This window comes from Micropterus salmoides, unplaced genomic scaffold (genome assembly GCF_014851395.1).
Source record: "Micropterus salmoides isolate LMB-PRFRI ecotype aquatic unplaced genomic scaffold, ASM1485139v1 Ms_hic_scaffold_19, whole genome shotgun sequence".
Classification (NCBI taxonomy): Eukaryota; Metazoa; Chordata; class Actinopteri; order Centrarchiformes; family Centrarchidae; genus Micropterus; species Micropterus salmoides.
This window is the reverse complement of record NW_024041039.1, coordinates 15,883,693-15,955,781: the sequence shown is the minus strand read 5'-3', so window position 1 is coordinate 15,955,781 and position 72,089 is coordinate 15,883,693. Positions and strand designations below refer to the sequence as shown.

At 39.4% G+C, this 72,089-nt stretch overlaps 2 protein-coding genes and 1 long non-coding RNA gene across 3 annotated transcripts in view; all 3 read left to right on the top strand.

Moving 5' to 3' along the window:
* Positions 1–19,290: 19,290 nt before the first annotated feature.
* Positions 19,291–21,584, top strand: LOC119909828. The gene is made up of 2 exons (XR_005445548.1): positions 19,291–19,884; positions 21,118–21,584. It is a non-coding gene; the product is annotated as an uncharacterized LOC119909828 (long non-coding RNA).
* A 5,357-nt stretch (positions 21,585–26,941) lies between these two features.
* htr1d (5-hydroxytryptamine (serotonin) receptor 1D, G protein-coupled) lies at positions 26,942–47,832 on the top strand. Its single transcript, XM_038729827.1, has 2 exons — positions 26,942–27,450; positions 45,079–47,832. Exon 2 carries the CDS (start codon positions 45,990–45,992, stop codon positions 47,142–47,144), a length of 1,155 nt encoding a protein of 384 aa, XP_038585755.1. The 5' UTR covers positions 26,942–27,450; positions 45,079–45,989; the 3' UTR covers positions 47,145–47,832.
* A 12,625-nt stretch (positions 47,833–60,457) lies between these two features.
* The window catches only part of LOC119910825 (serine/threonine-protein phosphatase 2A 56 kDa regulatory subunit delta isoform-like), a 14,953-nt gene continuing 3,321 nt past the window's right edge, over positions 60,458–72,089 (top strand). Inside the window, exon 1 of the mRNA XM_038729622.1 lies at positions 60,458–60,615. Coding sequence (XP_038585550.1) covers positions 60,532–60,615 — 84 coding nt within the window. The 5' untranslated portion in view covers positions 60,458–60,531. The remainder of the gene's footprint in view (positions 60,616–72,089) is intronic.

The following is a 72,089-nucleotide window of genomic DNA, read 5'->3' as shown; positions in this document are numbered from 1 at the left end:
AACATTCATCCATCCATCCATCCATCCATTGTCAACCGCTTATCCTGTTTACAGGGTCACGGGGAGGCTGAGCCAATCCCAGCATACATCGGGTGAAAGGCAGGGTACACCCTGGACAGGTCGCCAGTCCATCGCAGGGCCACAAACATTTATGTCCCTATGAATTGTAATAACTTATTATGCCATAGATCAAGTCAAAATGTATGACCACACAGCTGAATAGACTGTCGTCAGTAAATAATAATAATAATAATAATAATAATAATACACTTTTACTGTCACAGGTTACAGGTTTATTGTTGATCATGTAAAGTTACAGTTTTATTTAGTTAACATTACACTGGGTTTGAGAGTCTGGGGAATGTGTTGACTTACAGTAGGCTAGGTAATAAGCTGTCATTAATTGAATTGCACATTACATAGTTGTGCTCTGTAAGTGAAAAACAGGTTCAAGTTACAGAATTCCTTATAGCTATGCAGTTTTATAAGCAGCCTGGTTTGAACGCAACAGGTGATACAACATTCATTATAACCACGAGTGACTTGAGACTTGACTTGGACACTTGCTCAGTGACTTGAGACTTGACTTGGACTGTAGCTCAAAGACTTGTGAGCATCTCTATTAATTAGCAGTTGTTAGCACGTGCCGAACTAAGATGGTGAACATGGTAAACATTACTCCTGCTAAACATCAGTATATTAGCAATGCCACTGTGATTATGTTCCCATGCTAGCATTAGCTCAAAGCACCACCTGTTCTTAGTGCAGCCTCACAGAGCTGCTTGCGTGGCTGTACGCTCTAAATCTGGTTTAATTCATGAAAAATACAATAAATATTAGATTTCTTAAACATAAATAACACTAAGGGGGACTTTCTTTAAAGAAATTAGGATGGCTGCTGACATTAATATCTCCAACGACCATAACAACTGTCGTAACAACAGCTAGGAACCCTAATGAACCAAGCGGTATCAATCATCTTGACAACGACCCCACAGAGGTTAAATATCTGGGATTACTTGTCAGTCAGTCAGAATTGAAGAAGCCTCTCGGATGAGATGCAAAACGTCTTCAAGTATCTTCAACCAAATCCAGTTACCCTTGCATTTAACGTTCCTTGGAAACCTAATGTGTGCCACACGAAGATATAAATTCCATCACAGCTTGCAGAGCTGAGATTGTGGATAACTGCAATTTCCCAGCTGTGTGCTAAAACCTGTAATCTCTGTTGTATTGCACCAAATTACAATTTTTATCACCTTCTCAAGTGGTTTGAGGGGATCAATTTGATGGTGAAATTAAACCTTTTTAGCTTTCATTGTGCTGTGATTGTGGTGTCATCCATGCTACAGAGAGAGCTGGAGGTGAGTAAAAAGTGTTTTGCGGTGAAAAAGTAGCTGCCTGCTCTGCCAGCTGCCTGCTCTCATTGGCTGGATGTTGATGTTAGTTGGCCGGCCCCTCCAGATATTGGCATGCTAGATATCTGGCAGGTGTTGGCGATGTGTCAGAAATGTGTCGGGGAGCTGTTTTGATGCGATCACTGATTTACCCCTGATCACAGCGTGATGGTCACCGACCTCGCCGACTGGCAAATCGGGCTTAAAATCGTGTAGTGTGAACTAGGCTTACCTTTATGACAGCCCGGCTAACGGCAGACTGTTGGAAACATGGAGATCGCCGAAGTGAGACACATAACTGACTCACTGATGTGATGTGACACTTTAACATACTCCAGTGAGCCTTGATGTAGTGCAGGTAGAGAGATAAAGAGGAAGAAAGCGAGAAAAGAGTGATTTACATAGAAAAATAGGTGAGAAGAAGTGAATGGCAATTTGCTTCCATTGTGGCCGTGAATGCATTTCTCTGTGCATTAGTTTGTTCACGGTTTACACAGGGACCACCAAACTTCCTGTAAATAGCCTAAATAGGTCACCAAAAAATGCTTTCACTCTAGAAATGAACTGAACCATGGTTTCTGTTTTTGTCTGACCAAATTTTGTATGTTTGGTCCGGACCGTGGTTGGAGGGAGGTTTCACAGCTGCAATTCTGTTTCGGATCAATTGAAGTATCTAAAAGTCCAGACCAAACAAGGTTCGTGTAAAAGCCCCCTTAATTTGTAGTTACTGGTCTTTCAGACTGCACAGTCATTTATAATAGTTAGAAATGTTGTGTGTAAGTTACTCCTGGAGTCTTGTCATCACCGTGAGTTTGCTAGCCAACCAGCAACTCTAGACTCCAACTCCAGACTCCAGGAAGTCCAGCCAAGACCTAGGCTGTTTTTTAAACTGCCTGTTATACTAGTGGTATTTACTAATTTGGCCTAAAAGTAGTATGTAGTATGCAGTATGCAAACAAACTCAGGAGAGGCCAATGCCGCATCCTCAAAGTGGTAAAACTGATGGACGAGACACTAGCCTGGAGACCCAGCATTTCGCCTCGTCTGACCAGTTTGTCGTGGTGGTCTCAGGGAACCAAGTCTAAGACAGAAACCAACACACAGAGGGAAAAGACAGTAAGAGTGGGTGTAAATCCTAAAGCAAGTTACAGAGGAGGATGAAGAGAGAGAGAAAGGATTTGCCTAGAGAGACCAGAGGGAGGAGAGGGAGGAGAGGGAGCAGAGGGAGAGAGAGCTATGATTCCATTTAAAATGTTTTGACATAAAAACTGACAGAAATATTCTTTGATGGAAGATGACACATGGGAATAAGGGCATTATAATCCAATTAACACCAATCAAATGTCATAATCTGTTTATAATTACTATACTATAAGTTCAGACAGATGTGTCAGCTCAACAAGATAATGATATATGTAATGTGTGTTTTTAAATATGTATTCCACAGGATAATCATTTTTTTTGCTGATGACCTCAAAAAAGGGTTCTTCCTATGGGCTTGTGAGTATTGTATTAAGATAAACTTGAAAAAAATAAACCATGCTCCTGTCTATTAAGAAGAATATCATGATTATCTGCATATTTAAACCCATGAAGACAGACTATGTAACAACTATGTAACAGCTAGCTTATTTTTCAGCCTAACCCTGAACCAAAACAAAGTAGGAGGAACTTTATTGTCTCTCGTATTGAATGGCGAAAACAGTGTCTGGGTGAGGGTCAATGCTCTGCTGTGACAGTCTGTCTTGTGTTCACACTGTTCATCAAACTCTAGCTGACACCTTTGAATGTGCAAATTACACCTGTCTTCATTTATCTCTTGAGCTGCAGCATCTTCCCTTGAACTTAGTCACATACAGCCAAGTATCGATCTGCCATGTATTTGCATACGTATGGTATATCCCAACTTATTCTCCTCTTTGATCTACTTTGGTTTGAATATTGAACATGGTGGTGCCTCCAGTCTTAATATATTTTGTTTGAGTGCTGGTCAACTACTGTGATACTACTGATTGAATTATTTGGAGAACTTGTGATTGGAATGAGTTTTGACTCCATGAAATACTTTAGCTTATTTATTTTTTTTACTCAGTAAACAAACCCAACTTATAAACACTCATAAATCCATATTTATTCTTAGTCCAAACATAACACTTTAGTAGTTAAAATGCTATTTTATCAGGTTTAGACAACAAATTAATAAACCATTAAAGGGAAATTCTGGTATTTTTCACCATGGGTCTTACTTTTAAATAATAAACCTAATTTTTACGTAAATCCTTTAAAATGTTTGTCAACTCAAAAAACAGGTGGTGTGCTTTTGGTTGCTGCACATCACTGCTGACTGAGGAGGAAAACCAAGTCTGGGACATGTTGATGGCAGACACAAATCAGTCCACAAATCTTGACATGTCCTCAGGTGAGATTGATCTCAGTTTCACAACCACCTCTTCAAAGCAATCAAACCCTTTCAGGACATTTTTTGTTACATCTGTTTACTTCTGTTGAAGCAGAGTCACATACATTTTATGAAGTTTTGAGTAACACATGTTTGTTATTTCTACAGACCTAATAGTGAGCCAAAGTGAAACCAGAGCTTTTGGATTTTGTTTCAGAAGTAAGAAAACTACATTGAAATTCCCTCTGACATTTGTAGCAACGCCAATCATTAAAATAAACCTAAATCAGAGCTTTTCTCAAAAGTATGCCATATGGCTCACATCAAATGTTTAGAAAAGTCTGGTAGTATTTTGAAAAACAACAGCAAAAATATTATTATTATTATTATTATTATTATTTTGTGGTTTATTTTATGTTTCTGTTGTGTAGAAGCATTTAACAAACACCATTTCCCAAGGCCCTAGACCATCGTGGGCTAAACGTCACAGCCATAGACTGCATAAAAAAGGTCAAGGCTTGATAAATGAGGCAATCGAGGGGTCGTGGTTAGATCAGACAAGTCTGTAATAACAGCAGGACAGAGACAGCTGAACACTGTAGAACTTTGTTGGAAGTTGGAAAACTGACTGTACAACTTCCTTGTTCATTGGTTTCGACCATACCTGGCTTAGATTCACTTCGGGTCTCTAAAGGCAGTCTGCTAGTTGGCTGTTAGCTGGATTAGCCGGCAGGTTTCTCCATTCAGTAAGTGCAGTCCTATATGCAGTTAGCAAAAACTAATTCAAGGGGCTACTTTCTGTGTTTATTTTCATTTGGACTCAGAGAGAAGCATTATTAATTTCACCTTGATGAAATTTAATGGAAAAAGAGAAGCATTTTAAAGGATTGTAAAATTTTAGTTAATGTGGAACGCTTTAGGAGGCTCGCGCTGTGTTATTTTTACCCAGTTGCGTTTGGAGTATGCCTCTGGAATTTTCCTTCAAATTCAAATAGAAAATACACTTTCATTGGCGGCACTACTTCCCCTTTGTTGCCGTCAAGTGAAAATATTGTTCTCTTATTAAAGTAGCTCTCTAATGACATTTTAATCCGGCAGCTGATGCACACAGATTATCTAATTGTTCGTGTGACTTGTTTTATTTGCCTTCTGTGTCCAGTTTAGCTCTAATTGCAGCCTCCTCTCTTACTCAGGCTGTAACGGCACTGACACGACAGCGAGTCTGATGAATAGAGAAAAAAAGAGAGGAAAAGGTGTTCCAGGCCAGTAAGACCTGTAATTTCACCTTGATGAAATTTAATGGGAAAACTAGAAAACGACTGATCATCACAAAAGTGAAAGTCATGTGACACTTTCTTCAAATTGGATCCACAGTTCTGAGCCAAACTGGCCATGACAGGAGGTTACATTCTGCAAGCTTGGGTAGTGAAGCGTGTATGTGTGTTCCCTTATACATATATCTTCATGAGAACCAATTTTAGCAATTAAACCAATTTAGTCTGGGAGTGAGCGTATTTTTGCTGGTCTTCACTTTTTCCAAAAGCTGCTTGATAGTTAATATTAGGTTTTGGTGTTAAAGGATGAGGCAACAAGAATTATGTGTTAGTAGGCCTAATATAGCTTATTCCTTTGTGCCATAGACCTTTATTATTGTCCAAAAACTAATAAAAACTCATAAATGAGCCACACTGTTGCACTGGGTGACTTGTTATTTTACTCTGACGATCATGGGAATTGTAGTTTATTTTAAGTGCCTGGCTGCAGTGAAAAAGTAAAACAAAAATTCCATTCCTAAACTTTTCCTTGGATGGTCCAGTGTACCCTATGCTAAAGTATGTAACAAAGGAAGCATTGAGCCACCTTAGCTTTTAGAGAATTTGACCAGCTCTTGTCACGGCTATTACTTAAACACTTCCAGGTCATTTCACTCAGTTAGGAACTTTCCTAACCAAAAAAGACTATTATCCTTGTCTACAGTGTTCTGGTGATAAAAATAATTCCCAATAAATGCACAACTTACTCGTGTTTGAGTGACAATTGCTGAAAACTACAGTGCCCAGTCGTTTCAGGAAATTGCTGTGCTTTTTCAAAAAATTTAAGTATATATTTGTGAACTGTTTTAAAGATTTAAGTTTACATGCCCTGGGACACCCTGCCCCAAAACTATGAAGTAGTGTCATGTTCACTGACACTGTCCTGTCTCAGCGAAAGTGGACAGTTGATGCTACTGAAGTCATGTGTGTGTGTGAAGGTGTTGTGTGTAAGGGTTCAAAAGCATATTTTAAATTTTTGAAGGGAGCCTCCTGGCACTAGAATATGTATGAGTACATACATATATATATATAAAATCTTCAAAGACTGGCCATGTGGTCATTAGGGGCTAGGGAATGCATTATATCAATGTGGGTCCTCAAAAGAATAGAATTACAAACCACCTCAGCTTCAGTTATTTGAAAACGTCTGCCTGGGCATTGCATCTACCTATGCACTTAGAGATCCTGGCAACACACACACACACACACACACACACACACACACACACACACACACACCTCTGCTTCTCTTTAAAGGGCCTGCAGTGAATATTATAGTAAGTGTTGAACAATTACAACGCCGCAGCAGGAACATTTCAATGTGTGTGTTTTTTTTTTCAAGGACTTGCAAAACTCATTAAAGCATTTTTATCTCACAGGGAAGAAGTGAAGTAAAAATGAAGAAACACCATTAACTGTATTAATTTGAGCTCACACTCAGTCAAAGGTTGTGAGGTGGGTCTGCTAATGAAAACAATTTAATTTGGCTAATCTCATTTTGCTGACATGAACATTTGTACAGGCTGTTAACACAACCTGAACTAATGCTACAGAGAAAAACACAAGGATGAAAGGCAAACATAAAAAGGCTGCATGTTGACCTAATGCTTTAAAATCAACTTTCACATTATATTGTAACCAACAGATTTTCTTCACTCAGTGTGGAATTTTTCTCTTGTTATATCATTTTATCTTGACTGTTAGAAGTACTTTTCCCCCGAGTTAATCAGATGTTTTCTTGGCAAAAACATCCTGGGGGAGATTATAGGCTTTCCCAACTGCAGTAAGTGGTGACACAATTTGAATGCACTGAGCTCTATACAGAGGATAAAAGACAAACTTGGCCCATATATAAGTTAAATCTAGTCTCTTTGTCTGTCTTTGTCTTCTTGTCATTAAAACAAACAATGTTGTAATGAGGAAAGCTGGGATTTAATCTCAAGATGTATTTTGTTTGAATAATCCTCTATATTAAGAGGAAGTTGGAAGATAATGAGATTAAAAGCAAAGTAGATATTGGCAGTAGTGAATTCTCATATATGGTCATTTATACTGAAACAACAAACAGTAAAATAATAGACAGTCTGGGGAATGTAAACATTTTCTTATTATGTACATATACATACATATATACACATATATACACACAATCACAGTGACCCAGTAAAATCGATGCCTTTGTACTTCTACATACCGTACATCAAATAGTTTTGTGTAACACTGCTAGTTTTATTATAGATTAGCATAGCTGTGCTCACGACTGATTAGCATAATAAATGCATGATGTTCACAGCAGCAGGAAAAGCTGTCATTTGTTGAGAAATACACTAGTTAAGCTCTGATCTGCTGCTTAGTAAGACTATACTGTATTCTCCCAAAGCATACTCAAGCCGTTCAAAATGATTATCTTCATTAATAATACATATTAACATAAAGCATGGAATGGTACTTTGACATACAAATGGGCATGACTAGGGTGAATGAGAAAATGGATTCACAAATTAGCCTACAGTATGATTTAGTGGAAAGGTTATTTGATTGCAGCTAAATAGTATTTAGTGTTGCAGTAGCAGACTGTTAGATGGAATGACACTGAAAGTAAAGTCAAAGTGAAATTTGAATTCCTGCTTTTTGTGTGAGGAAATGTAAACTATAGTGATATTACAGAAATTTATAGCTATTTTGCATATTTTTATATTTTTCAAAAGAGGATTAAACCAGTGGGGGAAAGTAACTACGTGCATTTACTCCAGTACTAATTTTGAGGTACTTGTACTATATAAATATATATACAAATATAAATCTAAGCTAATAAATCTAGATATATTATTAGCATCACTTTTACTAACTGAAAATTATTTTTACATACAAATGCATCACAAATTATACTCCAGTAATATAATATAGTCATTCTGCATAATCGTCCTTTCACTTTTACTACTATAAGAATATTGTATGCTAATGTTTAGCTACTGCAACTGGATATTTGACTTTCTTACAAACAGACCCCCCCCCCAGACAGGTCAGATTGGCAGCTACCCCTCCTCCACTCTAGTGCTCAACACCGGAGCCTCACAGGGCTGTGTGCTCAGCCCCCCATTAACGCTGTACATCACGTACATCAGTGGAGCTGAGGTGGAGCAGGTGAACAGTTTCAGGAGTAGACTAGTTATACTACCTTAAGTGTGAGCACCATGGTGTGTACTTGTTTGTTAGTTTATTGTTTTCCATCCGTTGGTTCATTTGCTTTGCCCTTTTGCTAACCTGTATTGTAACTTTTGACTGTTAACTTCTGAAAAGAGGCATGGTATCCATTACAGGAACTCTGTATTGTCAACTTTTAACAAGCGTCACAATAAAAATATTTGTAACTCATCTTCCTATTGCTTGCTTTCCCAGTCACTATTTCTGACTGCTGTGCACATGGAAGCGTGTTGCATTGCTTCGACCTCACCAGTTTGAGCTGTAGCATAATGGCATATTTAGCAATGGTTTTCATACAGTGATTTCAAAGTTTATTGCTAATATCTTGCATTTTGATACTTTTGAAAATGTAATGTACAAATGTAGCTAATATAAACATTTGTCATATCACTTTTTTAATCTTATTTTAACACTTAAACTCCTGCACACTCAGCTTTGTGTCACAGCAAACAGCAAATATATATTGATATTTTTTTACAAATATTTTATTAAAATAAAATAAACTTTGACAAACTAACATTTTACAAAGTATAGAATTGACAATGGTCAGAAGTAACTAAATTTGTGTGACAGGAGAGGCGGTGCTGACTATGTTAAAGACAGGAACTTGTTTTGGTGAGGTATTATTGATTATTTCATGTATGTTGTGAACTAAACGGAAGGCCCCACATACAGTGTTAATGTCCAAAATCTGTCCTTGTAGAGCAGATGTGCCATTGTAAGGTTGCCCTCTCATGTCAATGTCAACGCTGCATAAGTAATATGTTTCTTAAATGAATCTGGCACGCTTGCACACAGTTCGTAGGTCAATTTAGATTTTTGTAGGTTGCACACACGCTGTACATGGCTAACATAATGTCATTGTGGATAACAAATAGTAACACATCACCCACAAGTTCTCAAACATTCATCTAACCCAACTGACTGAATGAAGTGACTGGACAGATGGAAATTCAGCCTAAACAGCTACTAATTCAGGCTCATTTGTATCTTTGGAGAGGCACAAAACACAAACAGCAGAATGTTTACTGAGAGCAGATTGTCTCTGTAAATGTCCTGCACCCACAGCTCAGCCCAATGCTGTTTGCTCACATAATGAACAGCTGCTGACAAAGGCCTCAGCTGACACACACACACATACATAAACACACCAGAATCCAGCAAGGAAAACAGCCAAAATCACCATTATAGCACATACCCGCCCAGAAGACTGAACATGGACAACTCAGCTGTGACCACATGTGTTTACACTTATCGTCAAGTAACATATTAATCTAATTGTCCTTTCCCTCCCAAAATACAAACCGGCACCTTTCAGTTGCCTTTATTTCTTTTTGCATCTTTTGTCACTTTAGCTTATTTCTCAATCGAATAGGCTACAAGCTTACAAAGGAAACCTTTTGCATCATTTAATGTTTGTGTGGGAAGGCAACCCAGGTGAAGCATGCTCACTGAGATGCGCTTCTATTTATGTTATTCCATTTGAGAGGTGATGTGTATTGACCTGAAAGTAGCAAGTAGCAACTTACACTTGGATGCGAAATGTCTCACCCCACTTGTGGAGGTTTGGGATCCTCACTGTATCTTTTTCAGTCGCCTTTCTGTCACCTGCATAATAAGTCATGGACATTTTTTTTTGTTTTGTCAAAGTTGTAATACAGTATTTGTCTGACACAACTGACTGTCCTGTCTTCTATTGCTACCTTTCTGAATCTTTCCATTCTTACGTTTCATAGGCCTATGCCGTTTACAATGAAAATTATTGCAGATGTACCGTCAAAATGTCGTCTTTTTTGAAACAATAGGCCCTTGATTTCAAACAGAGGTACACAAAAGCCAATTTCTCTTTTATAACCAGCAACCTTTAATTTTTGTAACTGGAAACTATCTGACAGATTTTATCAGCTGCAGCTAGCTAGCTAATTAAGCTAATATAAGTAACATGAGTTAGTTCAAAACATTTCTAGCTGACTTGTTTTAAAATAAGGAAACTTGTAAAAACAGTATGGATTGGGATGTACAGTATTTGGCAAATGTAATGCCACCTCAGACAAGGAGCTGAGGTCGCAGGAGTTTGTGATTGACAGAGCCGCTAATGTGACCCTAAACAGTAACAGCTTCCAGGTCCAGTTCCCTTCACAAAGAGGAAATATTGCACAGTAAAAGTGCTAGTTGTGAAAGCGGGAAAGGGGCTTTTGTTTAAGGTATTTTCTGAGGATTGTATGCCGTTATTAGACAGACAACAGAAAAGAGATGACAGGAAACAAGGGAAGAGAGATTTAGGGATCAACATGCAATGGAGGTCTTCAATCAGATGCAAATAGGGGACGTTGCAGTTTAGGTTCAGTGCCAAGGCACACCCAGGCCAGCTGGGCACCTCGAACAGGACTGCTGGGATAAGGGTGTCACCTACAAATCTGCCTATCTTTTTATTTTTTTTTATTTTTTATGCACAATGTACACATTTGTGTTCAGATATGCAGGTGCCTATTATCCACAGGTACTGTATCCCCTCTAAAATTATTATTATTCAAATCTATTCTATTGCTGAAATGACAGAATTGACAGGGGTGTGATATTGAAACAGAGATGTTTTGATCACTTAGAAGGTTTTAAGAAGCAGCTTTGTGTTGCTCTGAGAAACCGCGGTGTGTTGTGTGTTAACGGCTGCAGTTCAGGCACAAAAGACAATCCGTGTAGCTCTCTGGCTCTCACTCCCTCACATGGTTTTCTGCTAGGATGGATCTTAGCAAGAACTCCCGGGCCGTACTGACGTCCAGTTCCTTGTCTAGTCAGCATCTGAAGGTTGGTCTGCTTGGTGGGATTTGAACTGACAGAGTTTGGGTGAGGAGCCAAGTTCCCGGCGCTTCCAATGGCAGCTGGGCGTAAGGATTAATGAGCTGATCCTGATTCCATCATTTCCACTGCACAACCCAACTATAAGGAGTGACCTGACTCAGTGCTTAAGTGTAGTGTGTGCATATGTATGGGTATGTGACTGAGTGGACTCACCAGCGTTAACTGCATCAGACAGGTGACTCATGTGGAAACAACATTATCCTGGGGCAAACTGAGCAAGGGAAAAATCCCACTGGAATTTAGATTCATGCATAACTTAGAGAGGAAAGTTTCTAGCACACAGGTGTGTGTGTGTGTGAGAGAGAGAGAGAGAGACTCCCCAAAATACACTCTAGTCTGAGGGGTAGGTTTCTTTCAACACTGGAGAGGATGCATATTAAGCAGGAGTGTAAGGGTCCACTTCATTTTCTGCATTCTGGTGAATTGTTCTGTACCATTTTCTGCATCACCTTATGGTGGAAATGTATTTATTTATGTAAAGGGGAACACAAACTTCAGGTGGCAGGTGACAGTTCAAAATATATACTGTATATAATAATATAGAATATAATTTAACATCATCCCTGATGAGTCAGCACCTAGGCATAGGCATGATTTAGTCTATGACACCTACTCACATCAAAGATACATTCATTCATTTATAAACCCCTGGACTTTAATTGGTCCTGTGTTTCAGCAAGACTTCTTCTCATGTCCAAAACTTTCTGCAAATTTAAAATCTATCCCACATATCTGTGTTCTCTGACATTTGGAGAATAAAGTCGTAATATTTGAACAATGTCAACCTGCCCTATACTCTGCTGTGCATTAAATCAGCCTGTTATTGCCCTGCTGATGTGGTAGTATCCCCTTCAGACCGTCTGACAGTCACAGAAGTGCATTTGGGACTGTACTGGATGAAACAGCTGTTTATTATTATAAAGACAAAGAATATTGGTGAAAGAATGGATTCGCACATGCAAGTAGCAGTTCAGATGACGCGACTTACTGTCTTGTGATGGAATCTTGAAGTGGCTGTGGCGTTCACACTACGTGACTGATCGGTGACAGAGGGTCACACACTACATGAGCTGACAACGACTCTATCACCCAACGGCTGGTCTCCAAACCACGTTTTGTCAAGAAAACACATGAAATATGAAACAGGAAATGACGAAAACCTACACATACAACAGTTATTGTTTGTTATTATAAAGATAGCAATTATAAAGACAAAGAATATGGGTGAAAGAATGGATTAGCACACGCAGGTAGCAGGCACTGTCTGAGCTACAGAGAGAGCTGGAGGTGAGTAAAAAGGGTTTTGCGGTGAAAAGTAGTTGCCTGCTCTTTCTAGCTGCCTGCTCTCATTGGCTGGATGTGGATGTCGAGTCGGCCGACTCTTCCAGATATTTAGCATGCTAGATGTCTGTCTGTCGGCTATGTGTCAGAAATGTGTCTGGGATCCGATTGAGTAGTTCACACATAACGACTGGTGACCACCGATCTCGCCAACTGGCAAAGCCGTAGATTGGTCACTTTCACTGCACTGTAACGTCCTGTTTTCCTCTTTTTCTTTGTTTTTAGATTTTCAGTGAACACTATTTACACGGTGAGAAATGAGTAGGTAATTGAGTGAAAAGATAAAGACAGTAAGATTGAACATAGTGAAGGAAGTGGTCTTAAATCTCGCGCCTGAGTGATTTGCAGGACCCTCTGTCCACCTGTAAATGCACAAGTGGGTCCAGAGTATAACTGGATCAAAGTGGCAGACAGACATGTCCTGGTTTCTCTGTAGTGTCCGAGGTTTTTTGAGGTTTCCAGCTGATAAGTTGGGTTTGCAGCGCGTAGCCTCAGACATAACCAAACTCAGTGGACACAAATATTGCTATGGACCCAAGTACAGACAAGCTAGAGAGAGTAGATACTTCTCTGTTTATTCTCTTTTCAAAGACAAAAAATAATTGTAAATCAATTATTTGCTCAACCCCTCAGCCTTTTTTTATTTTCTATTTAACTCTTAACCCTGATTGTACACTGTGCTGTAACTTTTACTGTCCTGTTTTTTTATTATCCTGTTTTTATTTTCTATTATATTTTAATGAGTTTCTTTTTCAATTTCCTTTGCTTTTATGTTTGATGTAAGCTTTGAACTGCCTTGTTGTTGAAATGAACTATACAAATAAACTTGCCTTGCCTAGGCTTAAACAAGAGGGACGCAGAGACAGCAGCGACACAGAGTTACCAATCAGAGTAAAGACTCCAAACTTTTTACAAGTCTAAATATCTGTAGACTGCCAGGAGATGCTGCCACATGACTCGAAGCAACCTATTCTATTATGACTTTATTCTCATATATTACAACTTTGTTTCTCATAATATTATGACTTAATTCTTGGAATCTCAGATTACTATTATTTTGTTGTAACAGAGGTCCTAATACTCCATAGTTGACAGACTACAATTCCAGCTCACTAATTTGCGGCTGTTAATCGTTACCAAACATCAAATACACTGACATTGACTAGACAGACACTGACGCACAACAGCGGTTATATTTACATTTTTGATCAGAATGAATGCTGGACAGTTCAGTAGTTGCTGGATACTAGTATGGACATGTCTCTACTGCCCCTACCTAATTCTGTGCCCTCTGTGCTCTAGATAGTGCTGTGCTGTTTTAATTTCTACACTTGGTCCAACAATTCACACAAGTCACTAAATATATATATATATATGTTATGTTTCAGGGACATGAGGGACCCGCAGCCTTTCCCTTTGGAGCAATAGCCGGGCTTCAACTCAGAGCAAATTAGACCAAATAATCTCGCTCTGGCTCTCACCCAGGTCTATAAAAAACATGTTCTTCATTACTTTAATGGGTGAAAGAATGGATTAGTTAATGGGACACCGTTATAGTTATTTAAAATCCATTTGGCGAAAGAATACCCGTTAGCTGCTTGTCATTGGAAACAGATCCCACTTTGGTCCAACTCCATTCACTGTAGATGTAGTGATATCAGGCCACTGCACAGTTTTCATCTGATTGCTCTGATTGCATTCACCGGGGCACAACTCTCATCTTGTTATTCTGAAAAACTGATCATTGATCGGTACTCTGACACTGAGCTGTTGACTGAATGCTGCTGCTATGACCGAAGGCCTGCTTATGCTGATAAAGTGTTGACTTGTGAACAGTGTCTGTTCACAAGTCAACGGACTGTGTCTCCTACAAATGATGTTAATATACTACTAATTTTTTTTGCCAATTACATTTTGATGGGAAACATAATCACTGCCTGCATTATGTTCCCTGGCAACCTTTTTCCTAGTGAAGGAAGTGCTTTCATTCCTGTAATACGCACTACTCGTAGGGAGGAGGTCAAGGTGGGTTGCAGTTGCTACAAGTGGATATTGTAGCAAAACAAACTATATGTGTTGTCAGTGAATATTTTGCTGATATATTCAGTATCATCATTTTGCCACCTGGCAGATACGTTAATTAACATTTCCCCATTATGTTGAAATGTAATACAGGTGGAACAATGTTTAAATTAATAGTAAATAAATGTGATCAATGGAAGACAGGGTTGACTGTTAATTCATAATGCAAATAAGATAATTCGTAAGTATGCTGTTTGCTGCAATATTCCCCTGGCAGCTGTTGTGCAACTTCAGTATTTTGTTTTGCTTGAATTTTTTGAGGCGTAGTATAAGTAGTAGTAGTAGTAGTAGTAGTAGTAGTAGTGGTAGTGGTAGTATCAACAATCCAGCATTTTCACCAGTGCCATAAAAGTATCTCTCACAACTGTATAGATGGGCATGGCTGCACAGTTATGGTGTCTGTAATTTCCCTTCACCTCTGGCTTTTTATGATCTGAACATTGTCTTATATGTGACTCAGCCAACAATGTCAGCAATGTTGCTCACATTCTCCTACATTCTTCATGCTGCTGACATGTATCCTCATCGTTTGGTCCTGCCTCTGTAGCGCTACATTTGAGAATGCACTCAAGTAGCTCTCAGAGCTGAGTGCACTGGCAAACATTTCTCAGGGTAGTGGACGTGTTTGCTTTTTGAATTAGATTTGTGGTTAGTGGTATTGCACCTTTGGAAGCAGCTGATACAGCAGATATCTGATATTTTGCTCAATTGATTTTGTCCGACTTTTTAAAACCAAACCATGTCCACGTATGTATGAAGCACTGATTTATCACTCATTTATTCCTGTTCTTCACTCAGTAGCCATTACACAGAAATGTGTGCTTGTGTTAACATAAAAGGGATATGTAGGCTATAATTAAAATCCATTCTACAAACCCAAGCCCCCCACTCCATCAACGACTGTCGCCTGGCAAATGAACTGAACCAATTCTGCTGCCGCTTTGAGAGTCAATCAGACACCATCCCCCGTGACTCCTCTGCTCAGCTTCAGCCCCAGTCCACCCCCCCTCTCTCCATCTCAGAGAGGGATGTCAGCAGACTATTTAGGAGGCAGAAACCCCGCAAAGCAGCTGTCCCGGACTCTGTCTCCCCATCCACCCTGAAGCACTGTGCTGATCAGCTGTCTCTGGTGTTCTTCTGACTTTTTTAACACCTCACTGGAGACTCGCCATGTGCCAGCCTGCTTCAAAGCCTCCACCATCATCCCTGTCCCCAAAAAACCAAGGACCACAGGACTAAACAACTTCAGACCCGTCGCCCTGACCTCTGTGGTAAGGAAGTCCTTTGAGGACTTTGTGTTGTCCCACCTTAAATATATCACTGACCCACTCCTGGACCCCCTGCAGTTCGCCTACAGAGCCAACAGGTCTGTATATTTTAAAGTAATGGCCTTTCCTTCATCCTTCAGCACGGGGACTCCCCTGGAGCCTAAACCAGCATCCTGTTTGTGGATTTCAGCTTTGCTTTCAACACCATCATCCTCGGTCCTACAACCGGACAAGCTGAACGTGCCTGACTCCACCTGCAGGTGAATCACTGACTTCCTGACGGACAGGAAGCAGCATGTGAAGCTGGGAAAACATGTCTCTGATTACACCACCCTCATTGGGCTCATCTCTGGTGGGGATGAGTCCATCTACAGGTGGGAGATTGTCCATCTGGTGACCTGGTGCAGCCAGAACAGTCCGGAGCTCAATGCTCTGAAGAGAGTGGAGATGGTCGTGGACTTCAGAAAGAGCACAGCCCCACCTTCCCCCATCATCCTGTGTGACTTCTCAGTCGCTAGTGTTGGCTCCTTCTGCCTTCTGGGCACCATCATCTCCCAGGACCTCAAGTGGGAGTTGAACATCACCTCCCTCACCAAGAAGACCCAGCAGAGGATGTACTTCCTGTGGCAGCTGAAGAAGTTCAGCCTGCCAAAGTCAGTGGTGGTGCACTTCTACACCGCCATCATTGAGTCCATCCTCACCTCCTCCATCACCATCTGGTACGCTGCTGCCACTGCCAGGGACAAGGGCATTCTGCAGTGCATCATTCGCCCTCCAGAGAAGGTGATTGCCTGCAATCATCCATCGCTTCAGGACCTGTACGCCTCCAGGACTCTGAAGCGAGCAGCAAAAGATTGCAGCTGACTCCTCCCACCCTGGACACAAACTGTTTCAGACTCTCCCCTCTGACAAGAGGCTGCGGTCCATCAGGTCCAAAACCTCTCACCACAAAAACAGCTTCTTCCCTTCTGCAGCTAGCCTCCTCACTGACACTCCTCCCCTTTCAAATAATACAAATGTCACTGCACATGTAAATATTATTTAATTTCATATCATATCACGCACAGACCTTGCACATTGCACATATTTGTTGTCAATTGTTAATCGTTGTTGTTCTGTATTTTTATGCTGTCAATTTATATATTTATGCACACAATATTCTCTTCCGTTGCAATACGGCTGCACAACAGAAACCACAGTAATGCACATGTAAATATCCCATCTCACTCATCTGCTTGTCAGTGCTTTTGACAGCAGTATCAGAGCTGAGTGTGTGCACAATACAGTATATGTGTGTATTTATTACAGTACATAAATTACTACATGGTGTAGTAATGTTTGATTGTTACAGGGTCCACGTGCTTCAACATTCAGCTGAAGCAGGAAGATGCTGCATTTGCTCTTTGAGAAATTATGTTCACAAACAACTATATTCTATTGTAAAAATGTATTTTGGGGAAAGAATGCTAAATTTTATCAACATATCAGGACTGAACGCAATCAAGTTAAATTTATTTTGATGACATCTGAATAGGTTTACGTAACTAAAACAACTTGGTTAAGGTAACGAAGTGTTGTATCCTTGGTTACGTCTCAGGTGTGAAATTCCATCACTGTGTTGTTCTAGTTCTTGTATCATAATTAGAGGTTAACAACAGTAATTTGAATTTCACAAGTCTAAACTGAGCACTTTCTGAGCACTTTAAGATAAAGTAACCATTCAAAATTGTTTGTGATATAATCATGTCATTCTTCTGTTCTTCTTCTGGCTGTTGTGTGTACAGTTTTACCAGGATTATGTTCCTATCTCTTCTAAACTATCTATTCTTTTTTAACAACAGTCTTCCCTTTGTTTACTATGATTTCTGCCTTTGTATCTCATGCCTTTGGCCTCTGTACTTTACCACTGCTGAAACGACTTTTTTCATGGTGAACAGTAAGAACAGAAAACACAGCTCTGCAGCCAAATTGCCTTTGGGTTTTCTTTACACAAAAAAACAACTTCTTTTTTTATCTCTTTTGTGTTTTGTCATAATTGATAAGGTATGAAAAGTTCATTGTTGGGAAAACACAGCCTTTACAGTTAAAAACATGGTGACATTAGCATTCTGCGAATAATCCACTGGGAATTTCTTTCTGCAAGCGAATGAGCTCTCAGTGCAGAATAGTAACTCAGGCAGCTGACATGCTGCCATCAGTTGGCTCCAGAGGGCCTGTTGTTTTCAATAAAGGTCTCAGTGAAACATTGGTGAGTTCGAGGCTCCACTATTAGTTTAAGGCTGACATTATTCTATATTTTTCTTATTGTCAAGAAATCCCATGCAAAGGCAAAAACTAACATTGTGTTTGACTTCCCTTCTCTGTCTTGTACTCATGCCACATTCATTCATACTCAGTCAACATTCAAGTCAAGATTACAATTACGCAACTTGGATTTTTCTAAAAGTTCCAATATATCTGACTTGATGCTTATCAATATGGAAGTGCCTGAATGCCAAAGATGGATGCCTCACATCACTGTCTGTTGCTCAAGGTAATTAAACCCAAATTTAATGGATATAATGTTTAAGCCCCGTTTAATCTGACAGCAATTTAACATGTCGGCCTTGTGTTTGAACAAGCGCCCTGGCCACTTATAGGTAAGTATAATATGGTCATTCAATGCCTGTGCACTGTTAGATTTTCTGAAATAGGCAGCAGAATTCACCCTCTAATAACTTTAATGATGAATGATGATGGATTAGTGTGAGAGGGTCGAGCATTCATTGCACTCATTAATTAAGGCTTCATTGGCAAAAAACTCCATGAGTGATGCAGCCTGTGAATGAATAAATGAACAATCTTCATCATACCATTGTTACCTTACAACTTTTTCTGTTTATTTAAGTACAATTACGAGTTACTTTACTTGAATATTTCCATTTTATGCTACCCCACTATGTTTATTTTAAAACTTTAAAATAAATGTTGATGTATTATTATAGATTAAACTACCTGGCAGCACATAAAGTAGTTCAAATTGGCCCCACTTTTACCAGCTGCAACATTAAAGTGATACAAATATTAACACGTTATGTTCCCCGCTCGCTCGGCTCTGGCTCGACACCAGCGCCGCTCTCCACCAGTTGTCATCTTGTCATAGAAGAAAGGTTACATAATGTTTTCTGAAACTTGGCAGCAACTGATGCAAGAGCACTTACAGTAACATTACCAATGTCTGAGTCTGTTATCTAGTAAGTTTGCTAACATTAACTCAAGATTTATAGCTTGCGGCTAAACCTCTGTGAAACCTCTGGCTGATTTTGCTCAAGTAAACATCTTTGCTAACACAGACAAGTGCAACAACACAAGCCACAGCAAGCCAGTTAATAAGTTATTACTTACAACAGAAAGAAGGCCAGCTCGGCATTGTGACGGCCCCTCTGCAGGGTTCATATTGCTGTTGGTGTGCTTTCTGTCTCCAGGGCTGCAGACCTGATTGGCAGGGTAATCAGCGGCATGGGACACACCTGGGCCCGGTGTGCCCCATGCATATAAGCCAGAGCAGCAGTCAGTCTTGGTTTGGACCTCCTCCTCTCACAGCTTCCTTTGTTTGTTTTGTTTCTTTCTTTGTTTTTACAGCACAACATCCATGCAGCACATTTTCACTCATCCACTCCCTACACTGCTGACTTTACAGATTCTTCCTACTCATTGGTTTTGCTTATTTTCTTATTAATAAATCACTTTGTTATTTAGTTTACCCGTGTGTCTCCCCTTTTTGTCCAGTCCATGAGCCGGGCTGTGACAGCATCTGCATCTTTTCAGCTCTTGTAGCTCACACCAAGTAAAATTCAGTCCGATATTTACTCTTGTCCGGTCTCTTGCTCAGTCACTCTTTTTTCTCTTCCTCGCTTTCTCCAACGTCTTCTTCGTCTCTTCACAGCCTCCGCCATGATACCCATAGACTTCCTGCCTGGGATTTCAATATTACATCGGCGCTCGGAGTGGCAATGACAGGGACGCCACTCACCTTATTACAAGTCAGTGTGCTATCAAAATGACTTTGAAGCTATTACTTTAGATAAACATACTACATAATGTTGCTTTAAGTATATTTTGATGCTAATGCCTTTGTATCATCAAGTCAAATTTTGAATGCATGATGTTTACTTGTGACAGATTATTTCTACACTGTTGCATTGCTTTTTTTTTACTTCAGTAAAATATCTCAGTACTTCTACCACCGCTGTTAAAATATGATATAAAGCAGGTATCCATGTTTTTAAGATCAAAATAATATCTGCTTAAATGTTATGAATGCTTGGATGATCTTGGATGCACCTACCTTACAGTTACTCAGGATATCAGAGGTTGTCCCCATTTCTACTCCAGCCACACTTTGCAAAGTCTCCCATCTAAATCTATCCATTCCTGGGTTTTTTTACATCCTCTGTTGCTGAGGTTAAAAATCTTACACACACACATGTAAAAAAAAAAAAAAAATTCACCTGAAGAACTCTTTCCCAGAGACCCTCATTCATGCCTTTATCACATCCCAATTACACTATCCCCTTCTCCTCGGTGTACCCACTTGGCTGTTAATCAGACTCCAGCATGTACAGAATTCGGCTGCGAGAAGTCTCTGCCTCTTTAAAGCACCTCTCTACTTATCTTATCCTCTTCACCCCTACACAACTGCTCGCTCACTATATTCCTCAGACGCCCATCTACTCTCCACTCCCCGATCCAGGCTCCGCACAATGGGTGACAGGACCTTCAATGTGGCAGGCCCTAACTTCAGGGTTTGTGCCAGTGCGCATCTGTTGGTTGTTTTGAATAAAAACTGGAAAGTCCCATCTTTAGATAAGCCTTTCATGGTGCTTCATAATATGTATATTATTAGTGTGTTCATGTGATATAGACTTCATGTACTCGATGGCTTGTTTTCTGTCGGCCTCTTATCTTTTACTGTATTACCTGACTTTTGTCAGGTGTCCTTCGTAACTCAAAAGGTGCTAAAAAATAAAATGCATTATTATATCTGTCTGTGCTATTAAAAATGTTGTTATGCACATTTCAAAAACAGGTTCCAGAAGTAGATAATATTTTGAAAGTTATGGATTTTAGATTAACAGTTGAATAAAAAGATGTAATTTTTTCAGGTACCATTGATAACTCCCCCCCACCCATTTAGCAGCTTGTCTTGATGGATTTGTTTCTGCCTTGTGGAAATGATAATACAATAATGCTTTTGTTCTGTGCTTTACAAACAGGGAGGGGCTGCAAGTTTGACCTTTTAAGTGTTTGAATAGGCGAGACAATAAAGATATCGGGTTCCTTCTTGGTGAATCTCCAAGACACTACAGTGAGCACACTCATCCTGCTTCATCTCCCACTAAGTCGTTTACAACTCTGTCAAATAAAGCTATGACAGGATGTGCCAGGAGTCTCACTGCAGCTACTGCAACAGTTTACAAGAGACAGAGAGGCAAATTAGAGTAATAAACTCTGACTGCAGCAAAGTCCACTCACAGTATAGTAAGGTGTTTGTAGGTCTCCGGTGTGTTTTCAGTCTGTATGAGTGTGTAAGCTTTGTTTGCATTTTTCATGTGTTGAATACATTTCTTGTTCAAAAAGATGACTCTGTTTCTGTTAGTGAATTTCATCCTCCTGTTCAGACACTTACATAAGAATCAGTGGTGATCTGAAATGTAAATAATAAAAACAATTTGAAGAGCAACTGATATGTTTTCTGTCTCTTTGTCACACAGAAGAACCTACCAACCCACTCAGTCCTGTTGACAGATGTAATATGGAGTTATATGGGATTTAGGAGCAAACCATAAATTGTGTCACGTGTCACATTTCCTCTCTGTCTTCAGCCACATTCCCACTTCCTCAAAACCATCAATTGACAATTCCAACTTGTCTACCAGCCCTTAGACTTTTTCACCCTCCTCACAAGTCACTTAACAGATACCAGCCCATGTGTCTCTTTGCCAGGTCTTGTTTTGTCATGGGTTGGCTGAGTGAAGGCAGGGAGCTGAGGTGTGGACCCAAATGCAGACCAAAAGGCGAAGAGGTTGCAGTCCAAAAACATTTATTAAACACAAAACTGAACAAAACAGGCTTACGTGAAGCACAAGGCAAAGACCAAAACTGAAGTAATCCAACAAGCAAAGCACGGGCAGAGTAATCCAAAGAACAAGAGACAGAACAGGCAAGAACACTCAACATACGACACAAGGACGTGACAAAGACTGAAGACACAAGCAGGCATATATACACACACAGGGACTAACAAGTGGGGCGGGTGCAACACAGGTGAGGGTAATCAGGACTAATGAGACACAGGCAGGCAGAGAGACAGCAGGGGAAACAGACAGACACCAATAAGGCCATAGGGAAACTAATAATAACCAGGAAGAAACAGAATATAAATAACTGAACCAGAACATAAGCAGACAAATCACTAATATACCAAAAAACTACAACTAACAGGGAAAACAGACTGAAATAAGATTACACAGAACGCGGAGCAAACATGGACAAAATAACATAAGTACACAGACCAGGAGTAGACACTAAGACACGGATAAGAATGCAGGACATAACTAGAATACAAGACAAGACAGATACTAAGAAAACTTAAACATGCGAATGAACAAAGGACTAGACTTAGCTACAAAACCCTAAACATGACAAGATCAAATAAAACTATAGAAACACAGAATCCAAAAACAGACTAAAACAGGAAAGGCATGAACACAAAACCACACTCCTAACAGGTTTACAGGTTTGGCCTGTCAGCTTGACCAGGGCCAGAACCTGGCTGTCTGAATACCATCACCTGCCTGTAAGCTGATTTATGTACAATAAATCATAGAACTGCACCTGTCTGCCTGTTTTGTCTGCGTTTGGATCCTGCCTGCACTCCCAACCATGACAGTAATATCCCCGATCCAGCCTGGGACCTTTGTTGCATGTTATTCCCCAACTGTATCTCCCCTCATCTGTCTATAGTTAACTTGATATTAAGGGATTTACATTTCATTGTGACTGTTTGTGCCTTATATGACGTGACAAATAAAATGGATTGATTGATTAATAAAATACTCATGATTCATGCAAGAAAGCCAATGAGAAAAACCTGTTGGCCATAATGTCATTATATTATCAGTCTATCTGGTCATAAATGAAGCACAACATAATCAGTCTGTCATTTAAAAAAGGACTTAAGTGATGTAATGGATTTATAATTCTGTCTCATACACCTATATGAATGAAGGTGGCTGGCAGCTCTAAAAAAGGATCTCACCATTTGGTCTGTCCAGTGTTTGCTGGTGAGAGAAACTTTCAAAACTTCTAATGGCCTCCTCTCCACTATTTAAGATAAGCATTGTAGTTCCTCAAAGTGTCATAAAAGCTGCAGTTTTCTAAATAAGAAAAAATAACTTCCAAACTCATCAATTGGGCCTTTAACTGAAACATGAGAACATACCACCACTGCTGGAAAAACGCAACACAGACACACTTCGACGCTTCATTTAAAGAAAAGAATTTCAAAGGTCTTAACCAAAAAACAACCCAGCACTGTACTTCATTCCCACAAGGTTGTTTTGTTTGACAAGGATGGAGATGGGATCAAAAACAAATCTGTCCATTTAAAGTTCCACCGTTTTTGTTTCCACTTAAAAAAGCCCAGAGAGAGAGAGAGAGAGCAAGCGTGTGTGTGTGCCTTCATGTGTGCAAGTGATGTGCTCCATTTCTTCATTAACGGTTTTTATACTAGAACCTGCTAATTAGCTTTCAAGGAGCTGGTATTGATTCAATTAAAGATAAAATATACAGAAGATGGTTGAGCGAAACAGCAGTTCAATCACAGTATTTAATGAACTAACAAGGCTTCTCTTTCTGTAATATCATTGTAGGAGACTTTATTCATACTTAAAAGTAGAGATTTCCAGAGAACTCTCATGAGAGTAATTCTCTGATATCCAAAGGAAACTGAGCAGTATGATGATGCAGTACAGAAAATATCAGTTTAACGGGAGGTGGCGCTGACAGACATGTTTAACAGTATTGTCAGTAACAGCCTGAATTGTGCATTTCTTTAAAATGTACTTGGGGGAAAAAAGGAGAAACAGTTTTTAAGCATAATGCTGAACACTGCATGCTCCCTAAAGCAGTGGCTTTATTTAGGGGACTTGGTGTCTTTGTCTTGCCAGTATACAGGTGCTGGTCATATAATTAGAATATCATATTATATTCATTCATTACACACAGACTGATATATTTCAAATGTTTATTTCATTTAATTGTGATGATTAAAACTGACAACTAATGAAAATCCTAAATTCAGTATCTCCGAAAATTTGAATATTACTTAAGACCAATACAAAAAAAGGATTTTTAGAAATGTTGATATGTATGTATGAACATGAAAAGTATGAGCATGTACAGCACTCAATACTTAGTTGGGGCTCCTTTTGCCTGAATTACTGCAGCAATGCGGCGTGGCATGGAGTCGATCAGTCTGTGGCACTGCTCAGGTGTTATGAGAGCCCAGGTTGCTCTGATAGTGACCTTCAGCTCTTCTGCATTGTTGGGTCTGGCGTATTGCATCTTCCTCTTCACAATACCCCATAGATTTTCTATAGTGTTAAGGTCAGGCGAGTTTGCTGGCCAATTAAGAACAAGGATACCATGGTCCTTAAACCAGGTACTGGTAGCTTTGGCACTGTGTGCAGGTGCCAAGTCCTGTTGGAAAATGAAATCTGCATCTCCACTGGACTTCAAGCAACGTGGATTGTGTGCCTCTCCTCTCTTCCTCCAGACTCTGGGACCTTGATTTACAAAGGAAATGCAAAATTTACTTTCATTAGAGAACATAACTTTGGACCACTCAGCAGCAGTCCAGTCCTTTTTGTCTTTAGCCCAGGCCAGATGCTTCTGACGCTATGTCTTGTTCAAGAGTGGCTTGACACAAGGAATGCGACAGCTGTTCTTTGTGAATCTCCCCCACATTTTTGAATGGGTTTTGTTTCACAATCCTCTCCAGGGTGCGGTTATCCCTATTGCTTGTACACTTTTTCCTACCACATCTTTTCCTTCCCTTCGCCTCTCTATTAATGTACTTGGACACAGAGCTCTGTGAACAGCCAGCCTTTTTAGCAATGACCTTTTGTGTCTTGCCCTCCTTGTGCAAGGTGTCAATGGTCGTCTTTTGGACAGCTGTCAAGTCAGCAGTCTTCCCCATGATTGTGTAGCCTACAGAACTAGACTGAGAGACGATTTAAAGGCCTTTGCAGGTGTTTTGAGTTAATTGGCTGATTAGAGTGTGGCACCAGGTGTCTTCAATATTGAACCTTTGTCTTGATTTTGGGGTTTTCATTAGTTGTCAGTTATAATCATCAAAATTAAAAGGAATGAACACTTGAAATATATCACTCTGAGTGGAATGAATGTATACATTATACAAGTTTCACTTTTTGAATGGAATTACTGAAATAAATCAACTTTTTGATGATATTCTAATTATATGACCAGCACCTGTATCTTGTAGACATGCACTGTACATGCTTAAACTTTTTGATATTTAAAGCCCTAACCCTCAATGCCAGCCATGTTTTCAAGAAGAATTTGTCATGTCATGCATCTTTGGGCAATATCTGCACATGTATTTCGTTTGTGCCCTCTGCAGTCCGTGCACCCATCCAAAGAGAAGCTTCCCCTAAAGTCTTCACATGGCAGCTGCTTATTCTTTGTGACTACTCCATATTGCCACCCCTGCGGAATTTGAGTGTCTCTGCAGTGTGTTATAGTTATTATAAGAGTGGCTGAGATGTGGGTTTATCATCCAAGACATTTTCAAGATTTCTCTCTGCAGGTAGTTCCCTCAACTTTGGAAATAAGTAGAATTCATCGCAAACTGAAAAACAGCCGCCAACAACCAAGTTTCTGCAGCTTCATAACTAAACAGCCTCCTCTTCAAGAGAGGGAGGAGGACGTGTCAGCTGAAAGTTGAACTTTTCTGCATTATTCAGGAACTACTTTTTTAAATCTGATTGTCAGTATGTGGTTTTGCTTTTTTCATTTAAATGAGCTGTCTGAGAGTTTTAGTTAAAAATTTACTAAAATAGGAGGAGGAACTGCTTTTCATTTTTTCTTACAATACCGAATTTGTTTGTTGTGTGAATTCTGCAGATGGCCAAATCTTACATACACAGTAACTCCTTTAAATCCTTAGAACTCAGTGGTGTTCTAGAAAAGGTTTACTAATGGCTCAATAAAAGTAGTTCTGTTCTGTTTAACAGAATCTCAAACAGCATTCTGCATATTTGTAAGGTCATGTCTAAATGGTAACCCTACGTTTGAGAACTTAATTCAGTACAGTGACGCTTGTCTCTGCAATGGCAGAAACTCGAAGCTGCTTCAAATTAGCCTTGTCTCACACAGTTTGAAGCAATTCTGCAGTTGTGCAACCAGAAAACCAAGACAAAATTTGTTGTTTTAAATAGTGACAAATTGTTTAGAAAAACTGGTTAATTTGTTGTCAACATAACAGTGTGTGGAGATGAGGCTTTAGATATTTTGATAAAACCAATGCATGCAATTACTCTCAAGCTGAACAAGGTTGTTGGTGCAGATTTTGACAGAACACAAGCAGTGTATCATGGTGAATGGTCAATGGTTTGAGGAGCTTCTTTGGATGCTTTCATACGTTTCTCTAAAAACTTGATATCCACTGTAGCTTACTGCCATAAATCCAAACCGATCACAACTGCTATTCTCTGTGAACAGAGCAAACCACAAACATTTGACAGATCACACACAGGGGTCAGTGTTTGTTACTCAAAATACTGATGTTGGATGCAGTATCCCTTTTTAAAGCCATAAAATAAGAAGCCTGGGACGATCTCAGAAGGATTTAATCAGAAAAGAAACCTCTGAACTCAAATACTTTAGATCCAATTATTATCCATTATTTCAAAGGGAGGCCTCTGGACAGTCCCTGTACCTGATTCTAAGAGCCTCTGATCTGTGTACTGTAACAGGACTATCAAAGAAATCCACTGAATTACTTGGAAACACGCCTGTGGTTGCAGTCGTTTAAATTTACTCAGTGTGTGGGGGTGCGCATAGGAGACTCTGCCAGACTAGCCATTCCCACCAAAACCTCCAAGAAACACAGATCTGAATGCAACTTGTTGACGTCTCTGTAATCTCCCCCGGAGCGGAGTGGATCGCCTCAGGATCGGGAAGCCCCCGTGTTTCTTCTCGGGGATTTAATACTGATGGAGACACGGTGAGCTGCGCCTTGATACATTAAATGGAGCACACCCCCGTTTTTTTTTACACCTTTAACACCTTCTAGCGATTGAACTCTGGATGAAGACATTTTCAAACTAACTGTTCAAGTCGTCATAAATTCTAGTCGTTCAACAGAAACAGAAGCTATTAGCCGGCAGCATTGGACTGTAACCAGCCCCTATTTCGTTTGTGCGTAAAGGAAGGACATGCACCGGAATTCCCTGATTGCTTTTGTTGCCCGCTTTTATCAAAGAGAAAGAGGAGAGGAATTCACAAAAGGAAGGAGAAACATGGTAAGTTTTGCGATTTTTTCTTTTGCCATTACGCACGGATCCGAGGGCGCAGAACAGATGGCATTAGATTACATTCCAAGCCGATACGGTGTGAAATTTTTTCTTGCAAATACGACAGGCAGAAAGATCAAAGAAGGACCAAACAGCTCTGCAGAGAAATAATCTGCCTGAAATAATCCCATACACAAGAGATAGCCTACAAAAGAGAGTGATAAAGTCACTTGTGATTGCCGCTGGCACTGTAAAAGTACCGATCAGACTATTTCAGTGACACCATAGTAGGTGTGGATGATACAAAGTAGGATATGATAAAGTCACTATAAACAGTTGAATATTTAAGTCCCTAAGGGGAAGTGACAAGAGCTTTCTATGAGTTTAAGGGTGTTAGAGAGCGACATGAGGAAAAATTTAGTCCACGTTGATAAAACCTATACGAAGCCCCAGTGTGCTGAGTAAACAGCTGAAGATGCAGACTTCAAAGGAAGGACATAATGTTTAAAGGCTAAAAAAGAATGCACTCATTTAATTTATTCAAGGTCACTGATTGCAGCTTTGTAAAACTTTACAGACCTGTCCTTTAGCTATCCATGTTCACTCAAATATCCTTGTATTGTGCGTAATATCTATGAAAATAATTTCAATATTAAGGTTGGAGGGACTTTTTCTCTGACTTGTTGTCTTAGTATAGCTGTTTGGACCTAGTTAGCAGCTTAAGGGTTAGGCTGATGGCAGGTTAGGGGTTAATAATGTCTTAAAGCTTATTTAATTTCACCACGCGTCTTATTTGACATGTATGAATGATATGCTGCTTTGTGAAAGCCGGTTGAGCGGGAGCCACTGGCCATGATGCTGACAATATACTGTATTGAAGGTGTTTACCTCCAGCGCTGTGGCAAATGCAGCTGAATTATTTAAAGAAATAGGGCAAGAGATTGGAGTTACATGGTGATATTGGTTTTAGGTTTTAACCCATACATATCGTTTGTAGGAGACATTAAAAAAAACGTGTATGTTGTGGTAATTTGGCACTATGCAAATAGATATGATTTTTATTTCATCCTCACGTTGTAATTGGCGGTTTGTGGACAAGGATTACAGAAATCGCCATGATTTCTCAGCCCCTTTCTGTCTGATCATCTTCCTTTTTGAATAACATGAGAAGACGCTTCTATTGCCATTAAGAGCTGCTGGTGAGGAGGAGAGGTGAGCAGCCCCAGCATTAAGTCTATTTCAAGTTGGAGAAAAAAAAAATAGACCTGTCCTCTGTGCTCTCAAGCTTTACAGAAACCCCCCTCAGGCCCTCTTTGTAGAGAGAGCATTTTTGCTTTATGTCTTTCAAATGACAGAGACCCCTCTCCCTATTCATATCATGCCATCCCCTCTCCCTGCTTAATAATGACACAGAATATAAAAAATTGGAAACAATGAATCTTGGATTATGATATTGTTGAAAATGTCATTTTCTTATACAATGATGGAGGAGTTTGTGCCCCTCATCTGGGGCCCAAGAGAGCATATCACAAAGAGGACTCATTTGTAGCTCATTAGGCAAGCATTGTGATTTAATAATTGATGTAGGAAGAGGCAATTAATGCCTGATGGTTTGCACGGAGTGCAGAGAAGAACAGTTCTGTCTAATAAAATATTTTAACATGTAGAAGATATAGGGGTAAAAAAAAAACACCATTACTCTCTCTGCCTGCAGTTATATTGTTTTCTAGAAATCCAGACCCCTGCCAGGACAATTGGAGTAATGCTGAGAGTCAGGGGTGTTTAAGATGAGGGAAATACTGTAAGAGAAGAATCAACACTCACAACAATTTAATCACTTTTAAAGTGATCTTTCCTTTTTTGCAATAAACACCAACTAGAATATGAATACAAGAATTTACAGGTGAGGTGCATCTGTGGTGTCTATCATCCTACAGTTGGCGCAGCTAGCATCCAATCACGCATCAAAGCAAGTGCTTGCCAGTCACAGCGTAGAAGGGCGGGGCTTGGCGCAAAATGTGTGGGGCAAAAAAATAATGCTCCTTTAACATTAAAAGTGAAACATCTGTCTTTATGCTAAGCTAAGTAGCCAAACAGAGTTATGTTTGAATGAAATATGAGCCTGATCTCACATTTGTCCATATCAGGCATATAATGCTGTAGTACAATGCTGTTTCTTAATTTCAATGTCTTACTGGGTCGTGGTGACGATGACTTTTTGCCTGGGAAATGAAAGCCTCAGTCTTTTAGCATAATATCATGTATGTAGCCCTCAAGTGCATATTTCCGAGACTTTTTTTACAAGCTTCTCTTTAAAATAAGTCAGCTTGAAACATTAAAAAGTGAGCCAGAGACAGCATTTGCAACCATCTCATGGAGCTAACGTTGGCTTCATTAGGTAATAAAATCTGCCAGTGACAGCTGTCAAAATCAACGGTCTCCAGCTAAACTTAGATGCCTGCTTTTGTCTACCACTCTCTTGAACCAAAGACAGATTGTTTAAAAAGAATTTTGGGTGAGAAATCTGTCATCGTTATCCCTGAAAACTGCATCAGCTCGACAGGCTTAGTGAACGGTCAATTGTAAAATCATCATTTACATCATAGTGGTCGGTGTTGAGGCTTTCAATGAGACACATATAGCCTCCATTCCTCAAAGCATCTTGTTAATTCATACGGTAACATAGATATAGATATAACAGCACGCACTCTAATTTATCACGTTTGCTTCAATCTGGCATTTCATGACAGGAGTTTAATGTGACTCAAGACCTAGAGGCAATTAATTCACTTGCAGGACAGAGTTGAAACTGAGAGAACAAGAAGCAGATGTATGCAGCTGAGTTACCGCTTCATTCCACAATTTTAGCATTTATCACTACTTAGTGTAAACTGCCTACCTCTAAAATGACACCTTTTCAGGATCTGCTACAAGACATAACATTGCAAACACACTAAAACACTTGAGTTAATTTATCACAGCGTTTTTATTACATTGTTTGTCCTTACTGACTCTTCAGTTTACAGTAACTGTGCAGCACGTGAGTTTGCTGAGTAGCAACATCACGGCAGAGCAGATGGCGGGACAGCGTCTGTGAAGAAGACTACCATTCAGCTGTAAAATCCCGAGCCTGACTAGATATCTTTGTCACAACTCTTTAAAGTATAAGAGAAAGCCATATTTGTGCAGTGGAAATGTAAATACTAGAATAACGACCAAGAGACACTGGAAGTGCAGTGAGGAGGATGAGATGAACACTGGCACCATACTCAATAATTGGCCAAACTGCTGACATGAGAGGGAGCTAACGAGAAGCTATCAGACAGCAGAACAGCGGGTCACAGTGCAACATTACTTATGACTCCCACGACTACTGCAACTGAAACCAGTATTTTAATGCATGTAATAATACAAGGCAAATGCAAACACTTGGCAAGCTCTAAACTGTGTCCTCCAATGAATGTAAGATAAAGTAAACAAGTCAAGATAAAGTAAACATGCATAAGGGTTAGGAAGCTGTGGCATCAAAGGCTCAAAGTGAACAGTACGGGAAGAGCAAGTGAAAGAAATAATCATCACATAACACTAATCATCTGTGGAATCCAGAACAGGAACCAGCCACCGTCACAGCGTCTGACTGCGAGTCATAAAAACAGCAGCGCAAAGGTCTAAATGATCCACAAAGACACTAATGAACATGTAGCAGTGTGAACATGTAACTAAAGTCAGGATAAAGACTTGCTAACATAAAGCAGGACCATCATCGAAATCGACAGCAAGCATCAGCACCATGAGACTCCTGACCGATAACCTGCTTCTCCCCAACATAAAAAACTCCTGCCGGCATTTAAGTCAGGAGAGACTAGTTTAAAAAAGGGCTGAAAGAGTTGTTCAGGCATGAGTTTATATGATGTAGAATGTGCAACAGGAACAGGCAGAGTGGAAACTACATTAAGTGGACCTACCACCAGCCTCCATCACTATGTGGACAACTTTGAAATTTGAGTCAAGAATGACCAAGATCTGCTGCCGTCATTCTGAATGGAAATATGTGGATGGTTGGTGCTAAAGCCAGGGGTTAAATGAGTAGTAGGCCTCGTAACAGACAAATAGAAAAGAACATATGTGAAAAAATTATGAGGAAGCAAGAAATGCAGAAGGAAAGAAACGCTGCAACAGAGTTAGCCAAGAGAGTTTAGAGATTACAACAGTCCAGCTGCCCGTGATGTTGTTGGTCAATCCCCATCAACATGCAGTTTGTTTGGTTTTTGTAGGGTTTTATAGTAAAGGCACCCACCTGAAGTGAGAGCGGTCAGAGACAGTGACATTTTTATTAAAATAGATCAAGCTTATGAAGCAAGAGGGAAAATATCGCACAGCAAAGGCAATGTATTTAAACTAGGGCTGCAGGTAATGATTATTTACATTATCAATTAAGATTATTTTCTCAATGAAAAAATGAATTGTTTGGTCTATAAAATGTCAGAAAATTTCAATCACAATTTAGAAGTCCTTGTTTTGTCCGAAACTCCGCACTGTACAAAACACCAGGCTGAAGGGAGCTTGATAATCACCAAATAGACACGCATTTTTACCAAAGACTGCACCATCAATGACTGAGATCAGATCAGGTCCTTTACTTTACTCCTAATACTTCTATTCATCTGCCCCAAACATCCAATGTAAGCCTTGTAACATGTTGACTTTCATGTGCATTGTTAAGGTTTTCTATTCTCACTTGGTTCTTTATAGTATACTGGAATAATATAGACAATGTGCAGACACATGTGAATGTGCACATAGATGCACATATTGCCTAGTCCAACCAACCCAATCTGTGTTTCATGGCATGTTTCAATGGTCTCATCAAATCCTCTGGTGCTGTTTATGCTGCTAACTTTTCTCTTTACACTAGAATTAAAGCATTCCAGAAAATTGAGACCGTATCAGTTGTAATCCCATCTGATTTACAGGCAGGATTATTCATGAGGGATTGGACTGAGAAAGCAGACTTCCACTCACAAAGTAACATCCCTTTATCAGTGATCAGACAGAAAGCGCTTTGCAGGTTCGAAAACGTTTTTTAATGTTGCTAAGCCACCACCAAATCAGCTGTCCTGTCAGTCTAATCAAAGATTATAGCGCCAGCAATCTGTAATCTTTGGTTTGCTGCTAAGTAATAACGGTCATATTAGCAGAAACTTGATCACAACTCACAGGTCTGTGTCGCGAAATATTTTCAACTTCAGAAAGGGGTCGGACTGCTGGAAAGGTTCAGAACCCCTGTTCTACACCATTTCAGCAGAGGGGACAATAAACTACACTGTACTGTCTCAGTCAAATGTTAATCATGCTTTGTTTTTATTCTGGATGATTTTAACCTCAGAGACATTTGTTTTCTCTTCTTTGATCTAATTTTTGCTTTCCTCAGTTTTGCCCTTTTCTGGTCTTGTCTTTTTATTCCCACTCTCTTGTTCACATCTCCTAGCCTTGTTTTTTTCATTGCCGTATTTTTCATATGCCTCCATCTCTGACCAATCTATGGTCAGGCTGCCCATATAATTGGAACTGAATCCAAAGATTGGGCCCTCCAGATGAAAGTCGTAATTATAGATCATAACAATTTGTCACTTACCATGAAAATGACTGCAGGGGTCGTATCAGAATCTATACAAGTCTGTACTCCCCACACTCACAGCAGCCGCTCTGCCACTCAGGCTATTAGTGGTCAGTGTTTCAAGATTGACTACTTCTTGAAAGATGCTGTTTCCATTACTTAAAGCCAGTTGAGGGAGGCAGCTGTCTCGCCTTATCCAAGAGTCTGCAATTTGTTAACTGAAAGCCTGTAGGGAGAAATGTTGCAAAAGTGGAAAATACCAAAATGCAGTACAGACAAAAAAAGTGTCTGTACTGTAACAGTGAGCATTATTATTAGTATTAAACACTGCGGCCCAGTCCCAGGAGCTCTTTTGTTATAATACAAACATTTCGGTAAGTACATGTGTTTTGGCTTCCTCAGAGAATGGAGTAAATAAATAATATAAGCAGCATTTAATTTAAAAATGATGGATATAGTACCTTTATGTAAAGACCAAGACCAATTTTCTCGTACTTAGAATTTCCTGTTAGGTACGAATTAATCGTTATATATAGATATCTGCATATGAATGCAAAATCTGTAGGCAAGGGACAAGATTTTTGTATCTGGAGAGTTCTTGTTTCCATTTGTAGTCCGGGTAGTATCTAATCGTGTTTAAGCAGTTTGGTTGCATGCACGTAAACGGAGAGCAAAAGATGCAAAATGCACTCGCTGAGATGCAGTCTCAGAACCCATCGGCTGTCGCTGTCGTTTACCACAGGCTGAATCGTTGTTCTCAGATTGGGCACAAACAAAAGTCACTGAGTGGTCGAGACCTGCCTTACAAGTCATGTATAGACAGTCTGACTCTCTCCACAGTGGAACAAAACATTTGACCAAAATAATAATGCCTTAATCTGATTGAATTTGAAGTTAACATGATACCGAAAAATTTTAATATTTTTGACTGATCTTATAATAAGAATGATCACATTTATTAATGAAACCTTTTTGAACATATTTTGATGTCAGAAAGAAGTTAATTTGCATAGCTCGTTTCAAACACAAAGGCTTTTCAAAGAGCTTTACATAAGGTATAGCACTGCATAAGAAAAACAATCACAACGAAGAGGAAAATAAAATAAAACAAAACAACAGACACTCAATGCCGTTTCAGTGTAGTTACAGTGCAAATAAATAAAGTGTATGTTGGTCACAACAATTTAGTCCATAATTAAAAAAAACTTTCTGGCCACCTTTACTTTGAGCCCTTTTTAATTTAAAAATAATGAATCTGTTTACCCTTAACATTGTCTTTAAAATGACAGTTATATGGAAAATCCTAAAAAGAGTGCTTCTCAGGATCAGTTAAGTAGCGTCATTATTGCCACTTTTTGAGCACATCTCTGATTGTAGCATCTTTACATGTGCTGCATGCCAGGTTTAAATGTCCAGACTGTCTACTTAGTGCCCGAAAATGAACAGGCACAGAATTATTTGCATTTAAAGGTTCAGTGTGTAAGTTTTAGTGGCATCTAGTGGTGAGGGTTGGAAATTGCAACCTGATTGCAACCAACTGCTCATCGCTCACCCCTCCTTTTCCAAGCACGGAGGAGAAGCTACGGTGGCAGACACGTTCTGTCGGGTCTTGTGCTAAATAATATGAGTGATCGTCTATTTGTCCAAATTTCACTTCTCTTCTAACTTCTAACAAACCAGACGACAGCTACTACTACTACTACTACTTCTTCTTTTTCCTTCTTCTACACACGAAACGCGCACTGTAGAGAAGTTTGTCTGTTTGGGCTACAGTAGAAACATGGCAACATCCATGTAAGGGGACCCGTGGTGTATGTGGATAGAAATGGCTCATTCTAAGGTAATAAAAACACAGCGGTTCATTATGTAAGGTCTTTATACACCACGGACAACACAGTTGTGAATATTATATTGCATTTCTGTTAGTAGATCCCCCTAAATATTACACACTGGACCTTTAACCGTCCTGTTGCCTTAAAAAATTACCATACACATCTTAGTAAAGAAGTTTCATGAGGTTCTCATCCTCAAAGCAATTATAAGCTGTTGCCTCCTGGATGGATCATTGTTTCCCAACCTCTGTTGCATCAATGCCCCTTCACTTTTATGACTCATACAGTACACACTCAAACACAGGAGATAAAGATAAACGCCTTCCTGTTCATCATAATCTGTTCATATGAATTTCAACTGCAGAGCTTCTTCACTTATACATATCAAATTTAGATATATTGATATTGTTGGTCAATCCCCATCATGTCCAGAGTATGTTCCTTCTATAAGATTTTTACAAAACTGATTCATCTCACTGCTGTAGCACTGAATTGTTTGTTTTTATCCCTGCACAGTGTTTCAGACACTGTGTGGCTTTTGTGAGCAGGCCCTTCTATTAATGTTATTGTCGTTTAAATCATATTTAGGCTTTGAGGCAGTGATGCACTGAAACTACAACATTACACTTTAAACAGTGAAGACAGAAATCTCCTTTAGCCATTAAATTTATTTACACTCATTAGTTCTTTCTCTTTATAGTAGTTTGCATTGTGTCACACACGTTGCGTCTTCTTTGGTTTATTTCTCACAAAAACATCTCAAAACGTATTTCCTGTGCACAGGAACCACAGGTGTCGTGGCTAATTTTTTACCTTAGTCAGTTATCTTCAAGATGGCCAATCGTATGCTTCAGGCTCTACCCTTTGGGGTTTATTAAATCCCTACTCATCTGAAAGTGGGTGGAGAGATATGCAAAGTCTAGTTTCTGATTCACGTCAGGGCATGTTCAGTGTTGGTTAATAAGGTGTTGTGTACAGGATCTTATCAATCCTCTGAATGGTTTGTACCAAGTACACAAACTTCCATGTACCAGACACAGTGGAGCACCCAAGGCTATTCTTAAGTCTGTCTCCACCATACATCACTGAAGTCCCTACAGCACTGCCTGTTCTCACCAGTCTTCACTCTGTGTCTTCATACAAAAATACTTTGTTGGCAGGAGAGCAGTGACTGTACATGACTGTGTCCTTGCCAGTGGATTTCTCAAACATGGTGGATAAATATAATGTTTTTAGTTGTGATGGACATGTATGGTTGCGAAGAACAACATTAAGTGATTTTTTAAAAGTGGTGTATTTCTGGCAAATGCCCCAGATTTCAACATTTGTGAATGGCTAATTACCTCAGTCATGTAACCAGCCACCACTCTGAGTTGCATTTCTTGTAGGAAACTGTAGCCTGAACTAAACTAAACTAAACAACTTTTACGGAAAATTTGCAATGCAATTCATACCCACTTATTTTGCAGCACCCATGCCGGTGGAAAATAATGTGGAATCATTATCATTTATGAAGTAATAACTCCAAATGACCCTTGACATTTTTGCATAGCTGCATAGGCAGCTTACAGTCTTGAAAGAATCCTGTGAGGATTGGAAAAATAAACTCTCACAACACATTTGTCCTGTCTGTTTCGATCTGTCTCCTCCGAACACATACACACATTTGCACATAGTTGGCTATGACAGATAAACTCTGCATCAGCTCATCCCAGGCCCAGTCTCAACAAAGGGCCTCTCAGGTGTCCTAGATTTGCACTGGACCTGTTCCACTTTCTAAGGGTCATGTACATATAGTGAGGAGTATTTTACTGTAGAGTGCAAAGACATTGGTGGGAAGGTTGTCTCTGCAGTAGGAGGCTTTGAAAAAGTTTATTTTAGGCAGAAATAGATACAGGGAAAATATGTGAAGAGCTGCATTTGAAACAGTTTTAACATGCTGCTACAACCCTAACCCTACATTAGGAGGGGGTTTCATTAACAGAAAAATAGTAACTTTCCTGCTAAGATGCTGAATTGTCTCCTTTTCAACAATCTGCTCCCTCTCTTATCGGCTTACAATGGAGCTGAGATTAGTCTTCCCGGCCTCTATAATGAGTCATGAGATTTGTACCCAGAGGTTTGAACAGACCACTGACACTGCATCGCTGGTGAACTTGAGCTCCCTTACAGACTATCTACAATTCATTTGCTAGCACGGAAATCAGTCACCGTAAATCAACATGAACCTGTGAAGCCCCTTCACTGTGCTCCAGTGCCAGTTCCTGTGAGGATTAATTATGTGTGTGTGTGTGTGTGTGTGTGTGTGTAGGTGGATGGTTGGAAGGTGGTGCAGATGATGCATGTATGTGTGCTTGTACATGTGCATGCTTATGCACACGGACAGCCCACACAGCTTGAGAGAAACAGTCTTCACGCTGCCAGGCACCTGCAAACAACAGAGATAAGATAAACCCTTGAGAAATAATATGATTTAATGTGCTATTTCCTGAATTGCAGCGCGACATCCCAGCATGCTGCTACCCATACGTTCCAGCCATTCACGAAACGTGTTTCTATTATTCTGCAAAGCACGCTGGTATTGCTGTTGTTGAATCTGATTTTATAGGCATGGACTCCATCTCCCTACTGTCTGTTTCGATTATATGTTCTTTAACCTTTAGGCTGTACTGACAGATATCAATTCTAAAGTCACGTTGACTGTTCAAACATTCCTGCTAATCTATATTTTATAGTTGCATTTTCCCACACATGATGCAGTCCTAACTATCTATAATTCAGTGTTGGCGCATGGTGCTAACCAAACTACATTGTGGAAATTCTGTTGCTAAATCAAACAACAGCATGTCAGACTGCATACCAACTGCAATTTTATGCAAAATGAGACAAAGCACAATGATTATTGTTTGAAACCAGGGGCAAATGTTAGGTTTCTGAAGTGGTGACTGGATTGTTAACACACTAAGCCCACTTAAAATTATGTTTAGTTTCCTATAGATCATAATTACTAAGATTATGTATTTGCATCTTTGCTATAGAAGCATGAGTGATGTTCAATTCTAGCATCTTTTTAGGAGAATGCTAACTGTAAATCATTTTTTAACCTTTTTAAGCCTTGTTTAGCAGGCATTTCTTTTTAGGTTGCATACAATGTCCACCAATAAGATAGAGCAGCCTTGAGTAGCCTGAGAGGTGAAATCGAGGGTAATAAAAGTCAACTAAGTGCTTGCACCACTCACTGCAGGTCATTATGCTTATTGCTTTGAGCATGTGGTAGGCTAACAATATCAACTCAGATCTTTTGTTATCTGGACTGTTGCAGGACAGTAAAAGAGATAATTTATTAAGAAAATCAGAAACAGTAAAAGTGAGTGGGACAAAATTAGAGGGGGGCATGTTCCCAGTGGAAATAATGTCCTTGTTTGTAGCTTTACAGGTTACAAAATGGTTCACAGCGTGATTCTTTGTAAAACTGTAACACAAGAGATACCCTGACTCATTCTTTCGTTTGCCCAGTCACCGACCCCTACCTTTCTCTCCAGCGATGTAAACTTCATTCCCCCACCCAAACACATGCACAGTACATCCTTGCTCACCTACCGTTTACAGCATGCTTGAGTAAACACCAGACATTAGCTGACAGCGGAGGTAGCGATGGCTCTCCCCCCTCTGAGCTAAATCAATTAGCCTATCTCCAGTGGGGCCATGCGGTGTTTGCAGGCCTCCCAGGTTCAGAGGGTATTACCACTTCACCCAGATCAACAAACAGGCTGCTGCACACACTGCAGTATCTGCTTGGATTTGGCCCAAGCCTAAAAGGAATGAACTGGATTTGTACTGATTGAGGTGTGATGCAATGTTACAACTGGACAGGTCAGTTCTGCTCTTCGTCAGACCCCCACGAACAAATTTGTTGTACTTTATTTGTGATCTTGGGATTTCTATTGTATCACGTCTCACCTCTTTGTACTAAGCCATGCCTCTCTGTATTAGATCTTCAATTTCAAAGCCAGATGTAGTAGCTAATATATTTCAAACAAGCAGTATACAGCCCAATTTAGGCATGGCCTGTTCTTGATTGAAACTCTTTTCCTCTTGTTCATTCATTATGGACCTCATTACCTCATTGTGCTGTAAACCAGACCCCCAGGAGATAAGCCGTGTCCTTGACTTGTGTGATGTGTAAACAGATAACCTATTCAGCCATCTATCAAACATGCTGCGTGTGTGAGAGGGAGTTATCTTACTTAGCTCACTGTGTGGTCCATTCAATATTACAACACTAGGACTGAGCACTACGCTTATCAGTTTCTTCTTCACTGATGAAGTGAAGCGTCACTGTGAGGTAGTCTTGCTGTGTGATGCTTCACCCGTCAGTTACAGTGATCTCTTATACATCTGCACATGATGTTTTCTTCTTGGAATATACAGTTCATGCAACATTCATAACTAGAAACAGTTATCTTTTCCTTCAAAACTAAGATTTTTCCCCACAGGTTTTACTTCTACAATACATACACGGTAGTAGTGATGCATGCTACTGGCTGAAATACGTTTCCCGACAAGGCAGTTAAAAGCAGACGATTTGCTTTCTAGCGGGAGGCGTGGGATAACCGCCATCTTTGACGTTACGGGCTCTCCCAATAGAATTGTACTGAGGATTCTTAAAGTGGCATGTTTCCTCTGGCATGACTCATAGTTGGGACCTAAAATGAGGATATCCTGGTCTGAGAGAAAAATTTGTGCTCTTGAATTCATACTATGCCTTACACACTCACTATGGATTGACTGGATTTAATATGGTTTTTATTTAGATCTTGGACAGAGATATGTATATGTTAATGACACATCCTGGGCCCTGTAGTAACATATTTGGATATCAACGAAGTATTTCTGATTGACTTTATTTTATTTTAGTGTTAAAAATCAGACAACATATTTTTAGTAAAAGCTACATTGTTATTTTATTTTGCATAGTTCCTTGACCACTCCACAATAAACAATACACAGAATGTAAATGCAGAAGAATTACACGTAATTAAAAAATGAACAGCATAAATAAAAAAAACACTTATTCCTAGCATATTGGACTTTACAGCGAGCTCAAACCTCAGCCTAATCATCAACGGTTCTTAATATTAAACCTATACAGGTGCTGGTCATATAATTAGAATATCATCAAAAAGTAGATTTATTTCAGTAATTCCATTCAAAAAGTGAAACTTGTATAATTTATACATTCATTCCACTCAGACTGATATATTTCAAGTGTTCATTCCTTTAAATTTTGATGATTATAACTGACAACTAATGAAAACCCCCAAATCAGTATCTCAGAAAATTAGAATATTGTGAAAAGGTTCAATATTGAAGACACCTGGTGCCACACTCTAATCAGCCAATTAACTCAAAACACCTGCAAAGGCCTTTAAATGGTCTCTCAGTCTAGTTCTGTAGTCACAATCATGGGGAAGACTGCTGACTTGACAGCTGTCCAAAAGACAACCATTGGCACCTTGCACAAGGAGGGCAAGACACAAAAGGTCACTGCTAAAAAGGCTGGCTGTTCACAGAGCTCTGTGTCCAGGCACATTAATAGCGAGGCGAAGGGAAGGAAAAGATGTGGTAGAAAAAAGTGAAAAAGCAATAGGGATAACCGCCACCCTGGAGAGGATTGTGAAACAAAACCCATTCAAAAATGTGGGGGAGATTCACAAAGAGTGGACTGCAGCTGGAGCGTCTAGCCTGGGCTAAAGACAAAATGAACTGGACTGCTGCTGAGTGGTCCAAAGTTATGTTCTCTGATGAAAGTAAATTTTGCATTTCCTTTGGAAATCAAGGTCCCAGAGTCTGGAGGAAGAGAGGAGAGGCACAGAATCCAAGTCCAGTGTAAAGTTTCCACAGTCAGTGATGGCCATCACTCAGCCATGTCATCTGCTGGTGTTGGTCCACTGTGTTTTTTGAGGTCCAAGGTCAATGCAGCCGTCTACCAGGAAGTTTTAGAGCACTTCATGCTTCCTGCTGATGAACAACTTTATGGAGATGGAGATTTCATTTTCCAACAGGACTTGGCACCTGCACACAGTGACAAAGTTACCAGTACCTGGTTTAAGGACCATGGGTATCCCTGTTCTTAATTGGCCGGCAAACTCGCCTGACCTTAACCCTATAGAAAATCTATGGGGTATTGTGAAGAGGAAGATGCGATTCGCCAGACCCAACAATGCAGAAGAGCTGAAGGCCACTATCAGAGTAACCTGGGCTCTCATAACACCTGAGCAGTGCCACAGACTGATCGACTCCATGCCACGCCGCATTGCTGCAGTAATTCAGGCAAAAGGAGCCCCAACTAAGTATTGAGTGCTGTACATGCTCATACTTTTCATGTTCATACATACATACCAACATTACTAAAAATCCTTTTTTTTGTATTGGTCTTAAGTAATATTCAGATTTTCGGAGATACTGAATTTAGGATTTTCATTAGTTGTCAGTTTTAATCATCACAATTAAATGAAATAAACATTTGAAATATATCAGTCTGTGTGTAATGAATGAATATAATATCCAAGTTTGTCTTTGATGGAGGGCAGCCAGTAGTCGACGTGAATGTCATGATGCAGGACAAAGCAGAGGCAAAACATATGCTTATATATATGATTTTCTATCTTATTATTAAGTTAAGAGCATGTCAAGTGATTATCCAAGGTTTATATATTTCCCTGTTAGCTGTTATAAAATCTGCAGTACTCTGGGCCTTGCAGTGTATTGGGCAACCAAGCAATATAATATATTTTTTATCCTTATATAGTTTATTTGCGATAGGACCTAAACAGATCATGTTTCCCACATGATCATTTCTGTAGTTGGTGATCCTCCGACTCGCACCACCGTGAGGTTGACGTTTGTGGTTTTGGGTGAAATGTGTCAGCAACAGTAAGATGGATTGCCTTGAAATTGGCTACACACATTCATATCCCCCTCAGGATGAATTATAATAACTTTGGTGATCCCTTAACTTGTCATCTAAAGCCATCATCAGGTCAAAATTATATTTTGTCCAGTACTTTGGTTTGTGACCAAATACCTGCAAAACTAATGACATCTCATTTTTGGTTGCCTACCTAGGATGCAATCAGCATAGCACTCCATCATACCCTGCAACACATGGAATCACCAAACACCTACACACACATCTTGTGCATAGACTTTAGTTCCACCTTTAACACTATTATCCCATTTAAACTCTTTACTCTCTACACTCTTGGACATGAACATTGACCCAGCCATATGCCACTGGATAAGGAACTTCCTGTGAAATAGATCACAGAGGGTGAAAGTTAATAACATAACTTCACACCCTCTCACCCTCAGTACAGGAGCTCCTCAGGGCTGTGTTCTCTAAAGTATGCGGACGACACAACCATTGTAGGCCTCATCTCAGACAATGATGAAACCAAGTATTGCATGGAGGTGGACCAAGCTGTCACTTGGTGTTCAAATAATGACCTCCAGGGTCAACATAGCCAAAACCCAGCGACTCATTTTTGACTTTAGACGTAGGCCATTTCCCAAAACACCCATACAAATAAACGGCAGCCCAATCACCATCACTGACTCCTTTAAATTCCTAGGAACACACATTAGCAATAACCTGAAGTGGACAACTAACACTGAATACATCATTGCAAGAGCTCAACAAAGACTTTACTTTCTCATGCAGCTTAAAAAATACCGGATCAAGCATCAACTCCTTGTTCTGTTCTACTCCGCTATCATCGAGTCCATTATTACATCATCGATCACGGACAGCCAAACAAAGAAAAAACTACAGCGGACTGTCAACAAAGCATCCAAGATCATAGGAAAACCACTGCCCTCAGTCGATTCCCTCTATACACATCGGACTGTAAAGCGAGCAAAGAAAATCATCTCCGACCCCTCACATCCTGCTCACCACGTCTTCCAGCTCCTTCCCGCAGGGAGGCGTTACAGGTCAATCTCCACCAAGACCAAACGCTTCACAAATAGCTTCTTCCCCATAGCCATCAGGACTCTGAACTCTTTAGGCAACTAAACTAAACTCTTTAGTTTAGTTGCCTTCTCATACACTACGCATGGTCATTTACCCACTGTATTTTGTATTGTTACATGTTGTGAAGTGTAATGTCTGTTTGTTGTTGTCTGTATGCACGTGATGTAGAGCTTAAACATACTGTACCGAAAACAAATTCCACCGGCACTGTTTTCCAAAATCATCCCTACTGGGTGCAAACATTGCCCATACAGAACACACAGGGGTCCAAACTGATCAATATTGATTTTGGTTCATAAAAATGTTCACTGCTCACCTGAGAGTCTGTAAATGAATGTGATCATGCAGTTAACAGACAAGGTTGTTTTCATCTCCCATTTAATATGCCTATTTATTGTCACAGCCGAAGCACAATAATCCCTCTCAAGAGCGCAACTGCCAATCAACACTTGAGTTGTATCAGGGACAAACACACGCTCGGAAATCAGTCTTGACACTCATAATGTGCCGGCAGAAGGATGTGTTAACTCTGAAAAGGCAAACATTAGCAATTACTGTACCGAACACCGTTGTTTGTTTTTCTGCAGCTTTGTTCCTTAATTTTCTAACATCACTTCATAGCTTATTGATGTGTGAAATACAAAATACTCCTAAGAAGATAATTAACAATTGGGCTATACAGACCTTGTTCCAATAAACAAATTTTGTATATTTCTATCCCTAATCCTTTCCTATTATTTATAATTATGCAAAATGGATGTCTTGTAAACACTTCAGTCACTTTGACTGTTGTAAGGCAGAACATTTTACAATCCACATGTGTATAACATTTACAAAAAACTACATTTTAGTAAAGCATTTACCATTTGTCACAAAGTTCATTAAGGTGTATATTTGAAGTTTCAGCAGTATTTGCTCTGTGGGTTGTGATACAGTGACAAGAGGTTTGTATGTTGCGACAACAGTCATAACGTATGAGTCCTAAGAAAACACTTAATGTACATTTTTCCATTTCCTCTGAATTATAAGTGGTCAGGATCCACACTGCTGCTCTTAAATAATACATTATTGCAAACCATAGATATAGATGAGAAGCTTGGGGGAGGAAATGCCTTCTGTTATGATTAACAGTCATTTGAAGTCCTCATCCCCACTGGGACATAATACCACATTTCCACATTTCAGTTCCTGTCTCTTTTATTGTACTTGAAAGTAAGTCTGCTCACCATCCTACTCGTTACTCTTACCTGGAGGCAACATAGTCAGTTTCTCTTTGTACCACTGTGCTCCAATTTCTGAGGACCATTACATTAACAGTGATGTGAAGCAAGCAGAGTTTAAATGTCACAAGACCAAAAGTCTCTGTGGGTTAGGGTTAGGGTCTAAGTGAGAAAAAATAAGGTTACTGTTTATGAGCTTTGTGTGCTTTAGACAAAACAATTTTTTTAATAAATTGGCCTTTTGGCTTTTTTAAATATATATACTTACTGTCAATCCAAATGACATCAGGATGGAGTCAGACAGAGATGGAAAGGTGTGAACCAACTGTACATTTTTCTGAAAGTGTTTTATGTTTTTGGAGATTACATTTTTTTGTGTCAGAAGAAATAGGAAATGAAAGGAGAAAGACACAGGAAATGGCAAAAATAACAAATGCCTCCAGCCAGTTTCAGACCAGGGATGTTGCATTTACATGGTCAGCATCTCAAAGCTCTAGGGAACCTTGATAATACCACAATAATTTGAAATAATATTAGTAGAATTAGATGCTTTTATGTTGAGAATTGATGTACATTGGTGCCTTTCTAAAGCACCACTGTTTCTGATTAATTCATATAGTGTGAAAAGAAATGGTTTATATTCACCTCGCCTAGAGAATTCAATGTCAGTCTTACAACAAATGTAATAAATCAAAACAATAGCTGGAAGTGTGTGGGTGTTAAGTTGGTGTATCATGTCATAATGCTCCATTTACAGGTCGAGGTTGATTTTACGGGGTTATATTTGTGCATTGATTGCCCTGTACGCGTAGACCTTGTCATGTAGGTGGTTTGTTTATGTATGCATGTGTACGTTATGGGGGAGGGAATGATGGTAAAGTTGAATATAACTAATCTTCCTTCTCTTTTTCTCCTCCCATTTGTCTCACCTAGGATGAACATGCTGCAAAGGATGCTTCATGAAAGTCCGACAAAACCTTCGCAGCCATATGGACACTGCAACTGAAAGTGTATCTTGCAGACAGTGCTGTGTAGAGGAGACGCTAACACACAAGCATTTTACACTAGGGACCTGAAAAAAAAGCTTTGCTGATCACAAAAATGAGCAAATTTCAACGTAACTGCCAAAACCAACATGGATTTTGCATAATTACCTACAAGCGGACTGGATAACTAGAATTTCTCCTCATCTTGGTTTGATGCATATCATGTAAACTGTAATGTTGTGGCTTTCCAGCATCATCAAAGACAAAAGGCACAGCCAAGGTTCTGTACAAACCTCAATTTAGAAGGCTTCACGTGGATTTGGGAATAGATAAGAGAGAGACAACAAGTATATCTGTCGACATCGTCTTCCTACATGCAGCTCCCCGCTTAGCTTTATTGAAAAGGAGCAGCCCATTAAAGCATTTGATAGGTAGGAAGGCTTGGTCTGAGGGTGCTGGCTGGCTGGCTGCTGGTTGGAGATGAGATAAGAGCACTGGGAAGAGAGAAAAGAAGTGGCTGTCTGACAGGAGCTGAATACAAATCAGCAATCATTTCTCCTGCAGCTACACCAGTGAGGCAAATCAATAATATATAATAATGTAAAGCGAAATGGACAAATTAGCTGCCATCAATTACAGGAGCATTAGTTTAGTAGTAATTATGGAATTTTTGCTGATATTGCACTGCAACAGAAGGGATGGGAAATGAGGAGAAATGAGATTTTTTTCTAGGACCAAGCCACTGTACAGCCTGTCCTCGGTGCCATGCCTGAACTGATCCATGTGCAGTTTTGGATAGCAGTGATGAGGCTGGTCTAAACCTTAGAGAAAAGAAGGTTTAAAAGGAGCAGAGGCGAGATGGAGTTAGATAATATCTCACTAGATAACTTTACCAGCAACATCACAGAGATTCCTGATACCACTACAACTCCACCCTGGAGCGAGACCACGCTGCTTGGCCTCCAGATCTCCCTGTCTGCACTGTTAGCTCTCGTCACGCTGGCTACTGTCCTTTCAAACGCCTTCGTCATCGCCACCATCTTTCTGACCAGGAAGCTCCACACACCTGCCAACTTCCTGATCGGCTCCCTCGCCGTCACAGACCTGCTGGTGTCTATTTTAGTCATGCCAATTAGCATCGTATACACCGTCAGCAAGACCTGGTCGTTCGGGCAGATTGTTTGTGACATCTGGCTGTCGTCTGACATCACCTTCTGCACGGCCTCCATCTTGCACCTGTGTGTGATCGCACTGGACCGCTACTGGGCCATCACAGATGCGCTGGAGTACTCAAAACGCCGCACCATGCGCCGGGCAGGGATCATGGTTGGGGTGGTGTGGGTGATCTCCATATCAATTTCCATGCCTCCACTTTTCTGGCGTCAGGCCAAAGCCCACGAGGAGCTTACAGAGTGCTTGGTGAATACAGATCAGATCTCTTACACCCTATACTCCACCTTCGGCGCCTTCTACGTTCCCACGGTGCTTCTCATCATCCTCTATGGACGGATCTATGTTGCCGCCCGCTCCCGCATCTTTAAGACGCCATCATCCTCGGGGAAACGCTTCACCACAGCACAGCTCATCCAGACCTCTGCAGGCTCCTCTCTCTGTTCTCTTAATTCTGCCTCCAACCAGGAAGCACACCTACACTCTGGCAATGCAGGAGGTGGAGGGGGAGGGGGAGGATCGCCTCTGTTCATGAATAGTGTGAAAGTGAAGCTGGCAGACAGCGTGCTGGAAAGGAAACGTCTGTGTGCAGCTCGGGAGAGGAAAGCGACCAAGACATTGGGCATCATCTTGGGCGCGTTCATTGTCTGTTGGCTCCCATTCTTTGTCGGCACGCTCGTCATGGCCATATGTAAAGAGTGCTGGTTTGATCCAGTGCTTTTTGATATATTCACCTGGCTGGGATACCTGAACTCCCTCATCAATCCTGTCATTTACACCGTATTCAACGATGAGTTCAAACAAGCTTTCCAAAAACTCATTAAATTCAGACGGTGCTCCTGAAAAACTTTACAGTGGATTAAAACTCTTGGAAAACAGGGAGTGAAAAAGACAATGAACAAAAAAAGATAATAATGATATGAAATAATGATAATGAAAGTACCGCACACTTAAATGTTCCATCTTGTAAAAACATGCTAATTGTGATTTTTATTTTTTCTTTACATCAGACAACTCTGTGCTATAGCTCTTTGGATTCCTACAGCATACCCTTCATGTAGACTTGCATGCACACTAAAAAAAAGAGACAAATCTTGACCCCCAAGAATTGTGGAACTCATCTTTAAAAGATAAAGAAAAGGGATTTGAAGTCTATTTCATGTCACGAGGCACTGCTGTTATTTCTTGGACAGAAGAAAAAAAGGATTGGTGTAACTGTATGGAACAAGCAAACTCATAGTGACTGGGTTTAATCCAGCAAAAATGAAAAGCCATGAAATATATGTTGTCTTAATCTCTGTGTCATACTGTATGCTACTCCCATATAATGTTTCTGTGGTACAGTAAAGTACTTAGAAAAACTACAAACTCAAGAGATACAGAAAAACTTTCACCATATTTTATTATATGTGAAAGTGGTGTGTGTGTGTCTGTATGAGTGCGTATAAAGATAGTTACTTTACCGTAATATATGCGTATTTGAAGAGGGAAGGATTGTCAAGTGTTTGACATTTATACATGCTTTTCTTCAGTGAGGCTCATCTCGTCATTACAGAGGCTGAAATGGAAACAGAATTTTCAATTTGAATTTTAAGCAACATCCAATGCCATAGCAACAAATGAACCCCTCCAAAAGTTTTGTGAATGGCTATGCTCGAGCAGAAAGGACAAGGTAAGGGCAAATGATCAGAGTACTAGCTACTGAATTTGAGAATTACTCATTTTTAGCAACAGAATGTTTTGTTTTCTTAATCTAAATGCTTGTTTTACCATAAGATCATATGTACATGCAGGAAAAACATATTCACTAATCAAATTTGAGTGTCTTTAATAGTGTTGTCATGAAACTGCTGTCTGTAGTTTTATTCCTCTGTTTATATGCTCATTTCTGACCACACTGGGCTCACAGGATGCAATCATGCCCTTTGAGAGATGGAACTCAAAGATGACCGTAAAATTAAACTGATCATTTGATAAAGACATAAAAGATTGGATAAACGTAACCATCACAATGTGTATTTAACATTCAAAACTAACATTTGTATGAGCAGTTATCATTTAAAAGGCAGGGAATAATCTATCAGTAATTTAATATCAATTTGGCCACAACGCTGACATCTCAGTGTTCAGCTGTGCTTCTACTCATGATATGAGAAACCTGATTGTGGCAGTGGGTTGTGGCTTATAATTGAAGCACTGCTAAGTGGATATGTTAAATGACAAACTTAAAATAGTCAAATAGCAAATCCACTGTTCCAATCCAACACAGCTGTGATGAACATAAAGTAAAGAAGTCTTCTAGTCAAATAATTAATGTCTTTTTCAAAACAAACGCAATTATTAGATCAGTTATTGTATACTTAAAATCAACAATAATGTCCTAAAATCTTTGTTTCACACATGAGAGACATATCCTAAACGCATTGAAAAGAAATCATGATGTTTATTATTTCAGGTGCTGCCTTTAAGGCGTCTTGTGTATTCAGCAGTAACAGCATGAATAATTTAACAGCTTAACTTGAGTTTCTTTATTGAATTGTACATCAGATACAAACAGCAACTTTTAATCCAGGAGACATTCAAAGTCAAATTACCTTCTTAACAATTTATTTTGATTGTCAGAAAAAAACACAAGGGATGCAAATTCAAAGCGCTTTCTGAAATCATTGTCAGAAAAGATGAGAAACTGTATCCTACATACCATCCTACAAGGTATTATGGTAACATGAAAGCTGTGGTTGTGTTTCCCAATTAACTTTTTGTGTGTGTCTGGCAAAGGGCAAAATCCATCAAATGATGTACACACTTGATGGTGAAAGACATAAGTGATGGGTGCATGGGTTTTAAGAAATGAATCAGTTTGAGGTAGAATATTTCAGAACAAGTAAAAGAAAACTAAATAAAATAGAAACTTTAAAGACAGCTCCTTGATATTATGCCATACATGACCTTTGTTTGACAGAGAAAACAACAACAAGAGACCTCATTGGTGGTGAGTTGGAAATTTGTGGCCTGAATTGCAACTTGCTGCAGGTGAATTAAGCATCTATGGAGTAACTGAAAAAAAATATTTTGTTTATGTCCCTGATTTTCATCAATAATGTACAAACTAAATCTTAAAGCTGAGACTTTAATCTGTGAAAACAAATCAGGCGTCAGTGAAAGTTGGATAACCTTCACATGTTTGTCCAATAGATTGTTTTCAGGAAGTTTTAACTGAGTGTATACATTCTTTCATCTCTGTGATACCATAACTTGCAGTGCTCTCACTCTTTCTCCACTGGTCTGAGGGTGGAGTGGAGTGTCTTTGAGATATTTTCAGTGTGATCATGCTGGATGAGACAAACAGGCAAATAGAACTGAAGACCAGCTTGGCCACATACAATACAGTTATTATGAATGTGCAATTCATATGTTTGTATTTTCAAAACAGCTGCGGTTGAACCCCTGCCCACTACACCGAAGAGTAAAAAAAAAAAAATAAATAAACTTCACCGAAGAGTACGACTCTCATAAGATGTTGACTGGTTGACTTTTAGCCATGCTAGCAGGATGACTCTAGGGATGACAATGTCGGTCAGTTCGTCCATGGCTTTGGTCCAGACTGAAATATCTCCACAACTACGATGGGTTGCCATTAAATCTGCTAAACACATTTACGTCCTCCTCAGGATGAATTGCAGTAACTTTGGCGATCCCTTAACATCTAATGATTATTTCAATTTGTTAAGTACTTTGACAACTAATGACAGTCAGTCTCAGCTGTACTTGATTTGTGCTAATTAGCAAATGCTAACACGCTAAACCAGTGATTTAACTTTTTCTGTCATTTTCAGAAGCCAAAAAATGTTCATTCATCTGAAAAACTAAAATTACATCTTATAATAGTTTTTTAAATATTTAAAAATATATATTTTATCAGTCGTTAACAATATGGGCAGTTGAAATAAACAAAATAATCATGTTAGCAAAATAGTCTTAGTAGCATCAGAGCACTTTTGTTTGTTTACGTCACAAAATGAATAATATTCATGCAACTTTAGGTCTGCTCAACATTCAAGTCTTACTGCAGTGGCCCCATTTAAAGAACCACTCGCGCATGGCAACATAAGCATTTAGCTCAAAGAACTGCTGAGCCACACATATCTGCTAGCATTGCTGTAAACTCTACATGTTTTAGTGTGCTGTTGAGGAGCAGCTCACAATTGGAAAGACTTAAAATAAATTGTGGGTGATGTTGAAATAGCTCCAACAACATTGTTGAAAACAAATAAAACTAGGCTGTAAATCATAGATGTCAATTTGTGAAGTTTGGCAGTGACATTACAAAGTCACAGTTTGATTGACAGCTGATGTCTCACATTTTGTATAATTCCCTAGAATAAAATGGTTAAATAAGTTGATATTTTTGTTATCTAACTGTTTAAACAGTGACAATTAGTGTGTAGTAACACTCATTCCCATATTGAGTGAACATTAACATGCAGTGTATCTCCTTGTAATGTAATTCTTGAAAGAAATTATAATAAAGGAATTCGCATCTGCAGAGTACCAAAATAAGACACAGAAGAAGCATCCTGACAGTCGAGTTGGTAATGCCACGCAATCGCTATATCGTGGGTTTAAATCAGCTTGCATGTGTCTCCCTCCACTGTGAACTATTGAATAAAGGCTAAAATGTCATCAAATTGTATGCTTAAAAAAGAAAGGGGGCCAAAAGTAGTTCTGTCACTCCGGATCAACATGGATAGGAGATGGCTTCAGATAATGTTAGGCTGCCTTGAGCAGTGAAACCAAAAGGTCAGGATGCACTTAACCTTATGGGATGGGGACTGTCACTTCTCGACTCAAGTAAGGAGTAAAGCTGAAAGGGAGCACAGAGGTAAACAGTTGGATGAGGGAAAGTGAGTGGAAAGTGAGTGGAAAGAGAGCGACAACTCTGCTAACAAACAAAATTAGACCCCAGAGAATAAGTAGCCTAGTGTGTGACACTAACCAAGTCAGGCCAAAGAGTAATAAGGTGCCACTTCAACATAAACATATCAAGTCCAACAGATATATCAACTCCATATCATATGATGTGTAATTGGCATGGCTTTGTTTATTCATAGATCCTCTGCTGCCTTCAGATTTGTTGTTGTGGCAAAGTTACTGTTAAGATGCGGTTTTTAAAAATTAAGCTGACACTCTGTTATCCTTGTTTCTTCTATTTATGAATCCAAAGTTCATAGTTTACAGAAAGGGCAACAGGGTATGCAATAGATTAAAATGATGAGTGTATTTTATGAAGTACCCCCGTATGGTCTGTTGAAAGTGTACATATATATTTTCTATTTCTAGGAGCTTATTGCTTATCTCACCTAATTTCATCGGCTCCCTTTTCCTTCAGTTCTCTTTTCCCCACAATGACACACGCACACACCTCTGCCCCGCCCTTTTCTGTCTCTCTCTCCATGTCGGCCTATGTGTTGGCTCTGTTGACTTTTTCCATTTCAGTAGCAAGTTTTATAAAGTCTGGATTTTTCCATCTATCATTTTGTTTACGCGCTGCATGTGGAAAAGGCGTGTCAACAACGTTGCCTATGAAAATTAAACCAACGTGCTAACTTAGTCAACGAATGGTGTCAACGAATGGCACTGGTGTGTTCACCGTTGCTTTGTAATGTAACAACCCTATCTGTGTTTCTCTGCAAAATGCTAAAATGGGTCGCCAAATATACTTGGCCAGCCATTAAGTCTATGTGTGGGAAAGACTGATGTACAAAATTTAATGACAATCCATCTTGTAATTGTTGAGTTATGTCAGACTGGATCAAAGGGTTCGAACAACCAACCCACTGGCCAACATGGGTAAAAAATATGTAGAGATTTAATATTCTCACTTGAAATTTTTGCATTTTTGTAAATATTTGGCTCCATACCAAAAGCCCAAATATCTGTCTAAAAGTGACGACATCCTTAGAGAGGCACGCTGTCAAATGCTCCTTCCTTCCTTTCTATAGTCTCAGAAAGAGGATCACTCACTCATCGTCAACTGCTTATCCTGAGTACAGGGTCACGGGGGGTGTGGAGCCAATCCCAGCTGGCATTGGGCAAGAGGCGGGGTACACCCTGGAATGGTCTCCTGTCCCTGAGAAAGAGGATACAGTATATAAATTATACAATTGTTCTCAAGATGAGACAGAGTGCTGTCCACAGCTGGCTCAAATTTTGATTAACAAGCACATATGCAATCTGAAAAGCAATCTTGCAATCTTTTACATTTCATGTCGGGTGCAAGACAGTCGTCAAATCATATATTGTGAGGGCACAAAGAAAACATCATAGAGTGGTGATGAAATGTAAAAACAGTCATTTACATTTTGGAAAATAAAACAGCAAACTTAATAAACTACTCAGTCCAGCACTAAGCATGATGGGAAATGTTGCTTGTCCCTGTCAGTACAATGCTCTCAGCACCTTGCAGCACATGTAGCAGATTGCAGTTTGTGCATTTCAGCTGAGCAGACGGTGGTGGAGTCAAAGGTGGTGCCTTCACAGTAAGTTGCTAACTAGTTGCCAGAAAGTTAATAAACAATGAACCCATCATTTATTGCTTTTCAAAATAACTCTAATATAACTCTTGCTTATTGCATCTGTTTGCTGTGTTAGCGAGGGAGGAAGCAAGCTGGAGTTTGTTAGTAGAGACAATAACATAGCAGATAAGGTAAGCATCAGAGCATCTCTTCATCATTCTACAGCTTAGCAGACGACGGTGCGTCAGTTTGAGTCTGTTGGGTGTTGACTTTGCGTTACGTTGTTACCTAGTTGGTGAGATGCTGGAAAGTAAATAAATAGCAATCCCAGAGTCACAGTAGCCCATTTCCCCTGACCGTTCATAGCAGAGGCGCTGTTCATCTACTGACTCAGAAGGAGTTAATGTTTGTGACTGTTATACATTAAAGCTGCAGTGCCGAACATTTGTCTCCCCCTTCTGGCAGTGAGAGTAATTACACAAACACTGTCGACACGTGCTCATGATGTCCAACTCTCCAGGCATTTCTATAGTTGGTTGATAATCCATCCATCCATCCATCCAACCATCCATCCATCCATCGTCAACCGCTTATCCTGCGTACAGGGTCGCGGGGGGGCTGAAGCCAATCCCAGCTGAAATCGGGCGAAAGGTGGGGTACACCCTGGACAGGTCGCCAGTCCATCACAGGGCCATACGTAGACGAACAACCACTCACACACACACACCTAAGGACAATTTAGGGTCACCAATCAATCTAGGCTGGATGTCTTTGGACGGTGGGAGGAAGCCGGAGCACCCGGAGAGAGCCCAGACACGGAAAGAACATGCAAATTCCACACAGAAAGGCCGGGGCAACTGGGGTTGGAATTCACAACCTTCTTGCTGTGAGGCCACAGCGCTATCCACCAGACCACTGTGCCGCCCTAAATTATTTTACCAAAGGTAAAAATAAAAAATACTAAAAAATTTAAAAAATGTTTTTTAAAATATTCTTTAAGAAAGTTATTTGTTTGATAAAGCAGCCTTCTGAGTACCTTTGCATAGTTGCAACACCCTGGACAGGTTGCCAGTCCATCGCAGGGCCACACATAGAAGAACAACCACCTGCCTATCCTGCATGTATTTGGATGGTGGGAGGAAGCCGGAGCACCCGGAGAGAACCCACGCAGAACATGCAAACTCCACACAGAAAGGCCGGGGCAACCGGGGTTTGAACCCGCAACCTTCTTGCTGTGAAGCTAACCACTGCACCACTGTGCCCTCCGTCTTGATATATGTTAATACAAATATATCCATCTCACACTAAGACCTGACAATATTTTTACAAAGATGAATTACATTTCTTTAGAATCCCCCTTTAAAGGAATATTACATGAATAACAATATATTATATGAATATTCATTTGGTTCGCTTTGCTTTAACCTTGGTTTCCTACCATGTGGTGTAGGTTTTCCAAACTGTAAAACAACTGAAGACACCTTATTTAGAGATTGTGGAATACATGTTTTTTGGCCTTCCTGTGAATTAATGTCCTATATTAGGTGTCTTTTGGACACTGCCAATAGCCATTTCAGTTGCAGTTCGAATTATATTACAATAGGACTTAGCCACCAGAGGTGGGCAACTGCACTGCTGAGTACCTTTGCATAGTTATATCGGTGCAAAACCGGTGCACAGCCCACATAGAAAAGGTTTATTTGCATTCCAAAAATTCACTGTATTGGCAACTAACCAACAGTTTTTCCACACAAGCCGAGAAGTCATATTTTATGTATGGAGCCAGAGCAGCAGGAGTCCCTAAAAACATTTGTTTAAAACATGTATGAGCTTCAGACACATTGCTGTAGACCTTGTTCGTCTGAGTTTCTTTTAAGGTGTCATGGTTTATCTCATCTAAAACATGACAGTATGATGTAAACTATATTGCAACATCGTCACTACTGTAACTTTACCAGCCACCTTTATGCCAGTTATGCAATTTACAGCCCCGACTGAGGCTTTGATTTTGACAGCATGGTGGATAGTGTTTTGCAAGAAAGAGTTAAAATCTGGGAGTACTGGGATAAAACTGAATATTTGCTGATTCCACAATAAGCTACATATTGGACTGAAGGCAAGCAAGAAAATTTACTCAGAGGCAACAGTATTGTGCAGCAGGAGCTTAGCTGGCAAGCCAGGGGACTAAAACATGATAAATAGCTGTAGGGGCAGATTTCTTAAGTGAGTAAATCAGTATACAAAAGTGAAAACTATACAAAAAAGTATACAAAACTTAAACTATCTTTCTCTCTCTCTAGTTATCTTCGAGCAATGCTCAGTCACTTTTACCAGATCACTTTCAATATAAGATACTGGTTGTTTGGATGTTGTAAAAACATTCAACAAGAATCAAATAAATCCAGAAGTGAGAAGTTTTAAGTAGTGAAGTTTGATCTGTTTTTGAGGTATTCATGACACCCACCAACCAAACATTTTAATTTAAATTTAGCGTTGTACAGCTACACCTGCCTGAGAGGATGCACATAACAAATAAAGCAGCAGAGGCTTGACCCCTCATTATATGAAGTATTTGGAGGGGAAACATCATCCATGATCTTTCTAGCAACACATTGTGTGACATTTTCAAATGACAACCTGAAGATATTTTATTTTGTTGGATTTCGTCCTTCACTGTAGTGAGACGTTCAGATATTTCAGTGCTTTGAGTTTCAGTAAGTCATAAGAGTGTTCTATTTTCAACATGAAATGAAATTAGGGAACGCAGGCCGGTTGCAAGAACATTTTGTATTCTTATCCTAAATAGCTCTAAGGATTGCTCTTATAACTGTTCCAAGTCGGTTACACAAAACTCTCGTTTCCTCCTCCTCCTCCTCCTCCTCCTCCTCCTAACAACAACAAAAACGACAACGACAACGACAACAATAATAATAATAATAATAATGCGCTTTACATGGTAAACTGGGAGCGAAAGCTATTCAGGACTGCAATGAAATAAAATCAAGCAATTAGAGCAATACAACATAAAATGGAAATAAAATGTATAGAAAAAATACAGTGCACAACATTTAAATAAATCAACAAGACATGCTGGAAGTAAAATGGTGTGCTTGCATTAATAAATGAATATGAAGTGAATGAATGTGAATACCCGCTGTTAATGAGGAGGCGCGCGCGCATTTGTCAGATTGGATCATTAGCATAACATCCATATTGCAATATAATACGTGTGTGGGCAAATTTTATTCACAGAAATGTTACCAAAGAGTAAAAGATCTTCAAACTGTGAGGAATCTGAGAGGAAATTCTAAGTAGACATAAGTAATTAATTTATCAATAAGACATAATTAGTGAATGCCCCAAAGTCTCTTAAATCCCTTGAGCATGCCTCCTAAGAACAAATCTGTTGGCAAGAGTGGTTCTTGCTTGAGGCCCACTGTCTTTCTAAATGAATTGCAATGAAATGCAGTTAACACCTGCATATAAGCAGAAAGTTTCTGAGAATATGGTATTCTTCTGTTACACAGAAGTGAGTATTTCGCTAAGAGGCTTCTTAGCTCTTCCCTCCATTTTCTACCTCTGATACTTTCAAAATTAAAAAAATATGTATATGTTCGAGGCATATTTGCAATCAATTCGGACCTGTTATCCTTTCCATAAAAGTTGCAAATCTTTGAGTAAACACTCAGCAAGCACTCCCGCTGAGAGCTGCCTCTTTCCCCTCCTCCAAAAGGATCTGTGATATAGCAGTTTAGTCTTGTGTACTTTCCACAGCCAGGGAGAAGTCTCATGATGATGTTTCTACATTTTTAAAGCCAGAGGAACACAGGAAGAATGAGAAACAGATATATAAAATGAGCATATGGGTTAGAAAATAGGGATTAATAGTCAGTTAAAATCACATTTTGACAACAACAGTTACAAACGTAAGTTTAAATTAGGACTAATTAGGCAAATGATCTGTGTCTGTCAAAACTCCAACACAATTGAAGCTGCATTCAAGTTGTACTGTATAATGTCAGCTTCGCAGTTTTATGTTGCCATGACACAATTAGCCTTTGATATTCTCTTCTTTGGGCAACGTTGAGGTGCTGCACAAGAAAAGGTCAGGAAATTAAAGGTGACTTAAGGTCCCTGTAACATTTTGCTTACTGAGGCTTCAGCAATTAGTCAACACATGGCAAGTAAAGCCATTTTTAAAGGAAATGGTCATTCACTATGGAAGAACAGATTAACCTTATAGACCCCTTTTGTGAATATGGCCACCTGTTCACTCAATAAGGGCAGGTGGGTGATTGGTTTGGGGGAAAAATGCTCAAGAGCAATATCAGCTATACCTTAACAACAGCGAAAGATCCTGAAACTGAATATACCTTTGTGTATACATGGACAGGTCTACATGCACTCCAGGAAGATGAGCTTTCATGCACAGGTCACACATACAGACACACAAAGACAGACTAATGCACAAACATAAGCAAATACAAGAATGGCTGCCATAACAACTCCGCAGTGACCGTGTGTACTGCTCACAACAATGTTAATCATGCTGAGGAGCTCCTGGCTGAGAAAATGTGAGTGAGGGAAGAGAAAGGGGGGCGGATGAAGGAAAGACACAAACATAGGCACACACACATGCATGCGCACACACAGCCTAGAGGTTGTCTGTTCCAGTCAGTGATCTGTCTACTTTAGAGCAGATGAACCAGAGGTGAACCCAAATGGAATGAAGCATGGTGATCATCCTTATTTAATGAAGAATTCATTGTTCAATTTAAGTTATTTCAATGTCTGTGGATCCAGAGATGGGCAATGAAAGAAATTAAACAGTCTTCCGATTATTTTCTGACATTATTTTTTATTCATATTGTTTTCTTTGACTGGAGAGGATGAGCGACAAACCCACTGGAAGAACTATAATTTTAATTAAATCCAGTTAAAACCAGTGACAAACTGTCTTGATACATCCATCCATCATCAACCACTTATCCAGCATACAGGGTCGTAGGAGCCAATCCCAGTTTATATTGGCCGCAAGGCGGGGTACACCCTGGACAGGTTCGCCAGTCCATCGCAGGGCCACACATAGACGAACAACCACTCACACACACCTAAAGACAATTTAGGGTAACCAATCAACCTATCCTGCATGTATTTGGATGGTGGGAGGAAGCCGGAGCACCCGGAGACAACCCACGCAGACACAGGGAGAACATGCAAACTCCACACAGAAAGGCCGGGGCAACCGGGGTTTGAACACGCAACCTTCTTGCTGTGAAGCTAACCACTGCACCACTGTGCCCTCCGTCTTGATATATGTTAATACAAATATATCCATCTCACACTAAGACCTGACAATATTTTTACAAAGATGAATTACATTTCTTTAGAATCCCCCTTTAAAGGAATATTACATGAATAACAATATATTATATGAATATTCATTTGGTTCGCTTTGCTTTAACCTTGGTTTCCTACCATGTGGTGTAGGTTTTCCAAACTGTAAAACAACTGAAGACACCTTATTTAGAGATTGTGGAATACATGTTTTTTGGCCTTCCTGTGAATTAATGTCCTATATTAGGTGTCTTTTGGACACTGCCAATAGCCATTTCAGTTGCAGTTCGAATTATATTACAATAGGACTTAGCCACCAGAGGTGGGCAACTGCACTGCTGAGTGGACAACCCAACCACAGTGATCATTGATCCTCCTACTCTGTCCAGCTCCAATAAATACTTCATAGCTCAAAAATATGATTTAACCATTTACATCTTCTTCTTTTCCAGTGGGCCAGTGTGCATCATGTAAGTAACGCAGAAGTTATGATAGCCTGTGCGGCCAGTACTCCAGAATTACTTCACTGCCCAGCTCTGTTCATAGCAGTGCTTTGATCTAGGTGTTAATGTGCTCACTATGACCATGCAGTCATGCTGTTGTTTAGCAGGTATAATGTTTACCATGTTCAACAACTTTCTTTAGTACATTAGCATGCTACATTTTACTAATTACTAATTAGTGCTACACATTGGGTTGGGTACAGTTTGGGTCTAAATGATTCATTCACCAAATCGTTTGGTGCTTGACCGAAGCTCCAACTGCAAAGTCCCATTAACAGAACTGAAACACGGCCAAACATGCAGTTCAGCTCACTAGAGAACTGAGAACGTTTTTTTGTAAGGGATACGCCAGTGAGATGAGAATTCAGTTGGATAAAGATAATAATATAATTATAATAATGATCTTTATTTGTAGAGCACTTTTCAACGACAAGTTACAAAGTGCTTTAACAAGTGTAAAGACAATAATACACAAAAGACAATAATACAAAAACAATACATGATAAAAGCAAGAAAACATTGAAAAGACTAAAATACACATTACCATTTGCAAATATTTAAATCACAATGATAGAGAGCTCAGTGGCCGATGAATGGCTGTCAGCCATCAGCATCGTCCGTCAGCCCAACCCTAACTGCAGGCTGATCAGCTAAGGCTGATGGGAATGTCATCATATTTGCAGTAATTTGATCACACACGAAAGTACTGGGAAAATGGACATTTTGACCTGATGGTGGCGCTAGATGGAAAGTTAAGGACTCACCAAAGTTACAGTTCATCCTTGAAAGTCTGTACTTAATTTTATGGCAAATCATCCAGACGTTGAGTCATTTCACTCAAAACCACAATTGTAAACCTCGTAGTGGCACTAGAGAAAAGTCAGGGGGTCACCAAAGTCATTAGGATATATCATCTGGGAACAGTGATTGTCTCTCACAGAATGACAAGTCTTTGCCTGAACTGTTTATTTAAACACGCTTTTCCCACCACACTGTACAACATTTTGTGCCAAAGTACAATGTAACCCAGAGGTAAAATGGGCAATAAATAGAATAAATAAATAAGTCCTGAGTGAAATAAATATGCGATAAATATAGGTTTATTATATACAAGTGATTAGATAATACATGCAAAACTATATATAAGTATAAATGAATGCTTTTATGTTGAAAAGATCGCTTGAAAACATTGATATCATCCAATACAAGGGCATATTGTTATTGTGTTATTAGCCTATTAGGTTGAGTGTTACTACACCGTAGCCAAGAGAATTTTTAGACCCCGTCTCAGCCGTTTGTTTTTTTTTGGGGGGGGGGGGGATTTGTGAGGCTGGACCCAAATTTTGGGTCCGTTTCTTTATTTTTTTTTATTACAAGAATTACATAGTTACAGTTCATGTTTTCATAAGGAAGAAAAAACAGAAACAGTGAAAAAATTTTAATAAAACAATTATAAACAACAAAAATAAAGTATACAGCCAGAGTGTCAAACAATAAATATCAGTTAAATTAATTATAAAGTCATATTAGATAAATGTTGTAAACATTTTGATGCTGATTTACCCTTTAATCCAGAAATACAGACTATATAATTTTTTAAGTCAAATTTAAAAACATTGAAAAGAGGTTTGTTCTTCATAAATTTTGATTTATGAATAAAGAATTTTGCAAGCAAGATTAATAGATTGACTATGTATTGTACAGAAGAGTTTGAATCAGAAAAATAAAATAAAATTTAAAAATTGGATAAGTGTACATTTGAGCGTCTCAGCCGTTTGTGTCAGTGAGGGAGACCGGAAGTGACAGCGATGTCTCTGAATCATCGTAGCGGTACATTAATTATAAACTTTGTGTTAATATTTAATTCTGTGACTTATGACTGTAACCAATACTGAGAAATACTCGAGAGAGTCTAATCCGGAGGGCATGTTCAAGCTTATGTGCCGACCCATTGCACTGGTGAGTTTGTTTTGTTCCGCTAGCCTATACGCTAATGTCCGCCATTGTGTGCCCATTGTTCTCGATGTAAACAGCGCTTGTAACCGCGGCCGCTGCTAACTCGAAGCTAACGGCTGAAGTGTATTATCCTTGTTAACTTACTAAAATGTCTTTAACGATAAAACGGGATACTTTTATTGTGTTCCGGACTACTACCAGTGGTGAGTGGAGTAGCTCCGTCAAGTTATATATTTTCAAACGGTGTTTTATGTTGAGTTTTAAATTGATGTATTAACCATTGTGGCCTAATGGACCAGGCCCTAGGACCCTGCTAACAGCCGTTAGTGGCTGTTGAGACACTTAATACTAGTGAATGCTATTGAGGTTGGATTTTCATACACTTCATTTATTAATTCAGGGCTGTTAAGTGTATTTTGAATGTAAATCTTTGTATTGTTATTTTGCACCTTAGTGATAACTATGTATTATGGTTATGCACTTTATTTCAAAATGATAGTTGATATATTGAGAAATTTAATATGTTGTACAACTGAACTAGAAACATGATACTGTGATTTAGTGATGTTGAGTTTATTGATAAGCCTTAGCCTATGACAGCAATGTCAACAGTGTTAGCTCTAAGGTAATTTTATGTCGACCTATACCCTATAGGTGAGTTTTTTAGGAGATTCAAAGTTGGGAGATCCTAAGAATTCTCTCTCTGCCTAAGTTTGCCAAAAAAAAAATGATTTCATCCCAATTTCCTGTCTTTGTAAAGTGCTGCCATACAACCATAGGGTGTTCAGCAATTTCCATACTTATTGCTATATTTCCTGCATTAGCGGGGAATGGCAAAATGAGTATTTTGAATTACACCATTAGGGCTTATTATGCTAATCCATACCTGGCATGAATCACATTTTACATTTCTGAATCTGTGCCTTGGGCCCCAAATGTTCTGTGTGATTAAATGTTTTAAGCATGAATTAACAAAACCTTCATTAACAATCTGCAACTCCCACACATACAGTAAAGTCCAATTATGTAATTACCCATTCAAAAAGCTTTTTATTTACAGACAGATGATTGATGTGTAAATGCTTCATATTTTTCTTCCCCTGTTGATGGTTTATAGTTGTATCCTCAAAACTGCCAATACACAGCAACATCTTTTCCATCACTCTGAGGTCTTAATGTCAAATTAAAATTTCTACTTCTGCAAGGCGATTTTGAACTTCATTCAAGCGATGGAACTGCTCCAGACATGAAGCTGCATTTCTTTTTCTGTGGCGGTCGAGCAGTTTATAGGTCAAGTTGGATGGTATCTGATTTGAGACACGAGCACTGCCTTTTATCAATGTGGAAAGGCTGGCCTTTCTGTCAACCTCTGTTTCGGTCTCCAGCCGCCTGTATTTGCCAGATTAGCCCAGACAGCTGGTTCATTTTCTGACCTGAGCAACTTCACCAGTAGAGAGGAACTGAGCTGAGGCTGAGAAGATAGGATGAAGAAATGTGAAAAGGACAGTGAAAGAGGAGAGAGCCTGAGATAGTCAGAGGAGCAGAAGAGAGGGTTCAGCTCTACCAATCCGTTTTCACTCCCAACACACCAATATGGCCAGTGTCATTTCTGGATGCGCCCTTCTATCATAATGTTTTGATGTGCCATTGAAGTCAGGTGATGTAATATAAAGAGCCAGAAAAGATTCCTTTTGACTTAACCAGTCACAAGCCTTCTTCCAAACTACTTTTTCCAGAAGTCAAATGAGACAGAATGAACTCCTCAAAGGGGAACTCCATCCATCCATCCATCGTCAACCGCTTAGCCTGCGTACAGGGTTGCAGGGGGCTGGAGCCAATCCCAGGTGACATCGGGCGCAAGGCGGGGTACACCCTGGACAGGTCGCCAGTCCATCGCAGGGCCACACATAGACGAACAACCACTCACACACACCTAAAGACAATTTAGGGTAACCAATCAACCTATCCTGCATGTCTTTGGATGGTGGGAGGAAGCCAGAGCACCCGGAGAGAACCCATGCAGACACGGGGAGAACATGCAAACTCCACACAGAAAGGCCGGGGCAACCGGGGTTTGAACCCATGACCTTCTTGCTGTGAGGCGACAGTGCTAACCACTCGAAGTCTGTAAATAGTATTGGGGAGTACTACTGCATATGGGGAAAAAAGTTTAAATCCTTTAGGGTAACTGTGCAAAATCTGAAAGTTAAAAAAATCTGGGGGTGTGAGCAGTGGTGGCTGGTGAGAAATTGGGGAGGATAGGAGGAAAACCAAACCATGACCTCATGTTATTTTATACTAGTTGGCTACTTATCTCTACTTTCTTATGTTCAATGAAAAATTAAGCAGAAAGTAAAACAATGGCTTACAAGATTTCTTAACAACAACAATTTTATTCAATCCTGTTGTTTCCAGATTTAACATACAGGCCTAATACAGAAGAGTATTAATCAAGAGCGTGAGATGTAACAAGATTCAAATGTTTAACACCTGTGAAGGAAAGTGTGGTGACTGATGATAACCACTTGCTGGTTGAATCCAAGCTGGCTTGATTTCCAATGAGACAAACAAAACTTACTTCCAATTCCAATATTTTATTCCCAACGACACATTGTCACAAGTACAGGTTCACCAAGGCAAGTAGTGTAAGTAAAGTAAACAGCTGGCACTATCCTTTAACAAAGTTAGTAATTAAAGTAATTATTAACACCCATACTGAAACAGCAGGTGTAATTTTCTTATAACTTACATCTACTACAAGTTAAGTCTAGGGCTGGACGATATTGCCAAAACTGTTATCACAATGAAAAGTTTTATATCTTTCAATATCGATGATTATCACAATAAATATCAAATTGTTATTTCTTTCCAGTTTAAAGGCTGATTTTTGCTCCTGAATGAAAGTTGAAGAAACCTGCTGGTTAACTGTGGTTTAAACTCTTCTTTATGGTCAACACTTGAGGCCAAACAGTGGATCACTTCACAAATCTGAGGTAGAACGTTCAAAACAATTATGATAAAATCTTTGTCAACAAATATGCACGAGTAAAATTAAGCAAAAGCATTTTTCAGTCCCTTTTCCTCAACAAAATAAGCATCTTAATATCTTCCTAATTTGTGGATGTTTAAAGTGAATAAAATCAAACATTTATTGAATATTTATTGAACATTTGTTACAGGGACGTGCACAGGAATTTTGAAGGGCAGTTGCTCTGACCTGAAAAAAGGCACTAAACACAGTATCCAAAATGTATTAACAATATAAATGTCACCAAAATACATATGAGAAAAAGAGTTCCTTATATTATTGTTTATTGTTTTTTTAATCATTATTATTTTTTATTTTTTTTCCTTTTTTTTTTTATTTGAAAATAAATAATCTAGATTGAATTGACAGATGGGGAAAACTCGCTTAGATTTCGGAAAAAAATACAATCCTTTTTTAACCTTTTGGCTTCCCGTACATTCAGTTGCGCTTCTAGCTCGTATTCACTTCTGTTGGTACATATCACGTATGGTAACTGGGCAAAACTACGCATGATTTGTTGTAGTATGATTGCATAAAGGAAGGAAACAGGAATTCCGGTAGGGAACAGAATCGACTGACGTGCAGGCAGCGCTGCAGCAGTGCAGCCACTTAAACAGAGTTTGCCCTTCCCCTACTGACTTTCACTTTCGGTGCCCGAATGGAAGTGAATGAGGCTTTGCGATCACGATTATTTTTTTATTTTATTTTTTTTTCTCGGAAGGGCGAGTCGGAAGGGCAACTTGAGTCAGGAAAGGCAAACGGGCAGTTGCCCGGGCAACCAGAGCAACCCCCCTGTGCACGTCCCTGATTTGTTATATTGTTATTGAAAAAAAATATATCGCGATAATATTGTTATTGTTTTATTGTCCAGCCCTAGTTAAGACCATCATGGTGAAATTATAAGAATGAGCCACTGTCCACTACTACGAAAGATACCTGATCCAGGGCGAGTGGCCGGTTAATATACCGGACTGTTATTTATGAGAGAGAGTGAGTAGTTTGCTAATTGCATGTATATAAACCTTTATTTAAACAGGAAATGTCCCATTGAGACAGTCTCTTTTACAAGGGAGTCCTGTATAATAACATTATAATGTCTTTCCTAATATGCTGTATGAATCTATCGCTTTACTGCCTGTTCATCATGTAATACAGTGGTAGAGAATTGAAGATGAAATTTGTTTCATTGGACCAACACAATGTCTTTATTCTGGTTGTTGGCTGGTTTAGGGGGACACAGTTGGAGCATCATTTTTAAATGTTTTGGCCAATAACAGATTAGCATGAAAAAAAGTTAAATTATATACGAGTTCCCACCCGAAGGAAGACAGCAGGAGCCCTTCCTCCTCATCCCCCAACCACCACTTCACACAGGCTGCCCTTTACCCTCACACCTGCCCTGCAGGTGTCACTGTTGAAGCATTTAAATCAGAATTTCAATAATTTTTTTCCAAAGAAGAGAGAAAAACTATTTTTTAAAATGATACTGAGATTTGGTAATGGTTTATTTCAATATTTTGATCACTCTTTTGCTGCTCAAAAATATAGGCACAGTCTGCCTCTAAGGACCTGCCAAAGAAAGAAAGAAAGACTTCTGTTTTTCACTTCTCATCTCTGCTTGGGGCTAGTTGCTCGAGGTTACATTAGCCCCCATTAGCATAACATAACCAGAATCGCCTGAACTGTCGGTGGTGAAGTTGCATTGTGGGTCGTGTAAACACAAGGTTTTGACATGAAAAAAGAATGCATGGAATAAAGAAGAAATACGTTTTTTAAACTGACTCCTGAGTCTGACAATGTAAATGGAGTGCAATGCTCAACTGGTGGAATACTCTTTAAAGAACTTACATTTGTCTTCACATTTGAAGAGACAAAAATCCTGTCATGAGTTAGGTTAGATTAGATGGCTCCCAGATGATCCACTTTGCACTTAGATTTAAAAACATACATTGACTTTTACATAAAAGTGTTTCTTCCCCTTCATGTAAGACAAAATTCTAGCCAGTAAACAAACAACTTCAAATATGCGTGGAAATTAAACACTGAACTGTATACGGGTTGTCAACCTATCAATCGCAGCAAATGTTGGTGAAAGAAAAGAAGCATTTGTATTAAATCATTGATATTATTTTGTAGTTTAAATTGATATACTGTATCAAAACTCTCACTAAAAATGTATAAAAATAGAAATGCATCTTTGCAATGCATTCTAAAGTCTAAGCCATTCCCTCTTCCAGCCTTTCCTCTCTTGCTCTCCCTCCCTTAATCCTTCTTTTAATGTACTGAAAGTTGCAGCTGTGGCACACCTTTTTTATTCCGCTTTCCTCCGTTTTTGTATATGATAAAGGGAAGTAAAGACAAAATAAAGATTAAAGAAAAGTCTGACCCCCACACAGAGGGGATTCAGTTACATTGTTGACATGTCCCCCATGGTGTTAGCGTGATCCCTTCTCCCACTGGACCAGCAGAAGAAATAAGTCCTCTCTGCTACAGGAACCTGATCTTCTGAGATCATTTGAGTCATTACAACCCAAGACTGACAAACCAGAGTTTGAAATTTCAAGTGAAATGACAGCTGTAGCTGCAGTCTGTCAATCCCTCCCAGCAGGAAGAGCCAGAAAAATAAAAATAAATAGATGACCGCAGGTAGTGTATGAGGTACCTTACAGAACAGAGGGTTTACCCTGACCCTGTACATATTGCATTGTAGACTAACTGGGGATTGTGTTGTGTTTGACAGGGTGTTTGTGGGTGTATGTGCTGTTCTGAGCCTGTCCGTGCAGGCATGCGTGGGTGTGCTGATGCTATTATAAAATCAAAAGAAATCTGATCTATCTCGTTGTGTATAATGGTCGCAGCTTGATATTCTGAGGATAACATTTGAATACTGCTCAAAAAGCTTTTGAAATACCAACTTAGCTCAAGTTATCTTACAAAATCTTCCTTTTCATAAAAAGTTTTTTTTATTTTTTTAAACATTTTTCATAACTTTGACCTGATTTGTCAACATGGACTAAAGGTAAAAAATCCACTATTATGATGAAGCCGTGTGTCTGAAGAGATAGTACAACATTTTGGGAAATACGCTTATTTGCTTTTTTGCAGAGAGTTAGATGAGAATGTAGACCACATCTAATATATGTCCAGTCAATGTAAAGCTGGAGCCTGAAAATGGTCAGTTTAGCTTTGCATAAAGACTGGAGGCAAGGGAAAACAGTGTCTGACAAGAGGCACAAAGACACTCTTTATGTATATGCCCCAGGACATACTAACTGGAAGTTATTTAAAGGAGTGGGAGCTCTGGGTATTAGCTGTAGCAGCTCCGTGCTGCTGCAATGCACTCAATCTGGTTCATTTTTTTTCTTATAGACACAACTCACATGAACAGGGCCCTTACATGACAACAAGATGCGTTTAGCAACTTAGCCATTGTTTAACTTCAAAATTGCCCGGAGTTCTCCTTTAAGCCTGAAATTGTTTTGGGTTGATAAGAAGCTGCTATACTTATTAGCCAGCTATTTAAACAAACAGCCTCAGATTTGAGCTTCAGAGTAATGTTTTTGATTACAATAGTAAGAGAACTTTTTTAATAAAGGTTCCTATATTAGAAAACAGACACGTTGTACTCTGATGATACTGTGATGATATAAAAAGTACATTATCTGAACTGCATACTCATTTCAGCTGAGTACTGGCTCAAACCTATGATGAAGGTAACAAAAACAGCCTATCAGTGACTCTAAAGCTAAACAATTAACACATTATATCTCAACTGTATAATCCATATAACAACTAAAAATGTCAATGTGGCTTCCTAAAGGTAGTGTGTGGACCCCATGAACCAGGCTAGCTGTTTCTCCATTTCTAGTGTGTATGCTACGCTAAGCTAACCAACTGCTGGCTTCATCTAAAAGATGTGAGAATGGTATGATTTTCTCATCTAAGTCTCTGCAAAAACAACTCCTTTAAACTCCTATTTTAGTGTTTTAAACAGCAAACCTTGAGATCTAGTAATATTATATCTGCGATCCAAAGCCTCTTTTTAGTGGACACAACTGTTAATGCAGTTATTGCTGCAGATGCAGTTACGATTCAAATGTATGTTTTTGTGCATGCATGTGCGCAAGCAGGTGGGGAATACACGTGTGACGACAGTTCCTTTTAATGTTTTAAAACCGTCTGCCAGATAACAGCGCTTACAGGCTTTTCTTTAGTCCTGCCTCTTTGATATGCCTTTGTCTAGAGCCCTTACAGACAAAAGGCAAGCAATATCTATGGTAAAAATCATATTATCGCCTCAGTCCCAGCTCAGGGCTGGGGAGGAAAAGCTGGACAACAATGATTCAGCCAAAGTATACTGTTTCTTTTAACACTGAATCAGTATGGGCCTGATTCGCAACTCAATTTGAAATGGTTAATGTAGACTTCAAACTAATCTGCATTACCTCAAATATGAAGATTCCAAACCATATTATACTACTATATTGAGTGTTAAATGTGCTATCTGCATTCACATTTGTATGCATGTGTGTGCTTTCTGAGAAATAATGAAAAAACCCAAAGACTTTTCTTAAAAGCCAGGCTCTTCTGAACCCCCACAATCCAGACTATACTGTGAGAGGATGCTGTTTGTGCTTTCAGGGTGATGACAGAATTTAAGTTGAAGTTGTTACTTAAGTGGAATTTTACACAGCAATTACAACAGTAACAAGGTCAATTTAAAATACCTAGATTGCCATTAACCTTAAATTTCTTAGTTTCTTGACATTTTAATGCTTCAAATGAAACCACAAATGCAGGATTGTTTTGAATAAATCAATGCAGAAAATTTTCTGAAAGGTGAGACTTTCTCTTTTCAGTTTTAAGATCAAAAATCAAAATCTAACTTTTTCTGGTGCTGAAATAAACAAGGTGGTGAGATTAGGGCTGTCGCGATAACTGCAAAATTGAAATACAGCACTATTGATCAAGCCTACAGTGGAGGATAGCAAGCACCGCAACAACTGCAATTTTCATACTTTACACTTCAGTGCCAGTTAAATTAATAAATTAGTGCTTCAAAAGTTCCACAGCCGTAACAAGCTCTGTAATGGTTCAATGATGGATCGCCATGGGCTGGATGTGACCTGACTTCAAACTTGAAAAAGTGTTGCCGCGTTTTGTGTTGTTTTACTGTTTATTTTAAAGGTTAGCTAACTTGGCATTAGCATATTGTGTGGCTAATGTTGGACTAAAATTGTATTCCTGAGGGACAGTCGAGAGAAACTGTGAACGGTAAGCCTCATTTGAAGCTCACTAACTAATGAATGTAGTGTGTTGGATGCCTGCAGCTGTTTTTCATGTTGTTTTCAGTTATAACGTTACTACAGCGCAGGGGTTAGTTGTTAACAGCCCATTCTGCACCGGTGTGTGTGTCTGTGTGTGCGTTGCTGCGATATGTAAATTGACTTGATAGACATGCCCTGAAGGTAACGATGTATCTACGTGGGAAAAAAACATGGTCAAACAACAAAAATGAGTTTGCTTGGCAATGTTGTTGATTAGCACCCAGCAGCTAGCTTGCTCCGACCATAAAGCTGCTGTTAGCGGCTCGCTGTGCAGTGAGGTGAGATCCACATACAATCTTACTATGCTATAAGACACCAAATTACTTCACTAATGAAAAATGTGATAATACAGCTGTTGAGCCCCAACATATTACGGTAGGGAAATTAATTCACCACAACAGCCCTAGGTGACATACCAGCGCCAAAGGGAATGTGTACGATCTGATCTGAAAAGGCCTTTAATTGCTACAGCAAGACAGAGGTGAGTGGTGGTGAGTCTACTGAAACAATGTGTATCAAGTGAGCCAATTAACAGCCATTATGTTTGTTTCAGAGCTAAACGGTTGGCATAATTGTTCTTAATGAAGTTGTGGATTAGAAGCGACATGTCTGGCTTTGGCAATAATAAAATGCAATGGATAGAAAATTGCCTTACCTTCATATTCTCTGTGTTATCTTCTTGCACTGCACAGGGACCTACCTAAAATGAAGAAAAAATAAATACGCACACACGAGGGGAAAGGGGAAACACTGGAGAATGCAAAAAATGACAATATACACATAAACCTGCAATTTGTGTATCTCTCAAATAATTCAAAATATTGGTCTGTTTTTTTTTCAAGGAATACAAATAAAATTCATGTCTACATAACATTAAAACTAAGCTTAGCTGTAAGCTAATTGGAGAATGAAAAGATGAGTGTCAACATTTCACAATTAAGCTTTTCCTGAAAAGCGAAATGTGCTTATAAGTCAACCTAAATCTCTTTCAGGCTGAATGATAAAAGCTGTGTGAAAGTAAAACAACTCTGGAAAAGGCAAAAATCAGGCTGCAACACAAATGCAAAGGGTAGAGCCCAGGGTAGAGCTATCTGGGGAGCCCTCCAACAGCCCATGGGAAAGGAAAAGAGGTTGACACTGGTGCAGCATGAGCCGTAGGTTGAAGAACACAAGGTGAGATCCAGTAGAGTTGGCATGAAACAGCAAGGTGACTGTAGAAAGTAACTACAGGCAAAACTACTTTAAGGTCACCTAGGAGAAACTGGAAAGTTGAATCCCAGAGGAGGATGTTCCTGAAGCAGGAGGGACATGATGTTCTTCTAAGCCCATCAAACAAGCCATCTGCTGGGGCAAGGCGGGGGCACCAGGATGCTCTCTCTCTACACAGAGTGAGAGTGCTCCATCATGCTAAACATAAACATGTCAACCAACTGAATCGCTGCTAATGTGCATAATATGCTAATGTTAGCATGCTGGCAACAAGAGTGGCTTTTGCTCATCTTGGCCCAGCCTCAGGCAAAATTACATTTTTGCTCCACTAGTTGTAAGGAATTAAGCAAACCCTTTCAACAAGTATTAAATATAATGTCATTATAAAATTATTTAAATATTTAAAATAATAATCATATTTTTTAAGCTCTTCATATGTTTTGTGTGTAAAAATCTTACTTTGTAAAGTAACTAGTAACTGAAGCTGTCAGATAAATGCAGTGAAGTGAAAAGGACAATATTTCCGTCTGAGGTGTAGTTGAGTAGAAGCAGAAAGTGGCATGAAAATAAAATACTCAAGTAAAGTACCTCTCATTTGTTCTTGAGTACAGTACTTGATTAAATGTACTTAGTTACTGCCCACCACTGCCAATATCACTGCTCACATTCACTTGTTTTCACACCCTGAACATTTGTATATATTCATTATTTTTATAGTTATCTGGTCATGAACTGAATTGTTAGACAAGTGGCAATGTCAACTTGGTGTTCAAATTTTCATCCTCGCAAAAAACATGAAAACATGAATTACCCTCTAAATCAAACTGCCGGCTCTCTTTCACAATGAAAGCAGGCAAACATACAGGCCTGTAAGTGTGAGCTTGTGTGTGACAAGTTATGTCGCAATCGATGCACATTCATGTGGGATCCCGCACCTGCGATATAACACATTGATAACAGTCAACCAAGCCAACTTTCCCCTGGTTCTCCTTTGTTCTCTCCAGCAATATTCTTCCATCACAACAAGCTGTCCATTTCTCTCTCCCTTTACCCCTTTCCCTCTCCTGGAAAGGTAAACAAGCTCTTGTTGAGCAGCCCCACTCATTAGCCCCATTGGCTGGACAGCTGTCTCATAAAACAAGCTGGCGTTATGGCAACTCACACTTCAATGACTGTGCAACACAGTGCTGGTGTAAAATAGGTTCAATTGTTGTAGCATAGATTAAAGAATTTAAACCAGGTGACTCTCAAATATAGCTAAAAACCCAAACTAATGAAAAGATGAAATATTTGAGAGAGGACATCGTTTTCAGCTTGAAGTCGATACATAAGAATACACTATTAAGCAGATTTATGTGAAAAAAGAATTCATTCATTTATTAAAGAAAAGTAGAATTACAATTCTTCCCTCATATGACTGGTATTCCTCATTACACCAGCTGCCTGTAAACTACTAGTTAATTCATTGCATTTCTTTGTGAAAAAGGGACATTGTGCTGTCTCATGAATATCCATCCACCCTACCCATGCACGCAAAAGGATTTTGCATTCGCTGCTGTTGCTGAGACAGGAAATGAAGGGACCCGTATCACCCAATAACAACACCATGTTGACAATGAAGCTCTGACCACGGATTGAGGGAGAGATGGAAACACGATGATTCAGAGAACAGAACACTCACAACCTGATCAGTATACACCAGTTTACTGCGTCGACAACCAGAATAGAAAACAATCTAACTCTGTTTGTAGCCCACACATTCATTCATTGCTCATGTCAATCTGTACTACAATCAGTCATGCTGTGTTAAAAAAATAAAAATAAAAAAAAGACACTGAAACTCCCTGGATTAAGTGGGAGTGTATTCAACTTTCAACCTACAGGCAGAAGTGATGAAATTTAATAAGAAGAAT

Coding starts and splice junctions, on each gene's coding strand:
- htr1d (XM_038729827.1), top strand. CDS start 45,990: ATGGAGTTAGATAATATCTCACTAGATAACTTTACCAGCAACATCACA.